The sequence below is a fragment of the Diceros bicornis genome, chromosome 40 (assembly GCF_020826845.1).
Source record: "Diceros bicornis minor isolate mBicDic1 chromosome 40, mDicBic1.mat.cur, whole genome shotgun sequence".
Lineage (NCBI taxonomy): Eukaryota > Metazoa > Chordata > Mammalia > Perissodactyla > Rhinocerotidae > Diceros > Diceros bicornis.
The window spans coordinates 19,857,588-19,919,290 of NC_080779.1; the positions used below are offsets into that span (position 1 = coordinate 19,857,588).

Sequence of the window (61,703 nt, forward strand, 5' to 3'; positions counted from 1 at the left end):
CACCAGGGGGCATGGTTCATTCAGGGACCTCAATCTCTGTGTGCCACTCTCTTGCCCAAGGGCTCCCAACCTACTTAGACTTGCCCTCTTCCGGTAAAGCCAACCTTCAGGACCTTTCTTTTCCAATCCTTATCTACTCAAACTCATGAGTTGGCATCCCATCCGGGGCCCTGTACTCCTTGGTCCCATGCAATATTAATGGGCTGCCAGCCCTGGGAAAAGATGGCTTTTTCTCAGGGGCTTGCTGGACAAGTTCTTAACCCAAATGTGAGTGGCTATAACTGTGGCACTGTTGCTTCCCTCCACTAGTGGATGGGGCACTTTTTTGGAGAGCAGCTGCCTGCTCTGTGTGGAGTAGGGATGACCAGGCTATTGTGTGCAATGTGTCAAATGGACTGCAATGCTCCCTGCCCACTTTCTCCACCACCCCTGGCCTTGGACGCACAGACCCTGACAGAGCACCAGCCTCCCCAGGCCTTGGCCTCTGTCGATGGTGCCATGTGTTTATCAAACTTCTTGGCCAATGGCTAGAGTGGCCAGATTTCCCCAAGTCAAGGTGTAACAATGGGACAGTCTCTTTGTATCATTGCTGTCCTAAGAGACCTGGGACACATGACCTCCTACAGTGGTCTCCAGGTCAGCATTTCTCCGGCACTTACTCAGAGGGCCACGTCATGGTGAGGGGTGGAGAGGTAGGTAGCATCTTTCAGCTTTCAGCTCTCACCTGCTTATCTTTTGGCTTCCAGGCAGTTAACATCACTGACCTGAGCAAGAACAAGGAGCAGAACAAGCGCTTCACCTTCATCAGATCAAACAGCGGCCCCACCACCAGCTTCGAGTCTGCCGCCTGTCCCGGCTGGTTACTCTGCACGGCACTGGAGGCAGACCAGCCCGTCAGCCTCACCAACAAGCCCAAAGAGGCCCTCACCAGGTTCTACTTCCAGCAGGAGCAGTAGAACTGCCCATCCCTCCCCTTCCCCCACTCCCAGCACATCGATGACTCCAGAGACTGCCTCTCCTCCCTTGCTGGGTCTCCTGGGTTGTCGTGGGGCTCTGAGGAGCAGCCTCGGCGGGGTGGACCATCAGAAGGAGGTACAAGAGCCCTGATAACAGGACTCTGTCTCCAGCCTCCTCAGCTAACCCAACCTCCATGCTGCCTCCACAGCGGTCTTTCTAAAGTGCAGATTGAGCCGCAGACCTGCTTAAAGCCCTTCAGTGTCATCTGTGCCTTCAGGATAAAATCCAGGCCACCTGGCCAGCCTGGAAGCCCTCTGTTCTCCTCTCCCCAACTCCTCCTCCTCCCTCACCCCACTGTCCCTGCCCCAGATCCCTCAGGTCACTCACTGACCCCCTGCCAATGGCTTCCGTACCTTCTTTTGCAAAATGATGCTGCTCCATAGGGAAGATTTTCAGGGTCTGTGGCAAAATGGAAAATAAGGATTTCATGGCATTTTTTTTTAAGCCAACTTTATCCAATTTGAAGAAGAGTCTTTTATTTGGAGATTATTTCCTTTCTGGAAGGGAGTGGGGGATCAAAATATTCCTGTGTTTGTGAAGTAATGGTGAAAGTAGGCCTCCTTTCTTAGTGTTCATTCTTATATTTGTAATACCCTAACCAGTAACAATGAGCAGTTAGTGTTCAGTTATGTTGGTCCATAATATTTTTCTTTCCGAAACGTTCCCGTAAATCTGGACCCCACTGCCCAGGCCCAAGGACCATCTCCACTCCAGACCCTTCACGGTCACCTGCAGTGCTTTCCTCTTCCACCCCACAATCCAAAGTTCCCCAGCGCCCACGGCACAGCACAGACGCGGCTCCTCCGAGGTCTCCCCTGATCTCCCAGGGGGAATGAATCGCTCCTTGACCATTTTAGCACTTTTGACACTCTGAGACTTGTTGGAAAGATGGTTGTGCCTCTGCCCATCTCCAGCCCCAGACTGTGAGCTCCCGAAAGCAGGGAGCGTGACTCGCATGTGTCTCAGGTCCCCACGGGGCCGAGCCCATGGTCTGTTTTACAATAAAACCTTGAAACTCATCTACTTTGCTGGCTGTGTCCATGGCTTCGCCGGACTTGGGGCATAGATGCTGGGGAATGGGGAGGCCATTGGGTCTTTCTGACTTGGGTCTGGGCCTGGCTGCCTCTCCTCTGAGAGCCCTTTCATCATTGGACTTCATTCCCCCTGGATAACATAAGAGCAAACCTCCCTGCCAGGAAGGTGTGTAGCAGCATTGTCCACAACAGTCCCCAACCGGAAACAACTCAAACACCTGTCACAGAAGAATGAACACATAAATCGTGTATGTTCACACATAGCAATGCTCCACAGCAAAGAAAATGGATGAACCGCAGCCAGCTGCACTCAACAAAACAGCTGCCTGTTACAAACATGAAGTGGGGTACAAGAATCACAAACGCCTGCGTAGAGCACGACTCCATTTACACCAAGTTCCAAACAGGCAAAACGGAGCCGTTGTGTGGAGGGACTCATAGACAGGTGGTGCAAACAGAGAGAGGCGAGGACATGTTCTCCCTGAAAGCTGGGAGGTGGCTGACTCCTGGGAGAAGGAGGGTCCAGGCAACGTTCTATTTCTTGGCATGGATGTCGTTAGGCAGTTTTCTGTGTATGTATCTACATCTGTATCTATATGTTATATTTCACGATTTTGAAATGCCTAAACAATAAAAAGCCTTGCCTCCCCTGCGGTGTGCGGGAAGGCGGCACCTGGGAAATGATGAGATCAACAGGTGCAATGTTGAATTCGGCCCCCTGAGGTGGGAGTGCAAGAAAGTAAGAATGACTTTTTACCAAACATACCTCAGCTAATCGAGTCAGGCGAGCAAGGAGTGCTGTCCTTCCTCCTGCCGGGGGTCCGCTGCCTTGTGGACTTGGTCTCAGGACCTGGAGTGGGGCCCAGCTGGGCCATGAGCTTGCTGTGTGATTTTGGCCAAGTAGCCTCCCTCCTCGGGGCCTGGACTGCACTTTTTCCAGGAGAGCGCTGACTTAGATCAGGGTCTTCCAAACAGAGGTCCGTAGACCCCTTTCTGAGGTCCCTGGAAACGGAGTCCAGCAAAGGGAGACTGAGCAGGCCGGGCTCCATCTCTCGAACTCTGCCCCCACTGAGCCCTCTGCTTCTCTCTGCTTCACACACTGAACTTCCTGCACGGCTTTATTTGAAGAGATATCGTTGCTAAAAACAAACTAAACTGAGCAGGTTAAAAGGCAACCAACTGGAGAAACTCTTTAAGATCCTGTCCAGCTCTCGGATCCTATGATGACAACGAGATCGCCGGACATCAGCTTTCTCTTCCCCGTGTGTAAAATGGAAGTAGCCACATCTGCTTCACAGGGACGACACAAGGATGAAATGAAACGATACGGGTGAAGTGCTGCGTATGATAAAAGGGTGCATCTGGTTGATATGTTTTCAATTCTTAAAAGGAGGAAGTTCAAGGCAGAAAAACCTTCAAGGCTTCATGGTAACAATAGCAGCTGACATTTGCCTGGCTCCCCTCATTTGACATTTGGCCATCCTCCCCTCACGTTACAGAAGGTGAAACCCGAGGCTCAGACGGTTCGTGCAATTATATCAAGCAGCCAGTTGTAGGTTAGTAAGAGGTGGGGCAGTGAAACAATGACGCACGTGAGCGCTGGAACTCTGGAGCCACTTCCCGGCTCTCCTGTTTGCGACGTGTGCTCACGGACGAGTTAGTTACGGTCTCATCTCCAAACGCAGATAATAGCTACTGCAAAGGGCTGAGTTATCTCGTTTAATCTTTGCAGTCACCTTCTGTGGTGGGTTCCAATATTATTATTACCAATATTAGTCCTGGAAGAGTCAGTGCTCAAAGGAATCTGCTTTAAAGACTTGTTGCTCAAAGTGTGGTCCACAGATCAGCAGTATCAGCATCACTGAAGAGTTAAAATGCAGAATCCCTGGCCTCCCGCGAGGACTGACTTAGGATCTTCATCTCAACCGGGTCTCCAGGTGGTTCGATGCAGGTTAAAGTTTGAGAAGCTCTGCTTTAAAGCGCAGCACTCACGTGGTGTAAAAGTGCTGGCATATTTGACAAACTGGTTCTCATGATTATAAACCCAACCATGTCCTTACTGTCCTGTCCTTCCCACTGTCTCATTAGCAATACCGAAAGCTCCACTCTAGACATCTCCTTTTTTTTTGGCTTAAAGCGTTCTTTGAGAGGAACAGCCCTCATCATTCTGCTAGCCTGGCCATTCCACACACGCAGCGATTCTCGTGTTATGTTCTATGATGCAGCCCGAAGACCTAGATCAATGCTTGGAACGCACTGGAAGTTCAGTAAATATTTGGTGAGTAAATGAATGGCCACGGATCTATCAACGGGGATTAATACATTCCATTGGTCAGAAAATTTGAGAAGACAGAGGACCCGGGCCAGGGAAGTTTTGAAAGAGGCCTAGAAAAAGGGAAAGGCCCAGGGTGTGGGAGGTTTGAGGGATTTGCCGGCTGATCGAGGAAAAAGAGATGGCCACGAGGTGGCAGCAGCAGGCACAAGCTTTATTGGGCGAGGCTTTGACAGGTTTGCTTTCCCGAGGTCCCTCACAGCAGGAGTTTGTTCGGGGGCTCCTCAATAGTGGGTTGCTACTTAGAAGGAGGGGAGATCAAAGGGACTCCTCCGGGGAGGGGGCTCACGTGTCTAGGTGATGTCACTCAGCATCACAGCGGGAATCTCAGGTCAGAGAGCTCCAAAGGACAGCCGATGCTTGGGATCTTTATGACCTGGGCTTATCTATGGCTAGCAGATGTTAGCCATACAGTTTCGTGGGGTATGCAAAACAGGCAGGACCTAAATGGCTAAAAGTCTGTTTATTTTGGTGATGTTTCAAACAATTGGATGTGGAAACATTGAGTTACGCAGCGAGTGGGCTTTTGAGTTAACAGGTCTCAGCCTGCTGTGAAGGAATCAACAACCTCGGGGCCAGGCACAGAGGGCATCTTTGGCTCATTGATATAACTCAGAGCCTAGGAGATGGGTCGGGAAATCAGAACTGGGCACCTGTTAAAGTGAGGCTTTTGTACAATTAGGAGACAGTGCAAGGGTGACTGGAAAGTTGAGGGGGTTGGGGCCTCAGGTGAGAGAGAAAAGCACAGAGAGGGAAGACGGATGAGCATCTAAGAATGTGGCCTTTTCTGTCACTTTTTCCAGCCTGACTACACCATAAGACCACAGAATCACAGAACAGCTAATTCGAAAATTTGAAACTGAACATACAGAGCTCCAGTCTTTAAGGCTTTCACAGTCCAGTTGGGGTTTCCCTGCCAACTAGCTGGATGGCCTTTGTCCAGCATCCTCCCTCTCTAGGCCTCAATTTTCTCACTTTAAAAAGAAGAGGGTTAGACTAGATCTGTGGTTCTCATTAGCCTCCCACGTGGAGCTTTAAAAAAAGCGATGCCAACGTCTGACCCCACCTCTGGAGATTGGTGTGGAGGTGGGCTGGGGGTGGGACCAGGACATCAGCATGCCAGAGCCGAGACCCCCTGGACCAGATTGCTCCCGACTCAAGGATCCTAAGGTCAAGTCCTCCCTGCCGCTCCCTCAGAGGGAACCCTGCCTGGCGGGCTCTGCAAATGCAGAGGAGGGAGATGCTCCTTAACTTCAGAAGAAGGCTCCTTACTAAGTCAGGGGTATATTTTAACTATATTTTAATTTGGGTTGAAGGTAGAGGAAGGTTTTCTACTTTCTTAGTCTGGTTAAGACACACTTCAAGCTTTAATTTTTTTGGCATAAGTTGTGCTCTATTAGTAGATATCAAATTGGGGTAAAATTCTTGCAAATCTTGGGGAAACCAAATAATTTTGTGTTTTCTCTTCGTATGACTATGAAACCCCTAAGTCATAGTGGCAAATCTCAACATGCTTAGTATTAAACCTAGCTCTTAAAAAAACGTGGAGAGATAGTGAAATACTCTATCTCTGTTGAGATTCTTAGCCTCAAACTGGAGAAAGCTTTAAACAGAGAGAAGTTCAGCTTTCTAAAGAATGTTTTGCCTCTGGGTCTCCTGCTGTATCAAGAACGTGGGGATTAAAAAAAAGCAGTTCAAGAAATATTCACCAGGGGTCAGCATTTTACTGAAGATAATCCTATATGCCTGCCTTTCATCTCCGCTCTGGGGAAAAAATGACCTTGAGAAGACAAATAACTAGTTCAGTTCATGCTCTCAGGCTGTTGAAAGTCTAGTCTTTTAAAGACTCCCTATGAAAAAGCTGGTTTTTGACTCAAGGAAAGTTTATTCTCATTAACCTATCAGTCAAGCTGTAGATTAGTCCTAATTTGGGCTATTTACTTCATAAAGTACAAGTGGGGTCTGATCCCAGACAAGGATCCAACTAATGTCTATTGTCGGTGTCTAGTCTCCTAAGAGTGAGACCCAAGAAATTCTAAGGGTCTTCTTGTACCCACTTGAAAGTCCACGTCTTGTGGTCCTGTTTCCAGCTGAGGATGGATGATTGATTGACATGTGGAATTAACCCCCCATCGCCACCCTGGGGAGAACACACATCCACCTTGCCAGAACTCAACACAAGAACCCGAGCAGCACGCCTGCAAGGGAAACATGTACTTTTTCATGTTGGTGGGTGGTAGACAGAGCTCACAAGAGACAGATAAATGAAAAGGGCAAGAGACTCATTACAATGAGGACTGGCTCCACAGAGAGAGCAGCCATGCCTGCATTTTCTCCCCAGGGAAAGTCTACTTGGAGGCAGATGACTCTGAAAACTTGACTGAGTCAGAGCCCAGGGATGATCTTGGTGGCTGGAGACCTCAAACTGCTGTTCCTTGTTACTCTGCCTCCACTCTGAGTGTCTCCCTGCCGAGGGATGGGAACGTCCACGTCCGGGAGTCAAGCACACGCTTCCCAGGGCCATGATGGAGTCACTCAGGCATCTACTTCTCTCTCCTTGGCAGCGTTCCTTATTAGTCATGGAAGTTTTCTTTCCTTTCGTCAAAGGCCTGTGGCTAGAGCACAGGGACAGGGGAGGGATAGGCAGGGGCTAGATCCCACGGGGCCTGGCTGTGATGGTAAGAACTGTAGTCTCTGTCCAAGGCATGAACAGGCCTTGGAAACTCTGAAGCCTACGCCTTCACCACCCCATGCCCCATTGAGGAGTACATGCTCCACTCCTCTGCACCCTAATTCCTAGTCAACCTTCAGATCGAGGCTCTTGGGCAACTGTTTGCTTGAGGACATTGAGGACCATCCATGTCAGCCCTCAGTAACCCACTCTCTTGAAACCTCCACCGGGACCTGTGGCCCAGACCCCTGATTTGCACCGTCCTGATGAGGCCTTTCCAGGTGTGCATGTTTTAACCCACCCCTGAACACCTTGAGGTAGGGACTCAGTGTTTTGTAGCAACCTCCAGAGCACCTGGCCACTTACGTGAAACTGATTAAAGCTCACTGCAAACGTATTCTGAAGTGTTCTAATTTCATGTGCATTTCCCATTTACTCTGCCCTCTTCTTAGAATACTCTACCCCAGAGAGACACCTGGCTTGTTTCCTCTTCTTCACTGAGGCCTCTGCACAAATGGCACCTTATCAGAGAAGGCTTCTTTGTTGTTGTTGTTGAGGAAGATTTGTCCTGAGCTAACGTCTGTTGCCAATCTTCCTCTTTTTGCTTGAGGAAGAGTCACCTCGAGCTAACACCTGTGCCAAACTTCCTCTATTTTGTATATGGGTCACAGCCACAGCATGGCCACCAATGAGTGGTGTAGGTCAGTGCCTGGGAACCCAACCCAGGCCACCGAAGCGGAATGTGCTGAATTTAACCACTAGACCGTGGGGCCAGCCCCTCAGAGAGGTGTTTTTTGACTACCTCATCTAACATAGCATTCCACCCCCAAAGGCCAGCCGTATCTCCTTTCCTGCCTGTCTCTGTACCTTGCTTTATGTTTCTTTCTAGCAATGATTACCTTCTGACATGTTATATATTTGCTTGTTGGCTTATGTAAGTCTATTTCCCTACTACATTTTAAGCTCCATTAAGGCTGGAACATTTCCCCACATCAGTGTCTGATGATTAATTCAACAACCTTCTTTGTCAAGCACCTACTTGATGCCGATTCTGGGAGATGGAGACAATACACAGAGTGCCCTCAAACCAGCTTAGCCAGGAGTAGAAACCAGTTCAAATATGCAAGTGTAATTGGTAGTATTTTCACAGAGTTAATTTGTATTTCCAGTTTTTGTCTTCTTTCTTGTGTGTTCTGGGGTGAATTGCGAAAATAACAATTCCTTCTCCTGGGGGAGATATGGGGGCCCAAGGATATCAATTGGGTGTCTTTATGTCCTTGTTGTGAGAGCCACAAAAGTCTCAGTAGAGGGGGGTGTGGTGGAATAAACTGAGAAGAAAAAGGTTTGGACAGTGAGTGAAAAATCACAGAAAAGACAACATGAACCACAATTAAAACTGAATAGGAGATGCCACCGTCCTAAACATTCCGTGGCCTTACCACCCCATAGGGCAGGATCCCAAGGCCTGGTCTAGCGCTTTGTTCTCAGCCTCTCTCTTTCCCTAAGCCCATTCCCCAGCGCTCTCTAGCTGGCAGCCCCCAATGCCCGTATTTCTTTCTTCTGTGAAGCAGCTCCCATCTCCGTCCTCCCCCAACCCCAAGTAGGCCAGGGCTTACCTTTGCATATGCAAACACAGACCAAAATGCTCTGCTAAGCACAGGGCCTGTGTCCTCCATGAGGGCAGCAGAACTTTAAATTTATGGTTATCTGTGATATTAAATTCTTGGGCAGAACTTCCACCGCTTTCAGACCAGAGCAACCCCCCTGGAGCAAGTACGTGTTTTTCACGGCCTTCTGAGACACTCAACCAAGAAGATGTGTGCTGCAGTGAGCAGGGATGAGGGGAGCCAGCAGCAGAGAGAGCTGATGTCCAGACTAGCCATTTTCAGGTGGAGAGGGTGGTGTAACAATAGAAATCTCTGATGTGAACTCCGAAGGCCCAGGAATAAGGTTCAGCTCCACCATTTAGTAGCTGGGTGATTTTGAACGAGCTACTTAAGCTTCCTAAAACTCATTTTATTCATTTGGAAAACCAAGACCGTAATGCTTCTCAGAGTTGTTTTGACAATTAAATAACATATGTAAAGGTACTCTGTATAAAGGCTCTCTTTATTCTTTTTTTTTTTTTGGGTGAGGAAGATTAACCCTGAGCTAACGTCTGTTGCCAATCCTCCTCTTTTTGCTGAGGAAGATTGGCCCTGAGCTAAGATCCGTGCCCATCTTCCTCTACGCCTGCCACAGCATGGCTCGATAAGCGGTGCATATGTCCACGCCCGGGATCCAAACCAGCAAACCCCGGGCAGCCAAAGCAGAGCGCGCGCACTTCACCACCATGCCACCAGGCCAGCCCCCTAAGAGCTCTCTTTAAAGACTGTTTTAATAATGTTGTACCCCGGTGTCTCCAGATGTCTCCAGCCTGCAGACCACCTTATGAAGGTCCTGGTCCTGATCCAGCTTCCCCTAAAGCCCCTTACCGCCCCCTGATGTGAAGCCACCCTCACCCAGTATTTCTGGGATGACCCAGTGAGGGTACCTCACTCATGTCTGTCGGAACCTTCACCCCAAATCTTCCACCACTTCCTGCCTCTCCTGATTTGTCAATGTCTGCACTGTGGGCAATCTCTCCAGATAATCCCAGAGCCTCCAGTTCTCAAGGCACCCAAGTGGGTTCCAAGAAAGGGAAAGAACATCTATTTCTCCAGCTCTTGTACCACTAGGTGGCATCTGTGTCCCCCAGCAGCACTCAACGCTGCCCTTAAGTCCCTGGTGAAAAACCTGGCCTGTGATCATTTGTTTCAATGACACACATTCCCAAGAAGAAGCAACATTTTGCAGACACAGTGAAGTCTGATCCTGATTTAGAAAAGAAACTAAAGGAAGCTGTGTCCAGAGATGCTGCTCCTTGTCTCCTGGCACATTGTGCACAGAACAACTCTCGAATGCCTCCCTTTTGGAGGACGGTTTTTGCTTTGCAAATGTATAAGGAAAGGTCCCCACTCTTTGCCCAGTAAAAAGGATCTACCCACCCCAAGTGCCTTTCCAGGTGTTTGTTTTTCTTACGATAAAATTGCTCGCTGCTTTGAAATGACGATTTCCCGTTCAACCATCATCCACAGCAGGTTTCAATGAGATTAGGACCAAGGGTTAGTCCGAGCTCTGACTTCCCACTGCCTTGGAGCTGGGTGTTTCTCCTCCTCCCAGCTGTCTCTGGAAGAGGGAAGTTTCCCTAGGCGCCTGGCAATACTGGTCTGTGGAACTGTTTTACCGCCTGTCAATATCCCTATCACATCTTTCATCCCTCTTTCCCCAGTTAACTCAGGAACAGTAGAATAAAATTATATTTATTTTAATTATAAATTATAACCTTCCCACTAGACGGTTTCAGATGAAACTTGTGGCATTAAAATCAGGTGATTTTTTCTTTCTTTTAATATAAATTCATTTAGTTATCACGATCAAGTCCATATAAAGAGGGCAGACCAGTCATGGCCTCATAAGGTATGGGTGGGAGTTTAGACTCTGAGCAATCAAGAGCCATTAAAGGATTTTAAGCTACAAGGTAAAGGAATTAGCACTTTTTATTGAGGTATAATTACAAATGATATCATGCACAACTTTTAAATGTTCAGTCCATGAGTTTTGACAAATTTACATACATTTGTGTAACAACAACCTCACCAAAAACGGAGAACATTTCCGTAACTCCTGAAATTTCTTTTACGTCTCTTTCTAATCAATTCTCCCCTCCCAAGAGGTAACACTGTTCTGATTTCTATCCTCATAGATTACTTGTGCTCTCCTTACAACTTCATAAAATGGAATCAGACAGCATGTACTCTCTTTCATTTGTCTTCTTCCTCTCGACATAATGTTTTTGAGATTCATCCATGTTGTGAGGAATCAGTAGATTCTTTATGTTGCTGAGTAGTATTCCAATTAATGAATAAATCACAACAGTTTATCCATGGATTTGGGGGTTGTTCCAGTTTTTGTATATGATAAATAAAGCAGTGTGAATATTTTTTTTGCTTAAATCTTCTCATGGACATTTATTTTCAATTCTCTTGAGTAAATAGCTAAGTGAGGAATGTCCGGGTTAAATGGTAGGTGAATGTGTAATTTTACAAGAAACTGCCAAATTGCTTTCCAATGTGGTTGCACCATTTTACCTCAACAAAGTACCAGGATAACAGTTGCTCCGTTTCCTTGCCAATATTTGGTATTATCAGTGTTTAAATTTTAGCCATTCTTGTGGGCATGGTGTGGTATCTTGTAATTTTATTTTGCACTAATAACATCGAGTATCCTTTCATGTGCTTATTGGCCATTTGTTTAGCTTTTATTTTTTAATTTATTTTTATTATTTTTTTTATTTTTGTTTTTTTTTTTTTGTGAGGAAGATCAGCCTTAAGGTAACATCTGTGCTAATCCTCCTCTTTTTCGCTGAGGAAGACCGGCTCTGAGCTAACATCTATTGCCAATCCTCCTCCTTTTTTTACCCCAAAGCCCCAGTAGATAGTTGTATGTCATGGCTGCACATCCTCCTAGTTGCTGTGTGTGGGACGCAGCCTCAGCATGGCGGGAGAAGCGGTGCGTCGGTGCGCGCGCACGTAACCGCTAAGCCATGGGGCCAGTCCTGTTTAGCTTTTATTGTAAAGTCTTTTGGCCATTATTTTAATTAAGTGGTTTGTCTTTTTATTATTGATTTGTAGCAGTTGAATATAATGTGGATATGATTCTTTTGTCAGATATATGTTTTGTGAATATTTTTTCCCAGTCTGGGGCTTGCCTACTCATTTTCCTAACCAGGTATTTTGATGAACAGAATTTTAAATCTTTTTAAGAAAATCCAATTTATCAATTCTTTTTATCAAGTTGTAAGAGAACTTTGCCTCTCTCAAAGTTACAAAGATTTCCTCCTATTTTCTTCCAGATATTTTATAGTTTTAGTTTTTACATTTACGTCTATGATCGATTTTGAGTTGATTTTTATGTGTGGTGTGAGGTAAGGCAGAAGGTTCTTTTTGTTTTCTTTTGTAACAGCTTTACTTCACATGCCATACAATTCATCTATTTAAAGTGTGCAATCCAATGATTTTTAGTATTGTGATGGTTAATTTTATGTGTCAACTTGATTGGGCTAAGGGATGCCCAGACAGCTGGCAAAACATTATTTTGGGGTGTGTCTGTGAAGGTGTCTCTGGAAGAGATTAGCATTTGAATCAGTAGACTGAAAGAAGATGGTCCTCACCAATGCCCGTGGGCATCATCCAATCCACTGAGGGCCTGAACAGAACAAAAAGGCAGAGGAAGGGCGAATTTGCTCTCTCTGCTTGAGCTGAGACATCCATCTTTTCCTGCCCATGGACATCCACTCTGCTGGTTCTCAGGCCTTTGGATTCAGACTGGGACTTAACACCACTGGCTTTCCCAAGGACCAGACGGCAGATCAGGAGCCAATTCCTGTAAAAAATCTCCTCAGGGGCCGGCCCGGTGGCGCAAGCGGTTAAGTGCGCGCGCTCCGCTGCGGCGGCCCGGGGTTCGCTGGTTCGGATCCCGGGCGCGCACCGACGCACTGCTTGGTAAGCCATGCTGTGGCGGCGTCCCATATAAAGTGGAGGAAGATAGGCACCGATGTTAGCCCAGGGCCGTCTTCCTCAGCAAAAAAAGAGGAGGATTGGCGGATGTTAGCTCAGGGCTGATCTCCTCACAAAAAAAAAAAAAAAAAAAAAAAAAAAAAAAAATCTCCTCATATATATATCTATACATATCCTCTTGGTTCTATTTCTCTGGAGAACCCTGACTAATGCAAGTATGTTCGTAGAGTTGTGCCACCATCGTCACAATTAATTTCATCATTTTTATCACCCCCAAAAGAAACCCCATATTTTTTAGCAGTCACTCCCCATTACCCCTTTCCCCCAGTCCTAGGTTCCATTAATCTACTTTCTGTCTTTATAGATTTGCCTATTCTAGACCTTTAATTTAAACAGAGTCATGCCATATATGGACATTTGTGACTGAGTTCTTTCACTTAGCATAATGTTTTCAAAGTTAATCCATATATCAGTATGATACGAATATTCCGTTGTATGGATATACTACATTTTATTTATTCATTCATCAGTTAATGGACATTTGGGTTGTTTCCACTTTGGGCTATTATGAATAATGCTGCTATGAACATTCATGTACAAATTTTTGCATGGACATGTATTTTCATTTCCCGAAAGTATGATTGCTAGGTCGGGTCATATAGTACTTCCACATCTAACGTTTGAGGAGCTGCCAAACTGTTTCCCAAAGCTGCTAGATCATTTTATAATCCCACCAGCAGTCTATGAGGATTCCAATTTCTCCATACCCTCACCAACACTTGCTATTATCTTGATTATTATAGCCAGCCTAATGGGTGTGAAGTAGTATCTCATTGTGGTTTTGATTTGCATTTCTCTGATGGCTAATGATGTTGAGCATCTTTTCATATGCTTATTGGTCATTTGTGTATCTTATTTGGAGTAATGTCTATTCAGACCCTTTGCCCTTTTTTAAGTTGAGTTATTTGTCTTTTTGTTACTGAGTTGAAAGATTTCTCTATATAGAAATATGTCATTTTTTACCACACAGATTTCTAGGTGTTCCAGAACCACTTGTGGAAAGACTTTCCTTTCTCCATTGAATTACCTTGATCCCTTTGTCAAAAGATGCCAATTGACCATCAATGTGTGGATCTATATTTGGACACTCGAATTTTTGTTACATTGATCTGTTTATCTATCTTTACACCATTTCAGTTTGAAGTATTTGCTAATTTTCCTTCTGATGTTTTCCTTGACTCTTGGGTTATGTAGAGGTATATTGCTTGATTTCCAAATATTTGGGCATTTTTTACATAAGATACTGTTGTTGATTATTAATTTAATTCCATTGTGATAGAGAAGATATGATCTATATGATTTAAACCCATTGAAATTTAGGGATTGTTTTATAGTCAGTCTATATAGTCGGTCTTGGTTAATGTTCCACATGCACTTGAAAAGAATATGTATTCTGCTGTTGGTGGTATAATGTTCTATAACGTCACTTTGGTAAAGATGAATGATAATGTTTAAGTCTTCTATACCCTTATTGATTTTGTGTGTACTTGTTTTATTAATTACTGAGAGAGGAATGTTAAAACATTCAACTATGATTGTGGATTTTATATTTCTCCCATTGGTTCTGTCAATTTTTGCTTGATGTATCTGGAGGTTCTGTTGTTAGATTCATACATGTTTGGGATTGTCTTCTTGAGGAGTTGATCTTTTTATCTCTATAAAATGATACTTTTTATTTCTGAGAATACTCTTTGTTTTGAGGTCTACTTTGTCCAAAATTAATGTAACCACACCAAGCTTTCTTAAGTTTAGTGGTTACATAGGATATTTTTTCCATCTTTTTACTTTCAACCCATCTGTGTTTTTATATTTAAAGTGTATTTCTTCCAAACATGTAGTTGGGTCTTCTTTTCTTAGCCATTTTGACGAGCTCTGGCTTTTAATTGGAGTCTTTAATGTAATTATTGATAATTTTTCAGTCTTGCTATTTGTTTTATACATATGCCCTCTGTTTTTTGTTTATTTTTTATTACTTTCCTGACTTCTTTTTTTTTCAGTAATTATTTTTGTATCCTATACTGGATATTACTCTGAATTAATATCATAAAGCTTCACATATAAGAACCTCACAACATTTCTCTCCTGTGCTTTGTGCTTTTCTTGTCATATACCTTACCTCTACATGTGTTATGAATTCCCCAATATTTATTGTTTTTTATTTAAATTGTCAGTTGACTTTTAAATCATTTACAGTCATGTGCTGCATAACAACATTTCAGTCGATGGACCACATGTATGACAGTGGTCCCACAAGATTAGTACCATAGAGCCTAGGTGTGTAGTAGGCTATACCATCTAGGTTTGTGTGAGCACGCTCTGTGATGTTCGCACAACAATGAAATCACCTAACAATGCATTTCTCAGAATGTATCCCCATTGTTGAGCAACGCGTGACTGCAATACAAGAAAGAAAATAATCTTTTTATATTTACCCGTACATTTATCATTTCCAGTTCTTTTTGTTCCTTTCTGTAGATTTTAATTTTTATCTTGTATCATTTCCTTCATCCTGAAGAATTTCTTCACTTTTCTCGTAGTGTGGTTCTATTGGCGGCAAAAACTCTCAGATTTTGTTTATTTGAAAATTTCTTTGTTTGGCTTTCTATTTAAAATATATTTTTAACTGGATACAGAACTGTAAGTTGATACCTTTTTTTCTTTAGCACTTTAAACGGATGTTCCATTGTGTTCTGGTCCACATTGTTTCTGATGAGAAGTCAGTTATAATTCCTATCACTGGATCCCCATACGCAGTGTGTATTTTTCCCCTACTTCCTTATAAGATTTTTCTCTTTATCTCTGTTAGGTCAGGAACTGTGAAAGGGTCTGAGATTTGATTTTACTCTGCTTGCAGCCCAGCAAGTTAGCATGTCACAGTGTTCATAGATACAGGCAGGAGGTAAGAGAGAGTTTATGGCTCATTGCAATAGCAGAGTAACATTGTCGCACAGCTTCCTCTACCCCAATTCCCACAGGTGACATGATGAGGGACGGATGTTGCCTGCACAGACAGTGGGCCATGTTATAGCAGAGGAACCCCAATATTGGGAGGCCCTGACCTTATATAGGTGAGGCGGACCAACTCGTCCATTTCCCCTCTGGCGGGGAAAGACTGAGGTGTCTCTTCATTCTAGGGTAAGAAAGATAGAGATGTTTCCCTCCCTGGAGCAGACTTATTTATATTTCATTTGGTTGTTCATTTTAAAAATAATGGTGATCATATTTCTGCTGAAATTCCCTATCTCTTCACCCATCTATATCTTTTGCTGTAGGTTCTTTAAAATCTTTATCATAATTTTCATTTTTAATTCTTTACCCTCTGATTCCAACATCTTGTCTGTAGGTATGATAATGTGATATAAGAAATATATATTTGGTCTTTGATCCCGGTTCCTGACACAGAGCTCCTAAAAAAGACTTGTAATTTCCTGAGCGATAGGGGTGATAGGAGCATCTTTTGCTAGAATATTTGCTTTTTTTGTCTCCAGTTCCTGAAATAGCTCTGTAGCCATAAAGGGGAAAGGAACATCTTTTGTTATTCATAACAAGCCCCTTTCAACAACACTTGAGTTTATGTTAACAAGGTGATTTTTGGAAAGCTCCTACAGATGGGAGCTGGTTGTCAGGTCTCACAATCATGTGAGAGGGTTGGAATTTTCAGTCCTACTCTGGGGAGGGGTGAGGGGCTGGAGATTGAGTTTAATCACCAACGGCCAATGATTTAATCAATCATGCATACATAATGGAACCTCCATAAAAACCCTAAACAACAGGGCTCCTGAGTTTGTGAATGCATCCATGTGATGGGAGGGTGGTGCTCCCGGAGACGGTATGGAAACTGCACATCCCTTCCCCATCCTTGCCCTATGTATCTCTTCCAGTTGGTTGCTCCTGAGTTACAACCTTTATAATAAACTTGTAATAGTAAGTAAAATGCATTCCTGAGTTCCGTGAGCTGTTCTAGCAAATTACCAAACCTGAGGAAGGGAGCCCTCAATTTATAGGCAGTGGGTCAGAAGGACAGGTTGGCATCCGAAGTGTGAGGCAGTCTTGTAGGGCTGAGCCCTTAACTTGTGGGGTCTGGGTAGTGTCATAATTGAATTGTAGGTCACTCTGTTGGTGTCTGGAGAGTTGGGGAATTGCTTAATAGGAGGAGAAAACCCACACATTTGATGTCAGAAGAATTGAGAGTGCAGAGGAAAACAGTTTTCCTTTAGTCAGCAAGTTTTTTCCTTTTAGTGTGTCTATTTTAATTGACTGTTTCTTTTCCCCCTTGACTATGGCACATTTTTTGTTTCTCTGAATGTTTAAAAATTTTTTGTTGTATGGTGGACATTGCAAATGATACATTGCAGATGCTCTGGATTCTGTTATCTTCCTCTGAAGAGTGTCAAATTTTATTCTAGAAGGAAGTTAAATTACTAGGCTCTCATCTTGGTTTTGTGGAGGCTTGATTTTAGACTTTGGATAGTTTCTTTTTGTTTTGTCCCTAATCCTAAGGTATATCCTTTAATCCTGAGATATAGTCTTTACCCCTTAAGTGTGGCCATTCTGGGGTTTCAACGGAGAGTCCAAAGTGTTTACCAAGGCCCTATAAGATGGCAAGATTTGAACTCCAAAGCCCCAGCAGCAGGCAACTAACTGCTCAAATCTTTGCTTAGTTATTGTTTTCCTTTGGGTTATTTGGATCCTTGACCCATGAGTGTTGATTCAGGAGTCAGCCAAGGATTTGAGGGGAGTTTGTATGCAGATGTTGGGCCTCTCCTCTTTGCGGCTCCTTGCTTTCCTGGATTTTCCCCCTCAGGAAGCACCCCTTTGCTGCTAGGCTGCAAACTTCTGGAGTATTTTGTTCATCCTCCTATCCCATAGTGCCTAGTAAGTGCCATTAATAAGTTACAGGATTACTTACCTAGCATTAAGACCCCATCTAAAAAAAACAAAGCAACAGTGTTGCATGGTCATGTAGAGTATGGCTTCTGGGTTCTGACTATCTTACTGTGTGGCCTTGGTCAGGTTGCTTAACCTCTCTGCACCTCAGTTTCCTCATTATGTGGAAAGCTTCCTACCTCATAGGGTTTTTGTGAGGATTAAATGTGTTGGCAAATAGAGAGCTTATTGCCTGGCACATAGTTAATACTCAGCAAATACTAGCTGTTGTTCTGGCTTGTAGAGGGCCTGGTCAGCTCCATTTTAGGCAGCATCAGATAAACAGATGACTGTCTCCGGGTTGCCAGTCTCTAAGGAAGCTGAACTATCAGTGGATATGTTAGAAATCTGGAATCATTTAATTCAGATTTTCACATAGGGTGCCTTACATGGTTACAGAAACAGAAACCAGATAGTTCCACCCAGTGGGATATCGAAAAATAAGAGTGTTTTTGCCAATGTCAACCTATGTCTGGGATATGTTTGCTAAAATATGTTCAAGTTTCAAAACACAACTATTTGCCACCACGCCACGAATTTCCAAGCCAGCTAGCGACAGCTCACCCTAAGTCAATACTCGCAGATAGCTGAAATTCTGAACTCAGTGCAACTTTTTCTTGTGCTCATGAAATAAACAGTAAATAATGGGTTTGTAGGGACTCCCAAATTACTACTGTGCTCGAGGCGTGCACGTCTCTGGGTCTGGCCTCAGTTTCCGGTTGCTGCGCTGCAGAAATAAACCACAGGGCTCGGCGCGCCCTGCCCGGGGCCCGGCCCCGCGCCGCCGCCGTCAGACCAGTCGGGCGGCCTCGCCCGCCGCCCCGCCCCGCCCCGCGCCGCTCGGCCCGCGGCCGCCGCCGCCCTCCCTCCCGGAAGCCCGGTCCGGCCCGCGAGCGCCCGAGCTGGACCGGCCCAGCCCCCCGCGCAGCCGCCGCGCCGCCCCCGCCGCCCCCGCGCGCGCCTGGGCGCCGGGCCATGGGGCGCCCGGGCCGGCGGGAGGCCGGAGCAGGAGCCCGGCGGGAAATGGGTAAGGGCACGTGGGAAGGGCCGGCTGGGGGCGCCCCCGCCGCCCTCGACAGTGACCGTGTGCCGTGCACGGGGGGCGCCGAGCCGCTGGGCATGTGCGCGGGGCTGCGGGGGCTGGACGCTGAGGGCGCGGGGGCGTGAGCAGGGGAGAGGCTGCAGGAGGGTCGAGAGCCGGTGGAGGTCCCTCAGAATCCAGGCTAATCGGGTGGCGGGAACTGGGACACAAGGGGACGCTGGGCTGTGCCCCGCTGGGAGAGTCTGCCCGGCCTGGGGGAAGCTGGCTCCGCAGGCTCTTTCAGCTGGGCTGGTGGATCTGGGCTCCAAGCGCCGCTGGAGAGCAGGGGGAGCGCTTAAGGCCGTCCAGTATTAGAACTGGGCGGCACGGAGGGCTTTACTCCTGATCCCTCATTGCCCTGCGCCCGGGCCCCTGACGCCCGGGACCACGCCGGGCCCCCCTCCCTGCGGGCCCCTGCTTGATGGGAGCCGGCAGCCTGGCAGGCTGCTCCCGGAGTGCGCTGGGGGGGGAGAACCCAGCTCTTCCCCACCCCCTTGGATGCCGGCCCCTCTCCTTGGCCCGTCTGGGTGTATCGGGCCAGAAAGCATCAGAGATTCCTGGGAAGGTAAACTGTCTGCTCAGCTGACAACCTCACGTCCCCTCTAGGATTCCTTTCTGGCCCTAGAATTGAGTCTACCCTGTTCTTTCAGTAGGACGATGGAGCTGGGGATTTGAGTTCTTTGTTGGTTTTTTCTAGGCTGCAAGATGCATTTTGCTGCTCTGGTCAATGCACTCACCCAGACCCCTGTGTCCATGGCCTGCGTGTCTAGGTCAGGAGGCCAGTAGCAAAGTGAAGGCCTGGGCAACTGGGAAGTCCATCTGCCCTTGAACCTCATTGGGTTCTTTTAGCCCTTAGGTACCAGTAGTCCCTCCCTGGCACAGAGCTGATTGAATGTAATTAGCAACTAACTGGATGCCAATGAGCCCCTTTACATGAGAAACACACTGAGGTCAAGTTTAGACAGCGGTTGGTGCTGAGTGATTCTTTCCTTCCAGACGAGGCCTTTTGTCTATGTGGGGAGTATGAAGAAAAGTCATTCATTCATTCATTCATTCAACACATTTACCTAGTGCTAACTACTAATCAGGCACGTAGGCTCTGAGAATACAACTGCTCTCGTTTACATGAGTTGTAGGAGAGACAAAATAAGCAAGTAAGCAGATGGATCACCTTATTTCGGAGAGTGATAAGTGCTGTAAAAAAAAAAAAACAGAACAGGGTGATGATGGGCATGACAGTGAAGTAAATAAGAGAAGTTGGCCCTGAGCTAGAAAAGGTAGCAAGTGTCTTTCTAAATGAGGTGGGAAAGTGGTACCATTTTCTGGTCCTAAAACTCTGGGGGCGCAGGATGGGGTGTTCTCTATTACCGCGATGCCGTGACCATGGGGTGAGCAGCCCCTCTCTGGAATCCTAATTCCTCAGAGTGTATTTCTTGTTCGGAAGCTTAAATCTAAGGCAGAGATTTAAGCTTCCCCAGAAAACGTGCTCTGTTGGGTGGCTTGCTCATTTGTTTATTCATTCAACAAATACTTGTCAAAGGCCCATATGTTCTAGGCACTCTTCCAGGTGTCACGGATACGTCAGTGAACAAGACAGTCGTTCCCCTCACAGAGCTTATTTTCTGGTGGGGAGAGACAGGCAACAAACAACAATAACAGCAGTTTTAACGTCACGGCAGATAAATGCTATGACGAAAAGCGAAGCAGCTTAAGGGGTTAGCAGGTGATGGGAGCTGCTGTGTTCAGGAGAGTGGTCAGGACAGGACCTGCCTAGATAAGACACAGTCCTGTGACTATCTGGGGGAAAACATTCCAGGCAGAGGGAACAGCAAGTGCAAAGGCCCCCAGGCATGAACGAGGCACATGCTCAACGTCAACGCGAGCTGGGAGAAGAGGAAGGAGGCCAGAGTGGCTCTGGGAGGCAAGCAGGGATCTCCGAGGCTGTCTTTAGAGGATGCAGGGGCAGGGCTCAGCCTGATGACCAGAGGCATCCAGGAAAGCAGATGATGCTCCCAGCTGCTGTGGCAGGAAGATTTACATGCTCCCAAGCAAACTCCGGGTCAGGCCTGGTGGTTTCCACTGAGTGGGGGAACGGGTGATCACCAGAGATGGAGAGTGCCTGTCTCGCGGGAGAGGCACCACTTTACTTTTCTTACTCACGCCCAGCATCCGTCAAGACATCAGGGGCCCGCACAAGAGAGCTAAAGTGGGAGGCAGACCCTGAGTTTTTCAAATCAGCGAAGACTCTGGAAACTGGAGATGGGGAGAAAAACTGGCATTTGAAGTGCCTTCTGGAAAAATTCCAGTAATCTTTCACTCTGAAACTAATTAGGTGATCTCATTCGTAGGTTTAAAAGAAAAACAGGAGAGTATATGGTAATTGACGTGTATTGAGCGTGTATTGTATCCCAGGCTCTCCTTTGAGCACGTTCTGTGCAAACACAAATAATCCTCACAGCATGTCTGTGAGTATATACTATCCTGTTTCACGGATGAGAAAACTGAGGTCCAGAGAGAGTGAGACGTTGCCCACTTTTATGTAGCCCGTAAGTGAAGAAGTCAGGATTTACAGCCAAGTGGTGCAGTTTAGACACAAGTGCTCTGAGAGGGGGAGGGGGAGGGAGTCGGGGGGAGAGAGGTTTTTCCGGCAGGGACGGCAGGGACGTGGTCAGCAGTGGAGAGGGGCTCCATAGTGCCTGACAGCGGGGGTGGGGGGTGATGAGAGAGAGTGTTTCACTTCTTTCCCTCTTGTTAAGATAATATTTGCATGGGTTAAAAATTCTTTAAAAAATATTTTTAAAGGTAATACTTGCACTGTTAAAAATATTTTTACAAATGTTAATTCAAACAGCCCTTAAGTAAAAAATCTAGGGGAAAAATCTCCCTCCCTCTCCTGTCCTCTGATCCCCAATTCTTCTCTTCAGAGGCAATTTCTTGAGAATACTTCCAGAGAGATATGTTCTGTTTGTAAACAAGCATATGAGTATGTGTGCCTTCCCTTTTCTCTTTTTTTGCACAAATGGTAATAATACTCAGGTCTCTACCTCCTTTTTTTTTTTTGCTGAGGAAGATTCACCCTGAGCTAACATCTGTGCCGATCTTCCTCTATTTTGAATGTGGGTCACCACTACAGCATGGCTGACAAGTGGTGCAGGCCCATGCCTGGGATCCGAACCTGTGAACCCAGGCCACTGAAGTGCAGCGCTCGGAACTTTAATCACTAGGCCACGGGGCCAGCCCCCCTCCCCCACTTTTTTTTTTTAACTTAATATATTTATCATTCTGATTCAGGACATAGAGATGTCCTTCACCCTTTTTAAATAAATGTGTACTATCCCCGTGAATGGATGTACCATATTTATCTAGCAATCCTCCGTGGGCTTCTAGGTTTTCCCCATTTTTAAAGTTTGTTTGCTGTGACAGACAAGAATGCATTAAGCATGCTTGTACCTACCTATTCGCTCCCTTCTGGGACTGTTTCAGCAGGAGAGATTCATAAATGTGGAGTTACTGGTTTAAAAGTTATGTGTATTTCCGAGTTTGATTGATGCTGCCAGCCTGCTTTCTGAAGACACTTAGTACTTAGTAGGTATGACTTAGTACTTCTGAGACTGCTGTTTCCCCTCGACTCTGCCAACTTGGTGTGTTTTCAACTTTTTGTTCTCGCTAATTTGACAGATAAAAAAATGGCATCACGTTGTAGCTTATTATAGTGAGTGGCGTTGTGAGTCTGACATATGTCTTAAGCTATTTGTCTTTCTCTTTCTGTGGACTGTTCATGTCCTAGGCCTATGGTTTAAATTGGATTTTGTTTTTGTTTTTTTTTTGGTTATTGAATCATAAGGGGTCTTATTGTTATTTCCTCTTTATCCCTCATCTCTAGTCCCACTGACTGCCCCTCTCCATCTTCCTCCCCTCGAGAGCAGCAGCCACTCTGATATATTTATATGTTTATCCTGGGATCTGGACATATTTTAGAGAAATATATGATGTTGATTTATACATACATGTATTTTAAACTTACATAAATTGTGCTGTGTTGCAAATCATGATCTTATTCTTACTTTTTTTTTTTTTTTGGTGAGAAAGATCAGCGCTGAGCTAACATCCACGCCAATCCTCCTCTTTTTTGCTGAGGAAGATTGGCCCTGAGCTAACATCTGTGCCCATCTTCCTCTACTTTATATGGGACGCCGCCACAGCATGGCTTGACAAGCGGTGCATCGGTGCGCGCCCAGGATCCGAACCTGCGAACCCCAGGCCCCCGAAGCGGAGCGTGCACACTTAACCACTGCGCCACTGGGCCGGCCCCATGCGTCTTACTTTTTAAACCTGATGCTGATTTTAAAAAGATCTGTCTGACTGCCACGTGAACTCTTGGTTTGTTGCTTCTGATTGCTGCACTGCATTCTGTGGTTAGAATTATGAGATTGTCGTAACAGTTGATTCTTGCCGATTGATCTAGAAAGATCATTTGTTAGATGGAAAGGAGAATGGGGGAGGGAACAGAGCTGACCAAGAGCGCAGCATGAGGACACGCCAATGTGTGAAAGTACCAGGAACATTCAGGGAAGCTGCAGCTTGGGGTGTGGGTGTGTGGGCCCAGGGGAGGCTGGGGGTCTCAAATGCCAGTGTTGGGCTTTCCCTAAAGGCAAGAAGGGAGAGGCAGTGAGGTGTGGGTGGGTCAGGAAAGATTTCCAAGGGAGGAGGAGAATTAGGTGGACTGTAGACGTGAACCTGAGAGGCAGGAGGTTCCTGCAGTTCTCCAGACAAGAGAGGAGCGGGCTCTGTGTGAGGGTAGAGCAGTGGGGCCTGCCTGGGCAGGAGAACCCGCAGGATGGGCGCTGGAGGCGTGTGGGGGTCCAGGCTGGTGTCAAGCCTGCTAACTTGGGAAAGGGGCGGAGGTGATGCCATAGACAGCACCCAGGAGGGGCAGGCCTGGGGCACAGGGACAGGGAGGCATGCTCATGGGCACATAGGCGTGCTACCAAATCTGAAGTCCTGCTCACATACAGCTGGAGGATTCCGTTGGCGGTTAGGACTCTGGGCTGGAGAGGGGTTTGTGACCCTTCAGTGAGCAGGTGAGAGATGAACATGTGGAGGTGGGTGAGGCCGCCCTGGGAGACAGTGAAGGGCAGGAGAGGCTCGGGTGGAAGAGAGCCTGGGGCAGGTGTGCAGGGAGAAGTGGATGGACAGGCCGAACCAGCCAGGGAGGCGTGGGTGCACTTTTGAACTCTGCCCTTTCCTGGGGAGACAACCTCAGGAAAGCATCCTCTGGGAGGGGAACCTGGGCAGCTGGGGTGGGGCCCGTTATAAACAAGGACGTAGAAGGAGGGGTCCCTGCCTTGCTGGCATCTCTCTGTGCTGCCTGGGAACATGCACAGAAGTGCTGAGGCAGACTGGAGGGAAGGGGCCTCAGGAAGCACAGGTGTGTAGGCTCTCTTCCCGGGGATGAGCTCGGAGGCCCCAGTGCTGTTCCTGCTGGGAGCTGCCAAGCTGGGCTGCCCCCTTTGTCCCTGCGGGCGACTGTTGATAGAGCGTGGTCGGCTTCTACTGGCACGGAGGGGGCACTAGGAAGCCGGGGCTTTGTTGCTATGGACAGGGATGAGCGTGGGCACCCCCAGGGGAATACTGACCCTTTGGGTGACCCCAGGAAATGCCCTGCTCTGAGCTTTGTCTTCCTCCTTCGTTTCATCAGAGCCTACCTGTTCTCTGTAACACCAGAGCCTTGCTTTCCTGCTACTTGTAAGCCTGAACTCCTATTCAGCAGTTATTGGCCAATCGAGGCTAATTAGCCTTACGGGGAAGACTCCCAGTCCTTTGTCCAAAGGAGTAAATGCTAGAAAGGTCAGATTCAGCTGTACAGGGTCTATTCATTTACATATCTTGTCATGATTTTTGACCTGAGTTTTCTGCCTGTACTATTTTATTTAATATTTTTCCTTGAAGACAAGTAATTTGGAAAAACAACATAAAGTTAGGCATTATTTAGAGTGATCCTGAGCAATAACATCTATGAAATCAGTGGTTTGCTGCATCAGTTATATTTTTTTAATGCATATTCAAATAAATGCTTAACTATTAAAATTGTTCAGTATGTATACCACGTACCTACTTAGGCAAACACAGCCTTAGATTCGTGAATTCGTGGAGGAGGTAGTCTTTATTATGTAGGAGAAGGAAAAGAACTTTTCCTCTACCCTCTTAGATTTAGTGACTGGGACCTGCTAATTAAACAGACAAAAGACAGATTAACAGTAGAAAAAGGTTTATTGGCAGGCATGCAGGAGCCAATCAAAGAACTACATGGCTTGTTAAATGGTTAAAGTTAAAGGCTTATATATCTAACTTAGTAGGAGAAAGGGAGGGGAGAGAAAAAGGCTTCCGTGGGAAAAATAAATAGGTTTCTTCAGGAAAGACAAATGGGTTTTTAGGAGAAAAATGAGATGAGAACATTTGTGATAATGTTTGCCTATACTGGTATGCGTCGTCTTTGAGTCTCCCTCAGGGCCATAAATCTCTCCTTGAGAAGGGATTTGGGGTAGATTTTATTGAGTTCTCCCTTCTGGGAGTAAATCTGCCCCAAGAAGGAATTTATGGCAGCCTTATTTCCCAGAAGTTGTTGCTTTTAGTCAGATAAGAGAAGCTCTGAGAAGACTTCTCTTGGCATCTGTTGAATCTCAAATGTCTTCACCCTTAAATAATCTTCACACCAGCTCTGGAGTTCCGAGTGGGTCCCCACACGTACATTGGAGAGGTCACACTGGAAGCTACTCGAGAGGTGGTGACGGTGAAGGGTCAAAAACAGTAAATACCCATGCAGCCCCCCTCAGGCCCTCTCCCATGCCATGCTGGTTCTCAGACTCCACCCACAATGGGGGACGGGGGTTGGCAAAGAACCTCCCAGGCTTTCAAGTGAACGGAGAAATTCGATCATTATTTAATTAAACAAATTTACTTTTCTAATACCTTTATTATTTTTGCTGATGATAACCATAATACATATTTATTTTTAAAAATTACATACATACCAAAAAAGCACCAAGAACTTAAAATCATGTGTCTGTTATCATGGACAGATAACCACTGTCAACCAATGTTTTGGTATTTTATTGCCTAAATACAAGTTTTTAAAAAATTGAGATCATACTGAGTATATAATCAACTTCCTTACTTAATATGCTGCGAGCATCTTTCCACTTCATTAAATACTCTTCAAAAACAAGACAGTTAAAGGTTGTGGAGGTTCACCGTATGGCTGTGTGGCTATCCCGTAATCTGTGTATGCATTTCCCCACTGGGTGTTGAGCTTGTGACCATTTTTGCCGTTAACTGCATGCACATGAGTTTCAGCAGATGTTTGTGAGCATCTTCTGGGTGCCCAGGGTGCTCACGACGGAGGTGAATAACTGTAGAGCCCTAGTCACTGCCTACCTGAGCAGGACGGACCTAGGACAAGCGGCTATAGGGAAAGTGCAAATCTAAAAACACACCGGGTTGGGAGGGAGCTGAGAAGGGAGCCTTGGGAGAGAACTGGGGCCAGAGTTTGGTTCCCAGGAAGAGTTTGGTGGCCTGGTCATCTATCCACGGGCAAGGTAGGGACGGCCTCCCCAGGTCACTGTGCCTACCACGGGATTGGGCAACCAAGTCCAGGAGAGAGAAGCTTGTCATTCACTTTCGTAATCACTTCCTGCCCTTCTCCAGGAAACTACGGGCAGCGCTGGTGCCCGTGTTTGTGTTGGGAGGTTGGTGGTGGTGTTACTGCTGGACTGTGCTCCCTTTCCGCGTTGCTCTGCCTCTGGGAGATGTTTCCCTCCCATTCTAAGACCACAGACGTTGCAGAGAGGGCGCCGTTGGCCCCTGCCATGGGCTCAGGCACGGAAGCCCTCGCCCCAGCCCTACCTCCCAGCTCTCTGCTCCCAACCCCAGGGAGCCTGCAGTCAAATTGGCCAGCGGGACAGTAAACATCCAGCCTGGCAGAGCAATGTTTAGGGAGGCAGGTGTCCTGTCTGTTCTCCCTGAGGGCCCAGGCTTGTTGAGGTCTGTGAGCTGGGAGGGAACGGGGCCTTTTCTGGGAAGGAGCCTGTGGCTGCCTTACTCCCAGGCCTCCCTGAAGGACAAAACTTATGCAGAGACAAATTCTGGTTCACAGGAACCCGTTGAGGTGCTTCTGGCCTCTGCGCTCCCCCTGCCCACTAGCTGGTGCCCCTGGAAGGGTGGTAGTGAGCTCCATCCGCTCAAGAGTTTTTATGAGCTTCGAGTTGGGAGAGGTGAGTTCAGGCTCACACTGTCAGTGGCACTGTTTGCTTGGAAAGAACACCTGCTCCTTCCTAGCTGCGGTATGCAGGGTAATAGGGTCTAGCAGAAAGTGTGTTTGCTGGGGTTCAGCAGTCTTGGGTTCAAATCCAGGTTTACCTTTACTGCCTGTGTGAACCTGAGTAACTACTCTGACCCTCAGTCTCCTCATCCATTCTGTAGAGTGGGGATAATAACACCTGCCACCCCAGACTCGTAGGGATTGGAGATACGCTTGTAAAGGGCCTGGTGAATGTCAGCACAAAGGCCCTTTGGATGAGGTAAAGGGTAGTTATAAGTCAGGTGGGCTCCACTCCCCTTCTGTGCTCAGTTCATGAGAAGCCGCCTCCCAACCTGTGCTGAGAAGCTTCCTCTGCGGGCAAACAGGAAGTCACTCACCTCAGGGGAGGCAGGAAGGGCTGCCTGGCAGGGCTGCCTGCCTGGAGACTGTGGTCAGGTCAGGAGGCTGTATGTCCTCTGGGCCCTGGGGAGGGGGACGGTGGGCTGGGCAGGGTACCCCAGGAGTCGGGGGTTGGTGCAGATCAAAGCTCACCGCTGGGAGGGGCTCTGGGGGCAGGAGCCAGTGTCCCCTCCCCCTGCCCTCATCAGAGCCACACACCGTCACCAGCTGGAGCCTCTTCCCCTGTACCCAGGGATCCCCCATCCAGAGTTTTGCTCCTGGCAGTGTTGGGAAGGAGAGGAAAGTTGCAGGAGATGGAACAGAGCTGGTGACTACAGGGGTCTGGGCGTCTCTTCTTGAAGTTTGGTGTAAGCAGCAGCCACCCTAACTACGCCCCGTAGCCTCCAAACACACACCACAAACACACACACACACACAGACACACACACACAAGACCTGTTGCCTGGGAGGAAAGGGGAGAGGCATGTCCCCGTTTCCCGTGTGTTGTCTTGAAGTGATCAAGGAAGAGAAGACAAGCTCTCCTATCACTCACTCATCAAATGGTTGTGGAGCAGGTATGAGCCAGGCACTCTGCTACACAACCTGGGTAGCTATAAAGGTGAGTGGACCAGTCCTTGCCCTTGAGAATTCACAGTCGGGGGAGGACGTAGACTCATAGACCCGTGGTGGAGGCACATCACTGTGCCTCGCCTGACCAGCGCCATTCCAGCCCTGGGGAGCCGAGCATGCCCAGCATCCCTGGGGTGGTGTAGAGGCTGGGCCGGACGGGGCAGACCCAGAGTCGAGGAGGGGAGGAGGGAGGCCAACCCCGGGTCCTCACCTCACCTCCTAGTCAGCCTTCACCTCAGAGTCTCCTGGCTTCTGCCCCCATCGCGCCCCTGCCCCCCGCCTGTCCTTCACCTCTGTGTGGCCACATTCAGTGGTCACTTGCTCCTTCTTAGACTTTCTCGTAGCCTTCAATGTAGCCAACCACTTCCTCCCTCTAAAGTTATCTCCTCTCTTGTCTCTGTGACGACATGTTCTCTTCATGTTTCCCTCACCTCCTTGAGAGCTCTTCTCACTCTCCTCTGCAGACTTCTCCTGGGTCTGAGAGACCACCTTTCTGCTGGTCACACGCACGGTCATTTCTCCAGCCCAGCCCTTCCTGTCAACTCTAGGCACATTTCTCAGTTTCCCGCTTGCGTATCTCACAGATCTCTCAGACCTAATATTTGAAAATCAGACTCTTGATTTTCCCCCATAAGCCCCAGTTCTTTCCCATTTCAGCAAAGGCCATTACCACCCATCCAGTCGCTCAAGCCAGAAATCTAGAAGTTGCCTCTGACTTCTCTCTCATCTTTACACCTCGCATCTACTTAACCGGCAGATCCTACCAGTCATCCCCAAGATATATCCCACATCCTCTGTCTCCCCTTCTCTGCCATTTCCACTCCCTGTCAAGCCACGGTCCCACCTCACCTGGACTGCCACAGAGCCCCCTGACTGGTCTCCCTGCTCTCACAGAGCCCTTGACAGTTCTCCATACAGCAGACAGATGATCTACAAACACATGCGTACGTACTCCCTGACCTGCCATTTGCCCACTTAACATGGGACCCCACGGGATCTGGCCGTGTGCCTCAGCCCTATCTTCTCTTACCCTCCCTGAGGCCCCCAGGCCAGCTGCTTCAGCCACACTAGCTTGCTTTCTGTTCCCTGAACTCGTGGAGACCTTTCTGCCATCAGGAAAGGAATTAGACATGTGGTTCCCTCTACCTAAAGTGCTCTTCGCATGCTGCCTCCTCTGTACTGGGATATAACGCCCCTCCACAGAGCCTTCCTGACCTCCCACCCCACAGCTCCCCCCTGCTGCTTGCTCTCCTTTCTCCCTGCTCCTTCCCTCCCCAGCGTTCGCCACAATTTATCATCAGCTGTTGATTGATTAGTTCTCTTGTTATTTTCTGTCTCTGTCACTAGGTTGGAAGCTCCCTGAGGACAGGGGTCTTGTGTTTTATTCCTGATGGATGAGCAGATTCTAGCATAGAGACCTCCTGGAGTAGGTGCTGGCTGAACCATGGCCGCATCCCAGAGATACCCAGTGAGGCTGGAGGCCTGAGGGGAGGGTTTGCATTTAGGCCTAGGTGACGGTAGGTTTCGGGCTTACGCAGCTGGGCAGTGTGCTGTAAAATCCCAAATACAGCAGGAGGGGCAGCTTGGGGGAGGTAGTGAATCGGTTTTGCATTGCATTGGGTTTGAGGTGCTCTTGAGAGAAGCCTGACCCTGACATTAGCCCGCCCTAGAAAGTGAAGTAGAGGGCCTGCCTGGTACGCCCGAATATGTAAAGGTTGTAACTGCAGCTGACAGACTGTCATGTGAAGTGCGTCCTACTCTCCTGCCTCCCATCTCAGTAATGAATTAGGACTCGCAGCCTCTGCTGAGTGTGGCTGGGCTGCAGAGCCATCCCCAGCCCTCGGCCCCTGCCATGACCTCCCTTCTCTTTCGCTTCCCCACCCTGGCTTCGTTCGTGCCACACATGCATGCGGATGGGTACATCCTGCCCACAGGTCCAAGCCCTTTCCACCCCTCTACCCCCGCCCCCACCAGGTCTAGGGCTGCACAGAGCAGCAATGCAATGCCCGCATGGGAGCAGGAGGCCAGGTGGGGCTGGGAAGTGGAGAAGTCCAGGCTCCTGGGAGGCCAGAGTGTGGTGGAGAAAGGCCTGGTGGGCATGTCCCGTGGAGGAGTGCGGCCGGAGGAGCCGGGCCCGCAGGTGGCCTGGGTCTAAAGGCACTGTGCTTATGCGACTTGCACCTGGAGGAGTCTCCTGGAGAGTTGGATTTATGAAGATGAGAGCTTGGGGTGGGGTGGGGGTCTTCAGACCCTCAGCAGGGAAGTTGGCGGTGGTTGAGGCTGGAGTGGTAGATTGTGTAGAGGAAGAAGAGAACCGTACAGTGAGTGTGGCCCCCACCGGCCTCCGTCTCACACTCGTGGACGCCTGTGACCTGTGTTCCTCGGACGGACGTTGGGAATTCAGCCATTGGGAATGATGGTCAGTTCATGTGGTCAGACACTGACCCCAGCTTTTTGACTTCCCAGCTGTGCAACCCCGGGCGGCGGCTTCACCTCTCTGCGCCTGCCTCCGGCTCTGTATAATGGGTATAGTAAAATATAGTACTGGGGGACACTTCATAACTGCAAGACGATTGTATCAGGTGCCGTTATTCCCCACACCACATAGCCACACAAAAATCGAAATGTCATTTGTTGAAAACAAAAGTCGCCCGACCTGGGGCCCTCCTGTGTCCCAGTGGGTGCCCTGCAAGGAACTGAGAACTGGGGCAGAGATGAGAACCTGCTGAGGGAACCATGGGGAGGAAGGGGTGGGGCCTGTTCACAGTCCGGGGCCCAGCACGTTCCCCTTTCTCTTTCTCAGACCCTCGACTGGGGGAGAAAGCCTGGCAGATTCTCTCTGGGCCGTGGGGAGGGCAGGGGCCGCCGGGGAGCAGGGGGATGGGAAAGGGGGCCCGTGGCTGGGCCTGGGAGCGGAGGCTCTTGTCTTGTGGGCAGGAAGTGTGAGGTGCAGAGCAGCTAGGGAGCCCAGGGGAGGCCACGGGGAGCGGAGTGGGAGGGGTGAGCATGTGGGGGTGAGGGGAGCGGAAGTCGGAAGCTCCCGCCGCCACATTCATCATTCACGGGGTGGGCGGTCCGTGCAGCAGGAACTGCTCCTGGGAGCCCAGACCCGTTCATCCCTTCCTGGGTCCTTTGGAGGTGAGTGAGTTGGGCCTGCTTGGGGTGGGGGCTGGGAGGGAGCTGGGGAGAGCGGGGGACATGGAGAGTCACCCGTGGGCCCTTGTGGCAGAGGCCGGGGCAGGTGGGCAGGAAGGAGGGCTCTGTGGGCCTACTGCGTGTGCACCTGCTGTGGGCCTGGCCTTGGCCGCACCCCCACCTTCCCCTTTCTTCTCTCGTCCTCCTCCTTCCTCAACCTACCCCTCCCTATCTGGCCCTTGCTCTGATTCCTGTGCTGGCCTCCACTTACCCTGGCCTCCCCAAGCCCTGGAGGTCTGCAGTAGTGAAGGGTGAACGGGCCAAGGAAGCCCCTTCCTAAACCTCTTGTGGGCCTGGTCCCTGGTGACTGCTGTGGCTGGGTACCCAGTGGGGGCTTTTGTGGCCAGAGCCCTCACTGACCCTAGACATTTGAGGGAGGGAGGCCTGCAGGCTCAGGCTTTGGGGCGGGGGCAGCTTTGGGTGCGGTCACTGCAGGAGCTCAGACTCGGCCATTAGGGGGCTCCCAGTGCCACCCTCAGGCCCCACCCAGGGAGGCTGGGACAGAGGTAGGGGACCGACTTGCTGGTTTGCCAGGGCAGCCCTGGTTTAGGCCTGTTGACCTGATGTCCAAGAGGAACCTTTACACTCTCAAAACTGTCCCTGTTTGGGACACTACGAGGCCTTCTGGTTGTTGGTGTTATCCTCGTGGTAAAGGGAGCCTCGTGCAGGGAAGCCCCTCAGTCACTGCCCCCTTGTTCTAGGGCCTGAGATCCTGCAGTTGGAGTCACTCCTCTGCCGAAAGGCTGGGAAGGGTGCCCTGTCATCAGCTGCTAATAAATGCCCCTCGGGACTGTTGGGCCTTTGCTAGGTTTGAAGAAATGGGCCCCAAGTGGGCCTGTCTCCCAGCATCACAGAGCTCCCTCCCTCTACAGATGAGGAGCCACCCGGCACTGGGATTAGAACCTGGGCTGCTGAGCTCTTTGTGGAAGGAGGGGGAGATCCAAGACAGGGTGAGGGAGGCGCAGCCTGGCCCCGAGCCCTCCAAGTGGTCCTTGCCTTCCCAGGCAGCAGCTGCTCTGGAGACCCGCTGTCACTCTGCCCCCATCCTCTCTGCCTCCCGTCCTCCTACCGCCCATCTTCTCTGCCCTCCATCCTCGCTACCCCCATCCTCTCTCGCCCCCATCCTCCCTACCCCCATCTTCTCTGCCCCTCATCCTCCCCATCCCCCATCCTTTCTGCCCTCCATCCTCCCTGCCCTCCATCCTCCCTGCCCTCTATCCTCTCTGCCTCCATTCTCCCTGTCTCCCATCCTTTCTGCACCCCGATTCTCTCTGTCCCCCAACCTCCCTTCCCCCCATCCTTTCTGCTCCCCATCCTCTCTGCTCCCATCCTCCCTGCCTCCCATCCTCCCTGCCCCCCATCCTCTCTGCCCCTCATCCTCCCCATCCCCCATCCTCTCTGTCTCCCATCCTTTCTGCACCCCCCTTCTCTCTGCCCCCCAACCTCCCTTCCCCCATCCTCTCTGCTCCCCATCCTCCCTATTCCCATCCTCTCTGCCTCCATCCTCCCTGCCCCCCATCCTCTCTGCCCCCATCCTCCCTGCCCCCCATCCTCTCTGCCTCCATCCTCCCTGCCCCCATCCTCTCTGCCCCCCATCCCCTCTGCCCTCTCCATTCTCTCTCCCTGCCTGAGTCCCAGCTGAGCCTACCACCAGGTCCTCAGCAGCACTGGCATCTCTCTCTCTCTCTCTCTCTCTCTCTCTCTCTCTCTCTCTCTCTGTCTGTCTTTCTCTCTCTGTGCGCATTTGCATGAAGGCTCCTTCCGTGTGGGCAGGATGTGGGGCCACCCCTAGTCATGTCTCTCACGGTGCTCCAGCCCCAGGTTCAGGCAGGGCTGTCTGTTTGCAGCTCCAGGCAGGGGAACTCCATCCTTGGCTCCTGCCCTCAGGGATGACATCCCTAATCCCGTTCCTGCCCAGGGCTGTGCAGGGACAGGACAGGTCATCTCCTTAATCCCTGGACAGGCCAGGAGCCTTTGCTTTTTCCATAGGAAGGAAAAAATTTCCAGGGCAAGAGGAAGGAAAGTTTGCTGAGTCTGGAAGCTTAAAGGGAGAGAGAGGAAGAGAGACACACGTTCCAGAGGGGAGATTCGGGGCTGACTCCTCCTGGAGGCTGAGAGCTGAGGGTCCCCGCTGGGCTGAGCCTGTTGCGTCAGAGAGCATTTTTGTTTCTGTTTCTTTTGGCTTCTCTAAATGGACCTGCAAAGAGCAAAGTTAAACTGGGCAGGACATGGTATTACTGAGCACCTAACAGGGGCGAGGCCCCGCATTAGTGCTCAGACCCATTCCCATTTTATAACAAACCCGTAGAGTAGCTTTACTCCCTCTTGTTTCCTTATTTTACAGATGAAGAACCGGGTGAAGTGTTTGATCAGAGTCAATGGCCCCTCAGTTGTAGTTAGGATTTGAGTCGTGTCCGTGAGCCTCCGGGTGCGGGTGGTGCCAGAAGCCCCAGGCTGTCACCTCTTTCCTCAGAGAAGGCTCTCCCCTACCTCTTGTGGCCTCCCCAGCTCAGAGTACAAGGCTGTGTGCCCAAGGTGGGGTGAAAAGCAAACCCACTCTCAGAAAGCACAATCCAGGAGCCAAATGCACGCCTTCCTGCCCCAAGAAGTAAAAGTCACGTCGAAGCCCAGGGTGGGGTCGAGGTGGAGAGGGGGGAACTTGTGTCCTCCTGGTCCCCAGCCGGCAGTTCTTGTGGCCTTTACCTCCCATCAGCTGGACGCAGGCTTAGCCCCTGCTGTGTTCTTTGCAAGAAGCCCTCTTGGGGTGGAAATTCCCTGAGAGAGTCAGCTGTGCTCAAGGCGGGGAGCCGAGCCCGCCCCCCCCCCCCCGCCCCCGCGACCTCAGCTCCCTCCTCGTTCCCCCCATCCCCGCATGGAGCTCAGAGCATTTTCTTGGATTCAGAATAGCCAGTTCCACTTCTCCCAGGACTTGTTCTTAAGCTTCCTGAGCCATCAGAGTGCTTAGAAGAATGAAGGGCCACTTTATTTTAGAGGTAACCAAACCCACCTTACAAGGCACGTGGCAGAGACCTTCTCCCTCCTTGTTCTGTTAGGATATCTGAGACAGGCAATGTCAAAAGAGATTTCACTAAGTACTAGGGGTGAATAAAAGTAAACTAAGAAAATTCTAGATGCATAAGACCTGGGCTCTGCTCCCCAGTTCCTAGCCCACTTGTGCCTAAGAGGTGCCGTCCTACCTCCATGAAACAGAGGCTGGCCTCCACTCTTGACCCTCGCTAGGTCAGGCCGCCCTCACCCAGGTGACCAGGGGGCTGCCTTGATGGCCATAAGAAGGGACCTCACCCCTCAGGTCATGCTACCTCTCCATTCAGGGAGGAGCAATAGAAGAGAGAGAGAGAGAAACTTCTTAAACACGCACTTACACAGTGTCCCTTCCACAAGTGGAGAGCACAAACAAGGTGACTGAATGAGTCCTCCTCAAGTCTCGCCTCTCTGTCCAGCTGCTGCCTGGGAGGCGGGACCCATGTGAGCATTTTGGCTGCTGGCCTGGCAGGAGCCTACCTCTGGGAAAGCTCTGCCCTTAGGGTCCTGGGCTTCCTGGAAGATGTGATTGGTTTATGGGCAGACTGGCCCTCAGGAGAAAGTCATAAGGTCAAAAGGATGCTAATTCTCTTTCTCCAAGCCTCAGTCTCCCCAGTCCTCTAGTCAGTTGTTGAGGAGGAGGCTTTCTGAGGATCCATCCCATCCATCCATCCCTTCCTCTGTTCATCCCTCCCTCCCTCCATCCGTCTTTCCTCTTATTTTCACAAACATTTCTGGAGCAAACACTGCACTGAACAATGGAAAAAGGTAAATTCGATTGACTCTCTGCCTCACAAGGGAATTCCTGAATGTCCAAGGGAATTGATTTGTGGGTGGGAAGAGAGTGATGCCTAAGAGAGCTGCAGACCTGCGTTCAGACCCCAGCTCCCGCCCTGACTAGCTGAGCTTCCTGGACGCATTTCTGAAACTCGCTGAGCCTTAGCTTCTATATCAGTAGGAAGGAGATGTTACCACTTGTCTCATTCATGGAGTGGCTGGCAAGACAGATGAGCTCATGGCTGTAGAGCACTGAGCTGATAACTGGCATTTTGCTGGGCTTGGTACCTTCTTTACACCTTCCCCCTGGGATTGGGTTGCCAGATAAAATATAGAATGTCCAGTTACATTTGAATTTCAGATAAACGTACATTTTTAGTATAAGTATGTCCCAAATATATATTTATTTATTAAATATGGCAACCCTACCATGACGTTGTGTGCCCCCACGTGGAACCACTTGACTGGAACCAGGAGCCCCTCCCACCAGGCTCCATAACCCCACGTGTCTCACAGGTGGTCCTGAACTTCTTGAGTCGACGCTAACCTGTAACTGTCCAATCTACTTGAATGAAGGCATAATGCTCTGCCCCCCAGAACTTTGTAGTTGGGAGTGGGTGTAACACAGTCAGTCACTAGAGGGATTCAGTCCTTCACCATTTCCATAGTGAGACAGCGGTGAGCAAGGAGCACAAGGAACCAGCTTTCTTGGCACTTACATTCTGGGAAGGAGGCAAACTAGACCATGTGAGTGAACACACTAGAAGGTACACATCGGGATAATGCTTTGAAATCAGAGAGTGAGGGATGGAGTGTAGCCAGGTTGAGTTTCATTCGTTCAGAGTCATGGCGCAGTCAAACCGCGTACGTCATCCCCCGCCAAATGCTGTCCATCTGTCTGTCTGTCTCCATTCCTCGCCTCCATTCCCAGTGCCCACCCCACCTCCCTCAGGCCCCAGAAACCTGCTCTCTTCTCTTTGGTCTCTGGAAAGCTGCTACAGCTTCTCTGATTTTTTTGTCCCCTTTGAATCCATCGAGGAAAACCCGGTGTCCTCTGGGAAGACACATCCGGTACTCGTTTATGTCTAGCAGAGTCATTAACATTTACCTGTGTGGCTGCTTTATTTCGTATGCTGTTTATTTATAAATACAAATGTGCAGAGAGGGACATGTGGGGCTCCTGTCTTATAAAAACTGCAGAACATCCTTTCCACTGGCCTCTGCCCACTATTCCCATTCCCACTATTGGCATTTGAACTTTTCCCATCAAATGAGGTCACTTATGAGAGTAGCAGAGTTGATGTCATCAGGCAGAATGCTCTGATGCCCACCGGGCCGTGTTCCTGAGGCCAGCACATTCAGACACAATGTGTGGGGGTGTGGAGGGTTGAGGACCAGAGAAGGGGTCTCGGGAGGGGAGCCAGCTGGGCACAAATAGACCAGGCCTCGGCAGGGAGGGGGGGGACAAGGGAGGTCTGCCTTGGGGTCTGGAAAGGGAGCTGGGGGAACCCCATGTTCAGGTCACTATAAACTATGTGCTTTTTTCCCCCTCTGCCCTCTATCTCCTAAATGGAGCTGTCTCCCCAGTGTTTCCTGTACGCTGTGGGCTGGTTGCTTGAGAAGGCTGCAGTGGTGGGGTGTCTCACCTCCTTACTCACACTTGGCCATTCTCCAGGCAGGCCTGGGGAGGGAGGTGTGGATCCAAGGGGTTGCCCGAGTCTAGACAGTGGGTCCTGAGGTTTGCTCATCCCTCCCCGCTTGGAAGTAGAACTATAGCAGGTCTCTTTCCCAGAGAGGACGGAGAGTAGAAAATGGGCAGCTGTTTAAGGGGAACAAGGTAGCCAGGTATTGTCCCTCGGGCCAGCTGAGAACTTAGGGAGCAAGCCATATGAATCCTCAGCCCACAACCTGGGCCAGGGTGTGGGGCGGAGACATGGGACCTAGAGTGATGAGCTAAAATAGTTGGGGTCCCATAGGAGAAGAGTGAAAGGCAAGACCAGTTCCAATCAATTTGATTCAGAGCGGCGAGTACAAGATCAAAAATAAGAAATGGCCCATCGTTAGGGAAGTCACAGTCCCCTGGGGAGGCCGACTGAGAACTCAGGGATAGATGGGCCCTGAAGGCTGGATGGCGGCGGTTGGGGACTGGTGCTAAAACTTCAGAATCATGAGGCCATAGTTCAGCAATTACAGATTCTTGCTACGCTACAGTGAGGGATGTCGGGGTAGGGAGAGAGGAGAGGTAAAATCTCAGAAGGGATTCTGTTTTTGAGGGGGTTTTAGGAGGGTGCTTTCAAGAGGAATGAGAACCTGAAATTCGTCATGGTCCTGTGTCATCTCTCTCAGGCACCCTCCTGAAAGAAGGCACAGTGCCAAGCCATGTTTTCTAGGTGACCTTTATTGTGGGGTGCCACCTGACCTTGGTTTTTCAGCTCCAAGGGCTCCCATTTGTTGAGTGACTAATGGTGGGCCATAAAGTAGGGGAGCGGTGGGTATGTGGATGTCACACGTGGTTACAAGTTGAGAGCATGTGTGTGTGGGGGTGTGTGTGTTTATTTATACCTTTGTTCCCCGAAATATTTCAGTACAGCTTGTAAGCACACACACAGTCTTCAAGATAGAAATACGTGAGTGAGGAAAGTGAGGCAAAGGGAAAATAAGAAAAGATGTGACGAAGCCAGGGGTGCGTTTAATCCTGGAAATGCGTGTCATCAGGGCCTGTGTACTTAACCCTGCACTTCCCAAGAGCTGGTACCAAGAAGGAAACAGGTCAGGTTACAAGTTCACTGTGTCCACTGGATCGAAACAAGCCAGTTGTTCTGAAGAAGCACGGCCACCCTGAGAGCCATATAATGTGGGATCCACGCAGGGGATGGAGAATCATGCTTCTAGAACATACCCTGCAAGATTCCACTGCATCCAGTGAGGCCCTACCAGAGTGCTGTAGTGGTCCAGAGTGGCCGATGCACAGGGCAGCTCTGAGGAGATGTGCTGCAGCCCCAGGTGGACACAGCCACACGTCACCAGCCTCCGCCTCCCCAGAAGGCAGGTGGTCTGCCGGGTGGTCTGAATTGTCCTCTCCAGGAGCCCAGGCTGAGCTTAGTGGGGCGCCGCCTGCCTGCTTCTACCTGGGCCAAGTTGCATGGCTGTAAATGAGAACCGGCCGCTCGCCTTGTGAAGGATGCAGGCCACAGAGACAGGAGCCGTGGGAAGTGGAAACAGGGCAGGCTGTGGCCTTTCTTTCCTGGGCCCCTGCTACTCCTACGACTGTTCCCTTCTCCTCGACTCCAGCCTATGTCTGTTTGGCTCCCACATACTTTGGTTTACGTGTCGTCTTTGGCTCTGCTTTCACACTATTTTGAGGCATTTTCATCTTCTGTTTCTGCTGCCAACCACCTCAGTCTCTCCGTTCTCCAATCCAAATTCCCAAGAGAAGGATCTGGTTTGTCCAGTTCATCTTTTTCAGCTAAGCCGCTCTGGCCACCATCAGCCAACCTAGGGATGTCTTTGGAGCAGGTGCTGCCCTGGTGCAAGCCGTCGAGATTGTGGGGTCAGGTGGCGTATATGGTGCCCCCTCACCTCCGGCAGGGCACCATCCCTTAGCCGGGGCCATGGGTGTGGCCAGCACTCCAGGACACATCTGACACGCTAGACAGGTGCTTCCGGGGGCTGACAGCCCTCTGCTAACCTGCGCTTGCTTTGGGCACTTCCAGGGTAGATGTGGATTCCCAGTTGCCCGCCCTGGCCAGCACTCCCCCTGATCCACACAATGGGATTGTGAAGGCGGACACTGCTGGGGGCTCCTGCGCACCTTGCACTCTGTGGATGATGGGTGACGACAGACTCTCTGAACACCCCGAACCTGTGGAATTTCTCAACATCTATTTGGGAGACAAACTGCAGCCCCACCCCGGAGCACACCTGAGGGAAACATGCGGCCGTCCTGACCCTCTGAAACCTTGCGGGGAACAGACCTGTGCTTCTGACCCTCCTGATTGCACAAGGCGAGATGCTTCTCCCAGGGGCTCCAGCGCAGAACCCACGCACCTGGGGAGCGGCTCTTCCCAGGGGGACCCGAGGCAGAGCCAGAGCACATCCACCCAGGTGGTGTTCTGGGCGGGCATCCTGCAGGCCCAGATGTGCGTCCTGGACCTCGAGGAGGAGCTGGAGAAGACAGAGGGGCTCAAGGCCGAGCTAAGATGCTGCCTCCCCCCAGCCCCTGCAGACCTCCCCACTTTCCCCTCCAGCCCTGTGGGCCCCCGGGATTCAGGCCTCCGCCCCAGCCTCCCTGTGGAGGACGCCTTGGGGGAAGATAGCAGTGGGCCTGAAGGGGAGAACCAGAACCCTGTGTGGCTGGGGAAGGGAGCCCCAGACTCTTCCCCGGAGTGGGGTCCTGAGGAGGAGAGCGTGTTCTTCGACAACCCCCTCTTCCTGGACAGCCCTTGCTCGGACACCAGTGCTTCCGAAGAGCACTTTTCCTGGGGGTTCCCAGACTCCCCAGCAGATGTGAGGACTGGGCCCCAGAGCCCACAGACCCTGGAGCCTCCCCTCCCAGGAGGCAGGGTGCCCTGGGAGCTGGGAAGTGAGCCGGGTTTAGAGGACGGCACAGCTGATTCCAGCAGGTCCACCACCCCTCCGTTCCCTGTGCCCATCTACAGACCGCACTTCTCCTGGGCCACAGTGGACGCCACCGACGGGGCTTTTGCAGCACCTCCTGGCCAGGGGGAGAGTGAGGTAAGCTGAGCCCTGGGGGCCAACTATGGCTGTGCATGGGGACACAGAAGGAAGGGCCTTCCTCTGCGGTCACCAGGCCCAGAACACTGTTTTTGGATGCTAGGGCCTTTTGGGATCCTGGAGTAATACAGCAAAAAGCAGGATGAGTGTGGCCTTCAGAATTATAGGAAATTTTATGGATGCCATGGTGTCAATTGAACATGATGGCAATGAGGTCCAGAGATGTCGCCATCTCACCAGCTCCCTGGGGCACACTTGGACACATTTGGAGAACAAACAGCTCCTGCAGTTGCGGCGTGTTCCAGGCCATTCTCAGACTCCACCCCTCCCACTTCCAAGACATTCCTGACTGTAACAGGGCAGGGGTCACCTGCCCTGATGGGGAGATGTCTATTTTAAGAGTCCCGTCCTCTCCTTTCTTGAAAGATTTCAGCATTTTGTTACTTTTAGCTCACCATCTTTCATTCCCCCCGCTGCCAGTGTCAGTAGATCAGGCCCATACGACAATGGCAGAGGCCCTGGATATCAACTTAGGACAAGTTGTGTGAGACAACAAGGAGCACAGTCTTCCCAGGGAGGCCTCTGCTTAAGAGATAAGGAATCTCAAGGTGGCAGAGGAGAGCTGTAACTTGCTAATCTCTCTGATCCCAGGGAACAATGGAGAAGAGCTGTTAACCAGAGCAGCTCTCTCACCTGACCCCAGTTCAGAGGGGCTGCTGAGTCCTGTTGGGGTCTCCTCCACCCAGGCTGGGGTACCAGTGTGGGGCGGTGGTGGCTGTCTCCTGTGGAAGTGCATTCTCGGGACCTTCCTGCCCTAGGGCCCTTGGCGTCCTCAGAGGGAAGCCCGGGAGCCTCGTCCTCGGAGCTGGCAGTTTGCTGCCATCTGGGATGGCAGAGCCCAGCCCAGTGCCTGGGGCTGTCACCCTCCCTATAACACAGCCCCTCCTTGGGCTGGTACTGCAGGAGGCAGGGCCATCTGGGTGGACCGTGGAGGGAGGTGGACGGGGGCAGAAAAGACCGGAAGACGAGGCCTCGTGGGGTGTCGGAAAGGCCCTGGGAACGGTTTCCCTTGGTCAAACCTGTCCCCTCTCCTTTTCTTCTCTCTCTCTAAGTCCTCTCCGGGAGACAGCCTTGGCCCTGCCCCACCTGCAGCATCCAGCGTGGACAAAGTGTTGACCTGGGAAATAGGACAAGTCGGATCTGAACCTAGCCCTGCCACACATCCTGTGCAACCTTGGGCAAGTCGCTTTTCCTCTCTGGGCCTCCCCTTCTCCATCTGTAAAAGAGGGATGTGAACCCAGTGATTTCCAGTGCCCGACACCAACACTCCTAGGATGTGGGTCCTCTCCCATCCAGGCTTCCTCTTCTGAATGCAGACCGGGGCCCTGTAGTCTAGGTGGGAGGGCAGCAGGGAGGGAGGGCTCTACGTACTCATAGTCATTCTTCCCTTCCCCTCTCCCTGCCTGGCCTCCCCGTTCACCTCTCAGTGCCTCCAGGGCTCTTGGAGATGCCTGGCCCTCTCTCAACAGGCCCTGCCCAGCCCTGAGAGTTCACGGACAGAAGCTTGTCCCTCATGGCCCCAGGTGCCTCTTATCTCCCAGGACAGAGGTGAGACCTAGTATGGGGGCCTGAGAAACTGTGTGGTTGGGAGACTTCGGGATCTGGAGTAGGGACAAAGGTCATTATTGGTTCCATGGGTGTCATTAAGGGGTCCCATTGTATTGTGTTGGAGCCAGACGGACTTTGGGTTAAATCCTGCTTCTGCCTCTGTGACTTCATCAATAAAATGGGTTTTTAAATACTTATCTCATAGAGTCAAGGAAGAAATGCACAAAAGACCCAGCATTTTTGATGCCTGGGTCTCAGTGGTTTATCAAGTCCTGAACCCCTGGTTGCCTTGACCTGGCGTCCTGGGAGCCCTCTGCCTGCTGCCTCTGCATGTGGGAGGTCACCGCCCAAAGGAGGGACAGGACATGCTGTCCAGCTCCAGGGGAGGAGCCCCAGGGAGGGAGCCCGTGGAGGCGGCAGCTCAGGCTGTTCCGTGTCGGCCAGGCCCCTTGGCCCTCAGCCTGCCTCTCGCCCCGTGCCAGCCTCGCTCCATGCTCTTCCTCAGGTGACGGAGATGCTGAGCGTCCCCAGGAGTCTGCTCCCTGCACCTTGGCCCCTGGCCCCTGGGGGAGCCCAGCCTCTTCGCCAGAGCCTGGCAGCCCTGAGCCTGAGAGTGGAGGCCGCAGCCCCAGGCCCAGCGCTGTGTCTTCCCAGGGAGGCAGCCCACAGCTCCGGGGCCGCCACTCGAGCAGCACTTTTCCCAAGTGGACACTAGATGCTTCCTGCTCGTCACTTGTGGAGACAGATGGGGCAGAGCCAAGTTCCCTGGAGAAAGAGGAGGCAAGAGAGGCCCCAAACCCAGGGAAGGAAATAAAGAGTGAAGGCCCAGCGAGGACCTCAGAGGCTGGAGCCGTCCAGCCTGACCTTCACTTGACTTCTGCGCAAGGGTAAGTGTTAGACTCACCGGCTCTCCGGCTCCTAATTATGGATGTGTTTGAGAATACGCTGGTCTGGATGGAGCGTGAAAAATGCACGCTGGGGTTTAACATACTGGTATCTATTAATCCAGGATTATATGACTGGGCACCAGCAGGGTTTTGAGAAAGATGAGAGGGTTTGAAAGCAAAGAGCAGACAGTCATAGACGTGGGGCAGGATTTAACTGTGCTGAGGCAGGGCCTGAGGACGTGTCCAAGGCTGGACACCAGGAGAGGAGGAGGGGGCTGTTCAGGGAACCTGACCAGCACCATGTGCCCAGAAAAAAGGGAGCCATGCCTGGCAGGTTTGGGGAGTGGGAAGGTCAGAGCTTGTGATGTGGGGATTACATGCCGTTTTGAATTTGAGGAGGTATCTGGGAGAAATTCATCTCAGAGCCTAGGCCCAGGGTGCTGGCTCAGATCTCAGGGGAAGCTGGAGCACCAGAGGGAGGTTTGATTGGGACCAAGGGAGTGGATCTTGGAGCCCACAGCAGGACTGAGTAACCCCAGAACCATGACCAGAGGTAGGAATAGGCCAACTGGGAAACCAGCCGAGATGTCTACCTGCCCCAGGATGCTGCATGAAGACTGTCAGCCCCTGGGATCTCTACAAGGGAAAGAGGTTTTGTTCTCTGGCTGAAAGGGATCAGATTGAAGAGACCGGGAGGAACCAGCGATGGTTCAGGTCATGGACTGGAGGGTTAGCCCCATTCCCATCTCAGTGTCATCAGGTGATGGCAACAGAACCTCAGTCAGTGCCAGAAACCAAAGAAGCATCTTCCTTATGCTGTCCCTGGAGATGTTCAGAGGCTTGATGATCAGAGGAGTCTCTTAGTATCTAAAGAGAGGGTTCATTCTACCAAAAATTAAAATTATTTCAACCTAAAATAAAAGTAAGTAAATCCACCTAAAATGAGAACCATACTTTCATAGTACATAATGAAAAAAGGTTTTAATTGGGGCTTTTCTTGGTAAATGACACTATTATTTAAATAAGTTTATTTAATCTTATATTTACCACAATACAGGAGGTTTCATTTTCCTGGCATAAGTTTGCTAGCCCAGTGAGATGTCTTTCATTCATGCCTGACTTTCACGGTGAGGTCATAAAGGTCATTTTCATTTTATTTATTTATTATTTTATTTTAATAACAGCTTTATTGAGATATAATTCACATACCATACAATTCACTCACTTAAAGTATACAATTCTATGACAATTTATATTTGCATAATGGTTTTTTTCCCCCCCAAAGTGCCTCCCCATCTAGATATTATTTTAGTAACAACACTAATTCACTAGGTCATTTCTTTTTTTTTTTTTTTTTTGTGAGGAACACCAGCCCTGAGCTAACATCCAATGCCAATCCTCCTCTTTTTTGCTGAGGAAGACTGGCCCTGGACTAACATCCGTGCCCATCTTCCTCTACTTTATATGGGACGCCGCCACAGCATGGCTTAACAAGTGGTGTGTTGGTGCTCGCCCGGGATCCGAACCGGCGAACCCCGGGTCACTGCAGCGGAGCACGCGCACTTAACTGCTTGCGCCACCGGGCCAGACCCGACTAGGTCATTTCTATAAAAGTATTTTAGGGCTTCATCAGCCAGTTATCCTAATAGTTCTCTTTGGATGTGACAGTTGTGTCATGTTGCTTTTCTCCTCTTCAGTTACCCACTGGACTGACTCTCCAGTTCCTCATTTGCCGGGGGCTTTCCATGTGATTCCTGGAGTCTTCAGCATCACTTTCACAGACTTCATGAAATCCTAGGGGGTTCTCTTGCAAGATTTGTAATTTCACTTTTCAGCTGGTTTCCACTGTGTTTGCCCTGTGTCTTTGGACGTGCATGAGCCTCAGGAACCAGTTCCCAGCAAAGACACTGACCCAGTCAGGGGGCAGAGGTGGACATTCGTGTTAGTGGAGAGGGCTGTTGAGTGAAGGCTAATTTCATAAGTGGGCAGTTTATCTATCAGTGAGCATTTCCATATTATGATGAGTTTTGCTTACCTGTACAACTCCCTAACTGTGGTACCTTGGATGATGAATATTCAGATAAGGAGGATATCCCCATACCTGGTTGTAATGTCACATGGGAACGGAGGAGTCAGGTGGAGATTGGACTGGGTGACTTCTGAGATTCTGAGAGTCAGACTCTGAGTGTTCTCTGAGTCTGTGGGGTTGCCTGGGCCTGTGCACACTCATAATAGTCACCAACCAGTCTCCTGCGGTAAGGCCTCTCTCGACCACAGAGCTTCAGCATGAGAAGGGAGAGACTGGAAACCCCCTCTGACTCCCCCGGCTGTCGCCGTTCTGAAAGCCAGTCTAGCTTCCTGTTCTTGCCTCATCCTTGCACCTTTCTTGGCTCCAGAGTGGAGGCTAGAGCTGGAGCTGGAGGGTGGGGAAGGGAGGCAAGTAGGCATTATGAGGATGGAAGGACAGGTGAGGGAGAGAAGCCCACCCTGTCTTGGGTTGGACTAAACACTTGGGGTCTTCAAAGGGCTGCACCTGCCACCTGAGGTGAACCAGGCCCAGAACATCCCTGTGGTTGACCTGAGAAAGTGCTGGGTACCAAACTTTGCTCCAACCCTTGCCAGCCCTGGGTGAATACCACCCTCTTTGGGTTCTCCTGGTGTCCAGCCCAGGCCAGGCCAGGCAGGCTGTGATCCTGCCTCTTCCCTGGTGAGGCCCTGATCCAGCTCCACCCTGACAACTCAAGGTCCTGGACTTCAGTGCCCCCCTGAGCTCTGGGCGTGGACTCTGAGGGCCCCCTCCACGGCTTGACCTAGAACCCCTTTGTGTCCATTCCAAGTGGGAGTCTGAGGACAATGATGGACTTTTACAGGCTTCCTGAGAGCCCCATGCTCCAAGCGCAGTGCTCAGAGGAAGGCCACAGGCCTCAGGCTGGAGATAAGCTGGCTAACGGCGTCAGGACTGACAAGGTGGCCTGGAACTTGGCCTCTCGCCTTTATCACCTGGAGGGCTTCCGGAAGTCTGAAGTGGCTGCCTACCTGCGGAAGAAGTGAGGGGCTTTGAGCCTGAGCGAGCCTCGAGGTTGAGGCAGCACGGGGCTCCCTGCACTGGCTGCCCCTCCCGTCCCTGTGTCCCTCCAGCTCCACCGCTGACCTGTCATCCATCACTCCTGTCCCAGGCCCTCCCCCTCCCTTGTACCTGTGCCAGGCCTGCCTCTTCCTCCAGTCACACTTCTATCACCCCTTCTCCATACCCTGGATGCCTGCGTAGACCCACTGGACCAGCCACCTTGCCTCCCCTTGCCCCAGCTCCATGTGTCCCTCCCACTCAACACTGGGTGGGTGCCAGTGACACACCAGACCCTGGCTGCCCTCCTGCCCTCCTGGGACCTAGGGTCCAGCCTGGCTGTGCCTTTCCCTGCTTGGCCCCACCCCTCTCAGGCCCCAGCATGTCTGCAGCCCCCACCCCAGACCCCAGTGCAGGCTCCATCCCCGCCTCTCCTCCACAGCAATGACTTCAGCAGGGCTGTGGCCGAGGAGTACCTGTCCTTTTTCCAGTTTGGAGGCCAGAGCCTGGACCGTGCCCTCCGGTAATGCCTTTGGGCCCTCTCTCGGGGGAGGAGGGATGGCCGGGGGCAGCAGCTGAGGGTGGAATCTGGCCCCAAGTGCTGGGGTCTCTGGCCACCCCAGCTTGGGCTCTGACCTTGACTCTGGCCCTCCGTCCAGGGGCTTCCTCCAGGCCCTGGTGCTCAGTGGGGAGACGCAGGAGCGGGAGCGAATCCTCTACCAGTTCTCCAAACGCTTCCATCACTGCAATCCTGGGGTCTTCTCCTCAGTAGGTAGGGAGGGCTGGCCCGGAGGGCCGGGAAGGGGGACTTTGGGGTGCCCAGGAGAAGGGTGGCATGGAGCTGTCCCTGGGTCTGCTTGTGAGTTCACTGGGTGGTGGCTGGTGGGAGTGTGTTTGGGGGGCTGTGGAGAACCAGAAGCATTTGGGGGTCACCCCACCCAGTGTGGGCAGAGCAAACGCAGAAGTCCCGGTTCCAATGAGCTTTCTCTCCACTCGCCTCTCTCTGGGGCAGATTCTGTACACACCTTGACCTGTGCCATCATGCTCCTTAACACGGACCTGCACGGACAGGTGAGAGGTAGAAAGAGTGCCTGTGGGATCTGAGGCGGGGGCCAGGGTGAGGGGCAGGAAGTGGGGAGTTGAGACCAGAGGCCTGGGAGGGAAGGGCCCTGGAGGATGTGGGCCTGGGAAACTGGAGAAGGTTCCGGAGTGGCTGGCTGGGGGGTTACTTTACTGGGAGGGGGGCAGTGTGTGCCAGCTGTCCCACTTCTCTCCATGGCCACAGAACATTGGGAAGAGCATGAGCTGCCAGGAATTCGTAACCAACCTGAACGGCCTGCGGGACGGCGGGAACTTCCCCAAGGAGCTGCTGAAGGTATGGCGCAGGGGCTGCTCCTGTGCGGGGCCTGGAACTTTGGTTCCTTGGTGCTCCTGGGTGCTGAGCTGGGGCCGGCCTCTGCCGATGTCTCCTGGAGGGACAGGGCTTGATCACTGAAGGTACTAACAGTGTGGCCCCGGCCCGCTGCAGCAGCAACACCTTGGAATTGGTCATTTTGTGCAAATTCACAGGCCATCCGCCCTGGATCTACTGAGTCAGAATCCCGGGGTCTGGGGCCCCCACAATGTTTTATTAAGCTTCCAGGTGGTTCTTAGGCCTGTGGAGTGTGAGAAGCACTGGCTTTTGGTTCTCTGAGCGAACAGAGGGCTTTAGGCGGTGTAAGCCTGGAGCTGGGACTTAGGAGCGGGCGTCCAGGGCTTGAAGTCTAGTCTTGGGCAACTCAGCCCTTGGCCAACTCGAGTTCCTCCTGGGGGTGGGCACTTTGCAGGGTTGTTATCACGATGAAGTCAAGTTTCTCAAGTGCTCATTAGCACAGTGCCTGGCCCCCGGCACGCTTTTCATAGGCGGTTCCAGCATTAGTTCCTTTGTCTATTTGGGGTCAGTTTACTGAACACTAGCCACGTGCCACGCACCTTGCCGGGCACTGCAGGGCTACAGAAGCAAGCGAGATGCATCCACACGAACACTCTGTTATACCATTTCAGAGTGACAGCACCTCATTCATTCATTCACCATATGTCCATGGCCCCGTCAGTCAGCCGACCCTGCCCTGTCACACGCCTCCCGGCAGGATGGTATGTGGGTGATTCATTTCCCCTTCCAGAGAACTAGGTCAGGCCTCACTAAGCTCAGATGGGGACTAGGATTGCTTTGATCATCCTGGTGTCCCCAGCACCCAGCACAGTGCCCGGCTCATGGGAAACGCTCCATGAACTGTTGCATGCATGAATGCGCACATGCATGCATGGATGAGCTGCTTCCCGCTTCAGGAAGAAGGGCAGCTGTGTGGGGTGGAAGGGGCAGGCTGCGGCATGCCCCTGTCCTACCTCTGCCAGATACAGCTTGGGCCCCGAGGCTACCCTGCTCAGCCGTGTGCTTCCGTTCCAGGCCCTCTACTGGTCTATCCGAAGTGAGAAGCTCGAGTGGGCTGTGTAAGTGAGAGACCCCCACCTGAGCCCTGGCCCCTCACTGCCCCTCCCCGCTGCCTCTGGCTCTGTCCTTCCTCCACCTGCCCACCTGGGAGTTGGAGAAGTGCAGGGCCCTGGGTAGTGCTCTCTCTGAGTTGGGTGGAGGCCGAGGCAGGGGTGGTAGGGATGGCAGGAACTGATGGGTTGGCTTTGAAGGAGGACTCCTTTTGGGGGGGTCCAGCGGTATGGCTCCCCAGCAAGAGAGAGAGTAGGGGGTGCTGAGGCCCTGGAAGGAGTGGGAGCTTCCTGGTGGCCTTTGCTGGGTCAGCACCCCAGCCTGATTCTCCGACGTCCAGGGATGAGGAAGATACAGCTGTTCCCGAGAAGGCCCGGCCGTCTCCCCACACCGGCAAATCGAGCAACCCCTTCCTCCAGCTGGCCCAGGACCCCACGGTGCCCACTTACAAACAGGGCATCCTGGCTCGGAAGATGCATCACGATGCCGATGGCAAGAAGAGTGAGTGTCTGCCGCCCTGCTCGGTGGGGGGGCATCTGTCTGCCAGTGAACAGAGGGGTGTGTGGAGCGGTGCTGCTCAGGGTCGCGTGTTGACGTGTGCACGGGTCTGCAGAGATGGCACAGTGGGGGACGGCGGCCCATGTTCCCTCCTTGATGGTGACCGTGTGCCCCGTGCTCTGTAAGGTGCCAGGGGCGAGGGTGCAAGAGACAAAACAGACCTAGGTGTTCCCCACCCTAGAGACCATGGTGAGGTGGAAATCAGACACGCACATGGATGGTTAAGAAGCATGAAGAGCTGAGGGGTGTAGGGGGGGCTAGAGCAAGTATGGGGTGTGGAAGAGGGCCAGGGTTTAGCTTTTGTTTTGGGGGTGGGATGTAGGGACAGGGATAATTAAGGCTCCTGGGAGAGGATGGTATCTGAGCTGAACCTTGGAGGAAGAGGGTCTGGGTATTTGAAGCTGGGCAGAGGGCATCCCCCACCCGAGAAAGGAGAGGGCATAGTTTGCTCCAAACACAGGTGTGTGAAAGAGAATGATGGGAGATGCATTTGGGCCTGTTCCGCAGACAGCCCAAGGCTTTAGAGCAGGACAGTGACATGGCCAGAGCCGTATGGAGTCTGAGCTTGGACAGGGTGCCGTGACAGCCCAGGGAACTAGCATTTGGCTGTGAGACGCCACAAGGCGTGAGCAAGGCCGGGAGGTGACTCCAGGGAAGCAGGCCGTCTGCCCAAGGACCTACGCCCCTGTGCCTCTCAGGATGGGCTCACAAAGTTGAGATCAGCTTGGAGGGACCAGAAGGGTGTCTGAGTGGAGCCGTGCTTGTGGAGGGGTGTGTGTGGAGAGGGAAGGGTGAGGGTGAACATCCACACTTGTGTGTAGAAAAAAGTTCTCTGTTTTGGTTTCCAAGTGTTAAAAAACAAAATCCGACGGAGTACATCTGAAGATCTAATTGGGTTTATTAGGCCATCCATCTAGCAAGCAGAGAGATACTCCGGGGGGTTGTACAAAATGGAAGGTGTTTATAGGAAGAAGGGTGGGGCAAGGGCGCTGTTAGCAAAACAAAAGAAAGGATTATTTTTAGGCCAGGACGTCATCTGTTTTGGGGGTGAAGGGACCTCAAGGGTTTTATCATGTAGATTGCCTCTTTCTCTGGGGGATGGAGAGGCCCCAAGTGACAGATTACCTCATTGGTGCGGGATGGCCGGGGAAAATTCCAGACTGGTTTATTAAGATTTACATTTCCGGGAGAGGTTGAAACTGCAGTTAGGTTAGGTATTAAATCTAGGTTTGGTATTATGGGCTTTAGCTCGAGGGACGCCATTTTGGGCTTGTGCTTTTCTCTTGAACACAAGGATGGCTGCCTTTGTGTGAGACCAGGTGCACGCTTGTTTGTTAGTATATGTGTTGGTATGCTTCTGTGTGTTTATGTGAACCATGGGGAGGGACTGGAGTTGGTGTGAGGGGCGGGGAGAGAGGGGCTGTGTGTCGGAGTGTGTCGGGATGGGGGTGCCACCGCCCACTTCCATGTTCTTCTCCTGGAGCAGCACCGTGGGGCAAGCGCGGCTGGAAGATGTTCCACACTTTGCTGCGAGGGATGGTCCTCTACTTCCTGAAGGTAGGAAGGGAGGGCCCGAACGGTTGGGAGGGTGGGCAACTGATGAAAACCTCTTTTCTGAGCCCGTGTGCCCTGTGGCAGGGAGAGGACCATGGTTCTGAGGGGGAGAGTTTGGTGGGGCAGATGGTGGACGAGCCCGTGGGGGTGCACCACTCGCTGGCCAGCCCGGCCACCCATTACACCAAGAAGCCACACGTCTTCCAGCTGCGGACTGCTGACTGGCGCCTCTACCTCTTCCAGGCACCGTAAGTCCCCGGGGTGGCAGACAAGCAGCAGGGCCGCGGCTTTCCTCTCCCCGACCCCCTGCTTACCCCCTGATGGCTGCTGGCCCGGGGCCCTGGTGGGAGCTGCCTTCTTGACCAGGAAACCTCAGACTGATGCAGCTGGAAGGGGTCCCAGGCTGCACTTACGGGCGCTTCCTGCTTCCCTCCCCTGCCCTCGGCCCACTTTGCCAATGCATCAGCCTCTTCCTCGTAAGTCCAGATTGAGCCTCCCAGTTCTGCTCAGAGGATTCCAAGAAGTCACCAACAATTGAGCATTTTTCGACATTTGATGTAAAATCTCTTGCCTTCCCAGATGTTCCTCTGACCGATGAGCAAAACCACCAGCAGAGGTCACCCACCTCCGCTGGTAGCCGGGCTTCTGGCCTTTCGAGGCTGAATCCCGAGCAGCTGGAAGGCTGTGCAGACCACATGAGGTTGGGAGCGGGGTAGATGACCTGACCGACTGTGTGGCCTCCTCTGCCCGCAGCACTGCCAAGGAGATGAGTTCCTGGATCGCGCTCATCAACCTGGCTGCCGCCACGCACTCGGCGCCGCCCTTCCCCGCCGCGGTGGGCTCCCAGCGCAGATTCGTGCGGCCCATCCTGCCGGTGGGCCCCGCCCAGAGCTCCCTGGTACGCGCAGGGGCGCGGTGCAGGGGGGAGGCGGGCGCACCGGGACCCGAGGACCGGGGGGAGACGAGAGGGCGGGGCTGTGCACCTGGGCTCAGGAGCAGGGAGCAGGGCTGCGCACCTGGCCGAGCGACGGCACGGGGGTGCTGCGCACCTGGACCCCAGAACGGAGTAGGGGGCGTGGGCTGCGCCCCGGGGCCCGGGAAGGAGGAGGGAGCTTGGGACAGCTCTCCCCACCGCCTCCCGCTCCCAGGAGGAGCAGCATCGATCCCACGAGAACTGCCTGGACGCTGCCTCCGACGACCTGCTGGATCTGCAGAGGAACTTACCGGAGCGGCGGGGCCGAGGCCGAGAACTGGAGGACTACCGCCTGCGGAAGGAGTACCTGGAGTACGAGGTGAGGCGCCGTCTCTCCGCCCGCCGCCTCGGCGGGCCCTCTGCCGCCCTCTCGTGGCCGCTCTCATCCCTGCAGCCGTCGCTCCCCTCGCTGCTCAGGGCGGGGCCCGCCCTTGTGTGCGCTGTCTGTGCACGCGCGTGCACGAAGTGTGTGTCCGGGGGCACTCACGCCCCTTCACCTCTTGTCCTGGGGGCGCCGAGCAGCTGCTTGTCTGGAAACACTTAGGGACGTTATTTTTTATAATTTCTTTTTCTCCTAGGAGTAGTCTGTTTGGCTTTTCCTAAATTGAAGGAAAAACAATATTTTAGCTGAATTATTTTCCCTAATCCGTACCTAATCATAATAAGCAATATTTATGGAACTTGAATGACTTGCATGGGTTATCTTATTTAATTCTGTAACAACTGTGGGGTGGGGGCTGTTAGCCTCATGTTATAGATGAGGAAGCCAAGGCAGGGAGAGATTAAACAACTTGTCCAAACCTCGTAAATTTACCTGCTCCTCCCATCATGTATGTGCCTCATTTATGGTCTTAACTAAGGAGTGAACTTTATGAGCTCTATGATCGAGGCCGAAATGTTTTATCCCCTAATCCCCCACCCCACACCCCAAATTCTGCTTTGGCCTCACGTCAATGCACATTCTGGGACTCTAAGCAGGAGGGTAGGTGAGGGGCAGCGTGAGAACAGAGGGGGTCAGAGGCCATCAGAGGTGGAGACCAGAGAAGGTAGCCTCATCGTCACCTCCTAGCTGTGCCCCTGGGCCCTGAGCTGCCCTCTCTCCCTTTCTGGCCCATCCCTGTTATTGTTGGCTGCGTCCATGGCGGTGAGTGTGCGTCTTCCCAGAGGCCCCGGGTGTGGCCGACAGGACCCAGCTCTGTCTGCAGAATTCCACCCTGTCTCTGCCACTGACTAGCTGGGACCTTTAGCAAGCCGCTGCCCCTCCCTAGTTCTCACATCCCTCTTTTTGAAGCAGAGACGATAATGATTCATGCACCACCCAACCTCCCAGGGCTGGAGGAGGATCCAGTGGGATGGAGGGTGGGAAAGCAGTAAGCTGGGAACTGTGTCCGAAGGATGCTAGTTACAGAGGCCTTAGAAGTGTGAAACAGATGAGGGTAGTTAGTATCACGCTCTCCAGATGCCAATTGTTAAAATGCTGTTCACACCCAATTAGGGTTCCGTGCAGATGTGGGCTATTTGTGTGCAGTGCTGCAGAGATCTCAGGCCTAGTGGGTTCCAGATCTTTTAGTGTCTTGGAGATGTAGCATGTTCTAGAGATGTTGGTTACAGCATTACAAGGTGTTGGCTGTTAGAACAGGGCTGGGCTGGTAGGTGTTATTATAATCCTACCTAGATAACTGCAGGGTTCTGATACGTTAACTGCTGTGTTCTGCAAAGTCTGCGTGCTCAAGGACAATGTGGATGCTAGCTGTTGGTCCGGCCCTCTTTCTGCAGAAGTCTTTATGGCCACAGCTTCATATACATGTGAGCTGTCCATCTCTCATGATTGCAGCCTCGTCTCAGCCTGGAGCCGGGGTGGTGCTAAGGTGGTGGGGCCTGTGTGTTGCAGAAAACCCGCTACGAGACATACGTGCAGCTGCTGGTGGCCCGGCTGCACTGCCCCTCAGATGACCTGGACCTGTGGGAGGAGCAGCTGGGGAGGGAAGCTGGAGGCGCCTTGGAGCCCAAGCCCAGCCTGAAGAAGTCCCACTCGAGCCCATCCCTGCACCATGACGAGGCCCCCACCACGGCCAAGGTGAAGCGCAACATCTCAGAGCGCAGAACCTACCGGAAGATCATCCCCAAGCGGAATCGCAATCTGCTGTGAAGCCGGTGCCACCTCACAGCCTCTGGCCCCATGCTGTGGGGTGGACCTGAGATGAAACCCTGCGGAGGAGCCTCTTCTCAGTGGGTCCGTGATGGGGGATGAGGCCCCCCACTTCCCTGCTGAAGGACAACCTCCATTCCCCTGTGGTCCTCATTCCCTCCCTTGCTCGCTCACTGGAACTTTCCTAATACTGCAGTGCCCGCCCGCATGGCAGTCCCTGGCCACTCCTGAGGGAGCAGGGAGGTCAAGGATTTGGCTCCACTCCCAGAGTTTGTCCTGTGTCACTCTCCACCCCTCCAGATCCAGCGTGGCTACGTTTCCTGGACCTGGGGGCAGCTCAGCGCTTGTTTGAGAACCAGAGCACATGTGGGCCCTGGGCTCCCAGGAGAGAGCCTGGGCAGCAGAGCCCTCTGGACAGTCAAGCTAGGGGACCCTCAGCCCTGAGGATGGGCTTGCTCTGGGCATCAGGTGACCTGCTGGGTGAGGTCCTCGGAGACCCCAAGCAGCCTCATGGGACTGAGGGAGCAGGGTTGCTCAGGCCCGGCCCACTGAGTGGACAGCGTTCTGGGCAGGGGCAGGGGCAGGGGCAGGGACTCGGCAGGCTTCAAGGGCTCAGTGAGGCTGACTCTGGGGCCCGTGCCTTTGTCTCCTTTTCCCCTACAGTCATCCGTGCACCAGGGGCAAATGAGAGAGGCCCCGCCTTACACGTCCAATTGCTAATCAACAGAGCAGAGCCAATGGCGGTCAGTGAGGGCCGAAAGGGGGTGGGGGCCTCCAGAGCTCTGTGGAGAGCCCTGGGAACAAGGGGCCCTTGTTCTCTCCGAGAACCTCCAGGCAGAGAAGGGGGTTCTCCAGGTTCGACCCCCAGAGAGCTGAGAAGTAAGAGGTGGTGATGGATCCCCTTGGGGGCTCTCTTGGCAAGAGCCATGGCTGAGGAGAGTTGTGAGGGTCGTGGTGGAGGCCTGGCTTCCCTCCACACACTCCATTCCCAAGGGGTGCCAAGACCCCTTCCCTCCCCTGGCCAGCTCAGAGGGGGCTTTGCTGCCCTCCATGGGAAGTCCCCCTTGCTGTCTTCTGGCTGCCTCCCAGCTGGGCCGGTTCTCTGGGGGAGGTTCCGGACACTCACGGACTTGAGGCTCTGCCTGTGGGAAGGAGGCTGGGCTGGGGGAGCAGCCACCATTGTCTCTGTTCAGCCAAGTGTGCCAGTAGGCTGCCCGCCAAGAGGGGCCTCTCTGCTGCCCGCCTGCTGCCTGCTGGCTGACGCACTGCCTCTCCAGCCTTCCTGCTGGGCCCCCTCCTCCCGTCCATGCTTGTAACCAGCCCTGGGCCCTGGAACTCGACCGAGTGGGGCCGGCCCTTGAGGGCTGTGAGGGGTATCTGACCAGGGCCTGGGGCTGGGCCATGCACCCAATGGGTGCGCAATAAATACAGACCAACGAAGCAAGTGTGCAGAGTGTGTATATCCATGTCTGTGTGTGTGACTGCATGTGTGTAGAACACAGTGTTCATGTGCAAGAGTCACATTTATGGGCTGTCAAAGCTGGAGGGGACCTCAGAATCACTGATGCATCCACTCATTCATTTATTCACTTCAAAAATAATGTTGATCACTTTTATGAGCCAGTACTAGGGAACTCAAAAATGAATTAAACATGTCCCTGAGCTCCGAGATGACACTGCTGCCCTCTGGTTCCCAGCTGTTAGTACAGAGACACACTTTATCTCGCCGGGGAGGCATGCTGAAGACATTCCCACCCTCCACCCAGTAGGTCTGGGTCAGGGTTGTGGATATGTATTTGTAAAGCTCCTCGGGTAACTGATGGGCAGTGGCAGTTAGCAGCCACAGCAGAGTCCAATCGTCTCGTTTTATTGCAGTGGAAACCTAGCATCAGGTGGATGTGACTTGGCCCGGGACTGATGCTCACAAGCTAAATGGCCTTGAGTGGGTTATTTGACCTCACTGAACAAGTATCCTTAGTTCTAAAACCAGAATCAAGGGCAGAGGTTTGTCTGCATGTGTGCGTGTGTGTAACACTTCGGTGCTTCTTTGCTCATGTAGAACCGGCACCTCCCTTTCACCTGGGCACGTGAGGCCTTCAGAACCAGGTGATCATGGCTGCCAGGCCCAACCTGGCCAGTGCTGCCCAGGCACCGCTTTGCCTGGAGGCCTGGGGAGGTGGAGACTGGGTTGTTGGGCTGCAGTTGTGACATGTGGCCACTGGGGGGCGGGCTTGCACCTTCCGAGCTTCCCCGGCCCAGGGGTCCAGCTGCAGGGCTGTGCTCCTTGACCGGCAGGAAGTCATTCTGTGTGTCCCCGGCCATCACCAGAACCAGGACCCTCCACTTCCCTGAACCCACAGTGGCCCAGGCCAGGCCTCCCACCATCCCGGGAAGTCCCTACCAAGGATAGGATTGGGATGGAGAGAAAAAAAGTTTCTGGAGACTTATGGAGACAGCCTAGAGCTCCCCACGGAATTGTCCCAAGTGCCTACGAAAGTGCAAACTGCGTGAGCCCCAGTCCCAAACCTGGGGTGTGGGACAGATCAGATTCCACAGTCTGTCTGACCTTCTTGCCTCCACTCCACCCTCCTTTCCCACCCACCTGGTTGGTCCACCACTGCAGAAGGGGCCGGGCACAGGTCTTGGTGATGAGCTCAGGCTCCGTAAGGTGGTGCAAGTTTGTCTTGGGCTCCTCCTTTCACATCGGGGAGCTCAGCCTCCAGGGACACCCCCGGATGTAGCCTCTTCCCGGACTCTCGTCCCCTCGGCTCTGTCTGGCTGTGTGCTGATGACGTTCACTTGTTTGTGGTTTGCCAGGCACCAGGGAGGAGTAAAAGATCACTAAGGCCTGAGGCCTGGGTCCTTTCCTTTGGAGGCTCAGAGTCAGGTGGGGTGTGCCGGGGTTGGAAGGAGCTGGGCTGGAGGGTTGGGTGAGGTGGGGGAGGGAAACCCGGTGGTCAGGGTGGGCTGAGCGCAGCCCATGAAGGACCTGGAGTGCAGCCAAGGAGTGCAGCTTTCTGTGAATGCGCAGTGTGGTTTTCACGCAGAAGAGTGATGGCTGGGGGCTGGGGAGACACCTGGGAGTCTTGCTTTAAGAAAATGAGATGACTTGAGTGGCTATAGCCAACTGGTAGGGCCAGAATATGTACAAGTTTCTGTAAGTTTACAATAAAAAATAGAAAGAAAAGGTAGAAAAAGGACTGGCCTGGAACCTTGAGACGACCTGGTGGTCCCACACATAAGAACCATTGGCGTTTCAGAGGAGATGAGAGATAATCTATTTGAAAGGACAGTTACAGTAGTCAATACAGTGTGGCACTGGTGTAAAGATAGACATTGGGGGCTGGCCCCGTGGCTTAGCGGTTAAGTGCGCGTGCTCCGCTACTGGCAGCCCAGGTTCGGATCCCGGGCGCGCACCGACGCACGGCTTCTCCAGCCATGCTGAGGCCGCGTCCCACATACAGCAACTAGAAGGATGTGCAACTATGACATACAACTATCTACTGGGGCTTTGGGGGAAAAAAAGGAGGAGGATTGGCAATAGATGTTAGCTCAGAGCCAGTCTTCCTCAGCAAAAAGAGGAGGATTAGCATGGGTGTTAGCTCAGGGCTGATCTTCCTCACACACACACACAAAAAAAGATAGACATTGGTGTAAAGATGGCCAGAAATAGACCCACACAATTATGGACAACTGATTTTGTGTGTGTGTGTGTGTGTGTGTGTGTGTGTGTGTGTATGAGAGAGGAAGGTCAGCCCTGAGCTAACGTCCACGCTAATCCTCCTCTTTTCTTTGCTGAGGAAGACCGGCTCTGAGCTAACATCTATTGCCAATCCTCCTCCTTTTTTTTTCCCCCAAAGCCCCAGTAGATAGTTGTATGTCATAGTTGCACATATGGACAACTGATTTTTAACAAAGATGCAAAGGCAATTCAGTGGAGAAAGGATGGTCTTTTCAAAAAATGGTGTTAGAACAATTGGCTACCTGGCTCCCATTCACACCTTGCCGATTGGCTTCCACTCCACCCTCCCTGAAACGCCGCCCTGAGGGCCACTGATGACCCTCAATCATCAAATCCAGTGTCTTCTCAGTCTTCATCCCCTCACCTCTCAAAGCCCTTTGACCCCATTGGCCCGTTTGACCCTGTAGAAGGCCCAGCGTGGTTCTGGCCTGGGCAGCCAGGCCCCGGAGTCAGCCTGCCTGGGATGGAGTCCCAGCCGCCCCTTTCCCGTTCGTCTGACCACGGGCCAGTTAACTTAGCCTCTTGTGCTTTGGTTTGCTTCTCTATCAAATGGGGATAATAACACCACTTACCTCACAGGGTCCTGGTGAGGAGTAAGTGAAATTATGCACGTAAACATCTCAGAACAATGCCTGGCACAGGAGGACAGCTGGGCAGGTTAGCTATTAGTACACGGCCTCACTGGCCTTACCTCACGCGCCCTCCCCGCCTCTGGGCTCTTGCTCAGGTTCTGTCCTCAAACATGCGAGTCCTGCTTTAAGGCTGGGCCTCTGTGCTCGGCTCTCCCTCTGCCTGGATGTTGCAAGTAAACAAACCTCAACTCTAATGGCCTTTAGCAGAAAAGGGCGTTGATTGGCTCCAATAACTGGACAGTCTGTGTCCAGGTCAGGTGAGGCTTAATCCAGGCTCCACACTGAGCCAGGACCCCACTCCTCTCTTGCTCTTCAGGGCTCCATCTCCCAGGCCGCGGAGGCAGGAGCAAGCAACCCTCATGGTACCAAGATGGCTCCAGGAGCTCCCAAGACTTCCTCTTCTTGGTGCAAATCTAGCACAGGGAGAATATGTTTCTTGGAAATTTCAAACTCAAGTCCAGGAATAGAGTCTCTTAGAGCAGCCTACCCTGGGCCATGTGCCCATCTCTGAGCCAATCACTAGGGCCAGGAGCTTAAGGTAATCAGAGCCCACCTTCTGAGATGGGAGGTGTTGGGGATGGGACCAGCTGCTGAAAAATTCTGAGTATTGCTAGGACCGGGAAGGGGAGAAAAACCCACTGATGTCCAGATGCCATCTCCTGCATGTTACTCTCTGTCACATGGAAGTTTGTCACTTTCTATCGCCGTCCCCTCCTGTCCTCTCCTCTTCTTTCTTGTCTCTCTGCTCCCAGTAGAACATAAGCTTCCCAAGGGCGGGAACAGGGCAGGTTGGTTTCCCTTGTATCCCCAGGGCCTTGTCCAGGGCCTGACACTTAGAGTTGAAAAATGTGAATCTCAAAAAGAGTTGAAAAATGTGAATCTCAAAACTTGATCCTCCCTGGGCTTCCAGCTCTCCACCTTCTCCTGGTTCTTCTTCTTTCTTGCATGTTCTTTTTCTGTCCATCCTCCGCTTGCTCCTTCCACCCCTGAATTCCTCCTTTCCACAAGGTGTAGCCTTAGAGATCAGGCCTGGCTGCCTGCAGGGCCTTCGGGATGGCTCCTGGGAAAAGCCTCCTAATGGAAACCTCCAGCCCTGATCTCTGCTGTGAATTTCAGACCTGGAGCTCTAACTGTCCGCAGGACGTGGCCACTCAATAAATCTTCCTAGAAGTGGTAAATTTCTGTACAGGTGTTACTTATTACACGTGAGACTGAAATTAGTGTCATCTTCCCTAAACCTGTCCCCTCCTGACTCCGCTGCTCTATTAATGATTCTGTGATGGTTCGTCCATTGCTTTGAAAGACAACACACCAGGATTATGAGGAGATTTGAGCCAGATGGGTCTTTGCCTCACCTTTCATGTCAGGTAGAAGCTTCTGGCTTTCTGATCTCTTTGTCCCCATCTGGTGTGACATGGGCCAGGAGGTCCATGGACAGGTACATGGACAGAGAAGCGATGACTCCCTTGTTTGGTGAAAGTGGCTAGGTAAGTGACCGCTGCAGCCCCTTCACCTGGCCACCAAAAGACTCAGGGCCGATTGACAGCTCAGCTGCGGCCGCTCAGGACCCACTATACCACACAGTGTGTTTTCTGTGGTCCCGATGCTTTCTTTCTTATTTGTATTTTACTAATTTATTGCATGCATTTCCTGTGAGCTGTCTCAAATCCTCTCTGGAACACGGTGGGGAATACATTAATATTTAAAATAAAATAAACAAAATGTCAGTGTGTGTGTGTGTCTTAGGTTGGAAATTCCTTAAAGGCAGGGACCATGTCTGTTTATATAGCACCTGGCACAGTGTCAAATTGAGGCTTAACAAATGAATTTTGATGAAGATGAGAAGGAAGCTGCCTGCACGATGATACAGGGGTTTAGATCTCATCCTCCAGAGAACCCTCATCCAAACCCCATTTAGCAAAGGGTCCCCCTCTTCATGCCGGACACAAAGCCTCACCCCGTTCCTGACCATCCAGGCTCCTTGCTGTCATCCCTGCCCGGTCCACACTCGCCATAACCAACCTTCCCTCCTCACATGAACACAGCCACAGCCACACCTCACTCAGGACTTCACCCAGAAACACCCAGCCCTTTCACCCACCGCCCCTGCCCCGCAGGCTCATCCAAGGCTGGGCAGCCGTGCGTGGTGCTAGGAAATGCCACCGGCTGAGCCCTTGGAGGTGCTGTTCCCACTCGTGCCTTGGCCCTGGGAGGGCATCCAGCCAGGCGGGGACCTGGCAGAGGGAGGGAGAGGATAAGCGGCTTCAAAACTCCAGATGCAGCAGTTAAAAAGAGGACAGAGGCAATGATCCTTCAAATTGCCACATCTGTATAATCTGCCTTTTATTTTCTGCTTCATGAAGTTTTATTTCCTATTATTTATTCACCTCCCCGCCCTCCCCTCCCCCGCCTCCGCTCCTCCTTAGCAGGCGACATGCTCAGATGGGCCCCGAGCCTCGGCCTGGGTCTGGGCCCACCCCCACCCAACCCCCAGCCTGGGCTGCTGCTGGGAGAAGGCACCTGCTCCCCCTCCTGTGACTCTCTCTCCTCCCCGCCATCATTGTGTTTCAGGCCCTACAGGCACCTCCCTCCATCCTCCAAGAAGAGCTGGGAGGAAATACGCATGGGGGGAAGGAATCACGGAGGTGAGGACTGTCCCCAAGGCTGGTATCACTGTCACCACCCCTGAGCTGGAGCTTATGAGGAGGAAGAACCCAAAGATCTAGAACTCAGAGCCAGGTGGTGGCTCCATCTCTATGTGTTCTCTGCTGGGCCTCTTTTCCCACACTCTCCACCCAGGACCCTCTTGCCTGCAGCTCCTTGGACCTGAGATCAGGGAGCTGGGCTGGCCCCAGGCTGCTGAGGGGGGACTGAGATGGGAAGAAGGGGGACCAGCTAAGATTGTGCAGGGAGAGGCAGGTTCTGGTCTGTTTTGAGGCCCTGGGCACCCACGTCCCCCTTCTCCACCCGCTGTAGGAACAAAGAAGTTCCGAGAGAGGCCCAGGCCCGGCGGTTCCAGGCTTCTGTCTGGTAGCCAGGCTGGGGCGAGGCCAGCAGACGGTGGCTGGAGTGGGCTGAGAGGGTGTTTGGGAGAGGATGCTTACATTTTGAGTCTTCTTGCCCAGCGCCCTGCTCGTCCCTCCCTGGGACACAGAAGCACAGGAGAATAGCCCTTTTCCAGGGAGAGAGGTCTGACTTGTGGGCCTGAGGTTGAGAGTTTGCAGCTGGTGTTCCTTGTGGCTGCTTCTTGGAGAAGATAGGGAAGCCAGAGAAGGGCCTGGGAGGGGCATGAGGGATTTTCCAAATATTACCTGAAACCTGACATCACTTGGTATCCCCTCTCTTACGGCCTTCACCTCTTTCCCACCTTGCTCTGTAGTGACTTTTGTAAAAGTCTTACTTCTCAGCTCTGAGATTTTTTTGGGGGGTGGGGAGCGGTGAGATAATCCTATCGGGTTGATCTTGTTTTCTTCTAAGTGCCTATCACAGAGCCTGGCACATAGTAGGTGGTTCATGAACGACTTCCGAATGAGTATATTGAGAATATTCACTGTGGCTCTAGTTTCTGCCCTAGCCTGGAATCCTTTAGACGGCTGGCTTTAGCTCAGCGAGCTGAGGCAGGACCCCAGTGCCTGGGGTGGGTGGGGCACCAGAAGCCACCCACACCCACCCCAAACAGAGACCAGATTCCAAATATGGAAACACAGTGTTTGCCCGATGGAAAATTACCTGAGGAATTTGGGAGAAAGAGGGCCTCATACCTGAACCAGTCAGATGAGGCCCGAAATGCCTTTCACCGACCTGGTGACTATAGAATCTTAATGTTAGAGCTGCACATCGTCCGGGCCCAAGCCATGCATTTTATAGCTGAGGAGACTGACACGTCCCCTGGGGTCACCAATGGGAGGTGACAGGGGTGGGGTCACAGCTCCACTCCGCAGGCCTGGGCTCTTCAGCAACATTACTGGTTACTTTCTCCCTGGGGGGCCGGGTGGCGGGGGACAAAGGTGCTGACCAGTGGCCTGGGTATGATGACAGTAACCCACAGGCTCCAATAACCCCACTAATTGAGCCCTGAGGTTGGCTGCTGGAACAGGCCCTTTCCCTCACCACCAAGAGCTGGTTTCACCAGGCCGTGTCCCCTCCTTCTTTCTCACCCCTTTCTCCTTCTCTTCCTTGTTCCCTTTGGTGGGGACATGAGTTTCCATTCAGACCACGCTCATCCGTTTATGGACAATTTCTTTCTCGCTGCAGTGAAGTCCC

The 61,703-nt window shown here is 51.8% G+C and overlaps 2 protein-coding genes across 10 annotated transcripts in view; both read left to right on the plus strand.

The window, feature by feature from the left end:
* Window positions 1-2,036, plus strand: part of IL1RN (interleukin 1 receptor antagonist) — a 13,571-nt gene extending 11,535 nt beyond the window's left edge. For all 3 annotated transcript variants that reach the window (XM_058534673.1, XM_058534672.1, XM_058534671.1), the window contains one exon: window positions 747-2,036. In XM_058534673.1, coding sequence (XP_058390656.1) covers window positions 747-956 — 210 coding nt within the window. In that variant the 3' untranslated portion in view covers window positions 957-2,036. The remainder of the gene's footprint in view (window positions 1-746) is intronic.
* A 16,538-nt stretch (window positions 2,037-18,574) lies between these two features.
* Window positions 18,575-54,506, plus strand: PSD4 (pleckstrin and Sec7 domain containing 4). Of its 7 annotated transcripts, none has more exons than XM_058534631.1 (17): window positions 30,835-31,181; window positions 38,771-39,791; window positions 40,904-41,029; window positions 41,279-41,399; window positions 41,905-42,286; window positions 45,157-45,333; window positions 45,793-45,873; window positions 46,010-46,122; window positions 46,363-46,421; window positions 46,636-46,725; window positions 47,797-47,840; window positions 48,173-48,333; window positions 49,877-49,947; window positions 50,029-50,192; window positions 50,698-50,842; window positions 51,093-51,236; window positions 52,809-54,506. In XM_058534631.1, the coding sequence occupies exons 2-17, from the start codon at window positions 38,883-38,885 to the stop codon at window positions 53,064-53,066; spliced, it is 3,045 nt and encodes a 1,014-aa protein (XP_058390614.1). In that variant the 5' UTR covers window positions 30,835-31,181; window positions 38,771-38,882; the 3' UTR covers window positions 53,067-54,506. The 7 variants fall into 7 exon arrangements, 6 of the variants coding, with proteins under 6 accessions (XP_058390612.1, XP_058390616.1, XP_058390614.1 ...); XM_058534632.1 differs by having other exon boundaries at window positions 30,836-31,181; window positions 41,321-41,399; XM_058534629.1 differs by lacking the exon at window positions 30,835-31,181 and adding an exon at window positions 18,575-18,664 and having other exon boundaries at window positions 49,877-50,192.
* Window positions 54,507-61,703: the final 7,197 nt, after the last annotated feature.

Coding starts and splice junctions, on each gene's coding strand:
- PSD4 (XM_058534629.1), top strand. CDS start 38,883: ATGATGGGTGACGACAGACTCTCTGAACACCCCGAACCTGTGGAATTT. Junction 48,334..49,876: donor CGATGCCGATGGCAAGAAGA/GTGAGTGTCTGC, acceptor CTCCTGGAGCAG/CACCGTGGGGCAAGCGCGGC. Junction 50,843..51,092: donor GCCCCGCCCAGAGCTCCCTG/GTACGCGCAGGG, acceptor TCCCGCTCCCAG/GAGGAGCAGCATCGATCCCA.